Source organism: Lathyrus oleraceus, chromosome 4 (assembly GCF_024323335.1).
Source record: "Lathyrus oleraceus cultivar Zhongwan6 chromosome 4, CAAS_Psat_ZW6_1.0, whole genome shotgun sequence".
Classification (NCBI taxonomy): Eukaryota; Viridiplantae; Streptophyta; class Magnoliopsida; order Fabales; family Fabaceae; genus Lathyrus; species Lathyrus oleraceus.
The window spans coordinates 257,176,934-257,249,022 of record NC_066582.1 but is presented as its reverse complement, the minus strand read 5'-3'; the positions used below and the strand labels follow the sequence as shown (position 1 = coordinate 257,249,022).

General features: G+C 35.2%; 1 protein-coding gene and 1 pseudogene across 1 annotated transcript; both read right to left on the bottom strand.

The window, feature by feature from the left end:
• Positions 1-29,811: 29,811 nt before the first annotated feature.
• On the bottom strand, positions 29,812-39,890 carry LOC127074952 (GLABRA2 expression modulator). The gene is made up of 4 exons (XM_051016375.1): positions 39,418-39,890; positions 39,175-39,276; positions 38,155-38,426; positions 29,812-30,260 (listed from the first exon to the last, which is right to left on the bottom strand). Exons 1-4 carry the CDS (start codon positions 39,671-39,673, stop codon positions 30,066-30,068), a joined length of 825 nt encoding a protein of 274 aa, XP_050872332.1. The 5' UTR covers positions 39,674-39,890; the 3' UTR covers positions 29,812-30,065.
• An 18,046-nt stretch (positions 39,891-57,936) lies between these two features.
• Positions 57,937-60,385, bottom strand: LOC127136953 (uncharacterized; annotated as a pseudogene).
• Between the last annotated feature and the right edge of the window lie 11,704 nt (positions 60,386-72,089).

The following is a 72,089-nucleotide window of genomic DNA, read 5'->3' as shown; positions in this document are numbered from 1 at the left end:
AGTATACAAGTCTCAAGGGTCTCAGGGGGGGCTCCAGGTATCCTATTATGGTCCTCAGTTCATCAGTGAAGGATTCAGAGCTATCAAAGTGGGCATCTGGATTTAATCAGAAATTAGGGTTTCGTGGCTACCTGCAACAGGAAATGTTTGGTTGGAAGTAGAGGAGCTCATCCATGTCATTATTAGAGAGGCATCTTGGCCTAGGAAGACTCACAATCATCTCAGAAAGATCCATTGGCAAGCAGTGCAATCAGTTCTCGATCAATTTTGCCCTAAAATTAGGGTTTGGTATAAAATCAGTTTATTTCTGATTCTTTGGGTGAAACACTTTTCCATGGCCCTCCATATGTCCACAAGGGTCTACATACAAAAAATCAGCTTTTTATTTGAGCCAGAGGTGCTTCAATTGATCACTGAAATCGGGAATCAGACAGTTTGGGAAAAGTCAACTGTGGGGCCAAAAAAGTCAACTCCTGACTTTTTGAGAGTGGAATCTCAAAATTCATTGCTAGGGGAGCTTACATGTGAAATTTGACCAAGGTTGGATCATGGATTCATCATTTAATCAGGAATTGGAAAAGTTACTTAATTTGGAAATGTTTGACTTTCCATTTAGGGCAAGTTTTCATGATTGTTGCACTCACTTTAAGCCCATTTTCCATCAAGATAAAAGCTCCATTTGAAAATTTCTCCAACATGAAAGTTGTTCCTATTGTTCCAAGCTTTCTAGAGATATAAAGTCTGCTCCATTTGGATTAAAATTGAGAAAGTTATGCTTAGTCAAAGTGAGACATTTTTTTAGGACACTTAGAAACATTTCTAAGTCCAAAAATCTTCAAAGTTTGTTAAGACTTCTTGGCCAATTTTCTTGCATTTCAAGGCATCATTTGAAAATACTTTCTTCACAACAATTGTACCTTTCCAGGTCCTCTTTCACATCCTTTTGGAATCATCTCATATGGATCCATGGTTTGAGAGATACATTCACCTAAAGTGGGCACCATGACTTGATTTTCTAGGCAGATTTTGGGCCTAGCTGGCCCAACCAGTTTTGCAATGTTGTGACATGACTTTAGGGCCATTTTTCACCTTCTTCCATTCATCATTTCAACTTTTGCTCAACATGAAAGATGTTATGCTCCATGAGATCTTTCTACTGTTTGCATTATTTCATCATTTGGAGACTTGATCATCAAGTTACATGGCCATAAAGTCACCACCTTGGAATGTTTTCTTGCTTGCCAAACCAACCATGTTGCATGCTGCACGAACCAAGTCATGTTTTCTACCTCTTTTGGCCATGCTATGGATATCCATTCACTTAAGTTTGGCCCAAAATAACAACATTTCACATGCCACTCCTAATACACCTCACTTGGCATTATTTTTGATTATGGACATCATGGATTTCAAAGCCCATTTAAACATTTGACCTACATATTTAAAAGATGCAAACCCTAAACCTAAGAGAGCATTGGAATTTCGTGGCAAGCAAGGCAAGTTCAGATCCCATTCTTCTCATCAAGCTCTTGAGTTAGGGTTCTTGAAACACAAAGGAGGCATTGTTGGAATAGGGTTAGTATGTCGGGTTTTTGTTATCGTCTCCACAGGGATTGTGAGATATCGCCGCCGTTCGACAGTTGTTAAATTCTTAACTTAAAGTAACAAGGGGGCTTTGGTTTTTAGTCACGGTATCTTGCATAAAAGAGTAAGAAATTGCGGTAAAAGTTTTGGTTTTTCTATTTGAGAAAGATTGTCAAAGTTAGGGTTCGACGATCACTTTGCATGCATATGTTCGATCAACAAAACTCATTAACTCCTTTAGATGATAAACTATTTCACAAAGTCCTCCCAATGTGTTTATCTCTAACACACATTGTGAGTTTTCCCATTTTGATCCATTGTTGATCTCTCACACAATCTATCAAAATGACAACTTTTTGGTTCAACTTTATGGTGAACAAAATCATTCATTATTATCTCTAGCTAACAAACAAGATTGGATGAAAACCTAGGTAAAGAGTTGGAAAACATCTCTCGATCATAAACCAACACAAAGAGTTATCAATAAAACAAAGTTTTCACCATATATTCATCATTAAAGAGTTTACAAATGAATATCATCCTATATACATACAAAGCTTATGATCATCTACATCTAACCTTGACAAAATGAAGGACTTAGCTACTCATTTTCATGGTAGCTTGTACAACAAGTTTCGGTTGAAGGTTGATCAACATCCGAGTCGAAGAATCGAGATTGGATGGGAATCCACCTTCTTTTTGTAGAATATTGTTAAGAGATGAAGAAAATATGAAAAATGGGTTTCTAGGTTACAAAGTGATCCCAAGAAAATGCAGAAAAATATGTAAGTCTAGAAGTTGTGTCCTTTCCAAAAAGTAGCTCCTGCTACTTATAGTACTGGTTCCTGAGTTGTCATGCTCGCTAGGCGAGCAGAATGGTTCGCCTAGCGAGCCCCAAAATAGGCCACCTGAGGCACCTGAGGCACCTGCGCCCAGAGAAATATCTAAGTCCAGATTGCATGTTCGCTAGGCGAAGAAACCTTCGCTAGGCGAAGCCCACGCTTCCTCCTTAGCTCCAGCGAGTTTGGATGGTTTTGCTACTGGAATTGCTCGCTGGGAGCTCGCTAGTGGCTCGCCTAGCGAGCAAGTGCTAGCTGTGAGATTGTCCAAGTCTGGGAGTGTTCGCTACTTCCTTCGCCACAGCGAGTTTGCTGACTTTGCTACTGTAAAATTCTGGGGATGTTCGCTGGAAGCTCGCTGGGTGCTCGCCTAACGAGCACTTCGCTACAACACTCGCCTAGCGAGCATGCTGATGAATGCTTCCTTTCTTGGTTCCTTTGCCAACTTTCTTGTGTCTTTGTTTTCTATTCTTTCATGCCTAATTTCTGCATAATAACACACAAATTAAAGGTACCAAGATCATTTAACATTGTATTGCAAATCATCAAAAGCGAGGGCGGTTTCGAACACTTTCTCGACAAAAAGGAGTGAAAGATGCCCACATTTGATAGCTCAAATAAGCACTTTTGGGCATCTAACAACTCTCCCCAACTAGATTCTGGCTTGTCCTCAAGCAAAGTATGCCTCTTGAAGGACAAGAGGATTTGCTTTAAGAAAAAGGTTTCTCCGAAATCGGATAAAATGGCTCAAACACAAGAGAATCAACTAGACACAAGTTCCCAATGGTTAGAATAACATAATACACAAGAACTAAAACTTTATAGCAATGCAAAATATGTATCAATCCACAACAATGTTATCTTGAATGAATCACCCTATCTCTCCTCTTCGAATAAGGATTGAAGAAATTACGCGTTTGCAACCGCGGGGACAATTTCACTCTCCAACAAACAATGAAGAAATCAATTCAATTCATACAATGTCTAACAATTATAAATGGAAATGCGGAAGCACGAAGATCACTAAGGACTTTTCCGGTTGTAGCTTGGTTAGGTTTACAAACAAGGGTCATATCTAAGGCCATTGATAACGAAATTGCCGATGCAAAAGAGACATTCACTGTACAAGCTATTCACACATCTCAACTTAGTTCCATTTGTTTCTCATTTGAAACCTTCACAACTCTTATTTCACAACTCAATTTTTGTTTTTCACTATTTTTCTTCCAAGCAAGCATTCATTTTCATTTTCTCTATTTTTTTCTTTTCTTTTCACATTGTATTCACACAACAGATGTTTCTCTTTTCTAATTTTTTTCAATGCTTGCTCGGTTTTTCACGAGTTGTGGCACTTACCGATTCTCATTTTCGTTCTCCCCAACTTATCTTTTACTCACCCTAAGTGAATGCTTTTGACTTTTTACGGCAAAAGAACAATTATAAAAAAAAACGGGTTTCAAGAAAAAAGATTTTTGACATCTCGCCTTATTTCAAGCTGAGATTCAACTATTTAAGCTCAAAGGGGTTAACGAATACTCTCTCTGCTCATGGGTAAGTTGTATTTGGAACTGGTTGTGCTCATAAGAAAACAAGTGCCTTGATCATTTCTAATTACTTCCACAAATTCACAATAATAAAAGACCAAGCATGAATCAAATGAATCAACAAAGTTTATTAGAATCCAGCATTTAAGTGTACAATGGAGGTTTCCTCATAATTTGTGGTTTTAAGTCCTAGATGAATCATTCATTCAATTATGTTGCAAAAAGAACAATGTTCAATTACAAAAAGAGTAAAATTCTTAATGCATTCTAAAATTCTAACCGGAGGTAACCATGTACCTTAGCATTATTCGCTTGTTTATTTTTATCATTGCCATCCAAGCTCGGATGCACATTCATTGGATACTTCTTTGAGGAGCAACCAATCTAGAAGGTTTGACACTCAATCAACCAAAAATTTATTAAAACAAAAGAAATTTAAACCAAACACAATAATTTAAAACATAAATAATAACCATTACTTCAAAATTGTGCGTGGGGGACAAAACACCCCAAAAGTACATAATCAAAACCAAAATACTACAAATCTGAAAATACAATAAAATAAAACAAACTTAGCCCTCATAGGACTCAGAATTCTCATCACTACCGGCCTCAGAACCGGTACCATCATCACTATCATCATCATCGTCATCACAATCCTTAGCACCACCAGAAGTATTAGCACCAGAAGCACCGGCACCCGCCCCCTCTCCGAAAATAGGCCTGTCCACAGGCCAGCTAGCGTGCTGCAGGAACTGCTCACACGTTATCATCAGATGCTCTCCGGTAGGGTCACGCACCTGCAACTGTAACAACTGCATAGAATCGTGAATATCAAGCATGGCACGCTGAGTTGCCTCCATCCAATCCCAATTATAGTTGCAGACAACCTGCTGGAAAGGATCGAAACCATGAGCGAAAACACCAGGACCATCAGTAGTCCCGGTATTACCAGCAGCTGCACTACTCCTGAAGTTCTTTGGCTTGCAATACTTAGCCACATATCTGTCGTCGATGGCTGGCGGAATCCTCACTTGACTCCGGGAGGGTAGCTTCACCCTCGAATGTTGGCACAAAGCCATGATGAGACACGGAAAAGCAAGGGGGCAGTTAACTCGTGCCCCCGACTTTAGCCCACTCTCGACCACGGACTTCATTTCTAAAGCAATTATTCTCGCCACATCGATCTGAATATTAGTGAGAATGTAGTGAACCAGGTGTGCCACTGGGATCGGCACGGTTGAGGTGTGAGACTTAGGTTTTATATTGGTCAGAACCAGCATTAGGATCAGCTGAGCCATGGGAATCATGTCCTCCCTATGGTATCTCATCGGAACCCCAGATGGGTTCAACTCAAGTGATTTCCCCTCAAATAATAGGGCTGCAGAAATAGAATCGGTATCCCGGTGAAGCCTCAAATCCCTATGGTATGTGTCCCTCTCATTTGCTCCCAGATGGAGCGGTTCACCCAGCACACGGTTGATAGCATCTCTATCGAAAGCAACCGGATGACCAGACACTCTTGTCGTCCATGTGAACAGCTCGTCATCATTAGGTAGTGCGTTCGCATAGAACTCACGCATTGTATCAATGTCATAGTTCTCAAGTGGAGATATCAATCGGTCCCATTTCTTGCTATGAATCAACCCAGCAAATGTACGGTAGTCGCCTTCGGGGTTGATTATAAACCTCTTTTTTGGCAAAAATTTTCTTTTTTCCAATGCCACATAGCGAGCGGCTTGCTTTGCTCCGACGAATTTGTCGGTGTCGAACTGAATGGGCACAGTACGGGAAGTGCTCTCGACCTTTCTCTTTTTCGAAGCGCTCGACCTGGATGCCATCTGCAAAGACATAGAAAATAAACAGCACAACCACAAAATAGATTAGAGAGCAAAACAGTAAAACCAACTACTGTCATGGTCGTTACTGCTTCGCCTAGCGAGGACCTAGCGAAGCTTCGCTACACGTTCGCCTAGCGAAGTGGCAGCGAATGCTCGCCACAGATTCGCCTAGCAAGGTGCTAGCGAAAGTTACGGGTTCTGGGTTCTCCATTTGATAACCATCCAAATTCAGGAAACCCTAAGTCTAATGGTACCTATTTCAGAAACTAAGTGATTTATCATGCAAGGCATTGTTCTAAGATACATGCAAATCTAAACCCACATGCAAAACCTAATGATACCCACTCTCCCAAATTCACCCTAAATGTCACATACTTCAGAATTTTTACAAATTGGAAACATAAAGTAATGAAGAAAGGGCAAATCTGATTTGAGAGATCGATTGAGTTTGAAATGCACGGTTAGGTTTGCAATGCAATGTTAGGGTTTGTGTGAGATGGAATTGATAGAGGTGATTTTGTGCAAGTGAGAGTAAGTTTGATCTTACATTCAGACTTAAAAACAAAATAATAAGTTTTTGGGCCCAAATGAGTGGCCCTGTGAAACAGAATTAAAGTGTTGTCATGCTACGCTCGCTACTGCCTTCGCCTAGCGAGCAGCTAGCGAGCATGACAGCATTTTGTTTTTTCAAAACAGCATGCAAAGCACATTTCAGCAAGGTTCTTCAACTTGAACACCAATACCACATAACAGAAAGCTGTAAATACTTACAATGTTGGGGTGCCTCCCAACAAGCGCTTGTTTAACGTCGGATAAGCTCGACGGTTCGATGCTCATAGAGGAGCATCCAAGGAAATAGCACAGTTCCCGCGATCCACAAGACCGCCAAGATAAACCTTCAAACGTTGGCCATTAACCGTCCAACTCTCCTTCTTCTCCAAGTCCTCAATGACAATAGCTCCATATTCTTTGACTTGTTTTACACGAAATGGCCCAGACCATTTAGATTTCAATTTTCTGGGGAATAGCTTCAACCTGGAATTGAACAATAGGACCAACTGTCCGGGCACAAATTCCTTCTTTCGAAGCTTTTTGTCATGATACTTTTTTACCTTTTCTTTGTACAACCAACTCGAGTGATATGCGGCATTGCGCATCTCTTCCAACTCAAGCAATTGCACTTTTATATTTTCACCGGCCAAATCCTTATCAAAGTTTAATAATTTCAGAGCCCACAAAGCTTTGTGCTCCAATTCAACCGGCAAATGGAAAGTTTTACCAAACACCAATTGAAAAGGAGTTAGCCCTATTGGAGCTTTAAAAGCGGTACGGTATGCCCATAACGCTTCATCCAATTTTTGTGACCACTCTTTTTTCGAATTTGACACGGTTTTTTCAAGAATTATCTTAATCTCACGATTAGAGACTTCATCTTGACCATTAGCTTGAGGGTGATACGGAGTCGCCACTCTATGTGATACACCGTAATGTTTCAAAATGTTTTCTAGCGGTGCATTACAAAAGTGTGACCCTCCGTCACTAATCAACACTCGGGGGGTTCCGAAACGGGAAAAGATGTTTTTCTTCAAAAAATTTATTACCGTTTTCGCATCCGCCCAAGGTGAGGCAATCGCCTCAACCCACTTAGAAACGTAATCAACCGCCACAAGCATACATTCATTTCCATATGAGGGTGGGAATGGTCCAACAAAGTCGATACCCCAACAATCGAATACTTCAACCTCTTGGATGTTTTGGAGAGGCATCTCGTCTCTCTTACCAATCCCACCACTTCTTTGACAACTATCACAACTTTGCGCATGGGCATGTGCGTCTTTGAAAATAGTAGGCCAATAAAATCCTGACTGAAGGACTTTAGTGGCCGTTCTTACCCCATTATAGTGTCTGTCGTAAGGCGAGTTTTGACAATGCCAGAGAATGCTTTGCGCCTCATCGCCGGTAACACACCTTCTCAAAAGGTTGTCACCACCCAACTTAAACAAGTATGGGTCATCCCATACGTAGTACTTGGCATCTGAGAGAAATTTCCTTTTTTGGTTCGAAGTTAGGTCGGGAGGCACCAAACCACTAGCCTTGTGGTTCGCAAAGTCCGCAAACCACGACCTAACTTGAATTTTGAAAAGTTTTTCATCAGGAAACTCTTCCCTGATTTCCTTCTCTGAAGCGGTAACCTCCACATTAACTAAGCGAGATAAATGATCCGCCACCAAATTTTCTGATCCTTTCTTGTCTTTGATTTCAACATCAAATTCTTGCAACAAGAGGATCCAACGGATGAGCCTTTGCTTCGAGTCCGGTTTGGTGAGCAAATATTTAATCGCCGAGTGGTCGGTATACACTACGACTTTGGACCCTATAAGATAAGACCTAAACTTTTCAAGTGCATACACTATCGCAAGTAATTCTTTTTCAGTTGTGGCATAGTTAACTTGAGCCTCATTAAGAACTTTACTTGCGTAGTGTATCGCATGAAAAATTTTCTCTTTTCTTTGGCCTAATACCGCTCTGATTGCATAGTCGCTTGCATCACACATTAGCTCAAAATTTAAATTCCAATTTGGAGCGACTATAATTGGAGCGGTAATCAATTTTTCCTTTAAAATTTCAAAAGCTTTTAAACACTCATCAGTTAAAAGAAATACCTGATCCTTAGCTAGCAAGTTACTCAAAGGCCTAGCTACCTTTGAGAATTCTTTGATAAAGCGCTGATAAAAACCGGCATGCCCCAAAAAGCTTAGGATTCCCTTCACATTCACCAGAGGAGGTAACTTTTCAATCACTTCAACTTTAACACAATCAACTTAAAGCCCTCTTGAAGAGACTTTATGGCCAAGCATTATCCCCTCGGTCACCATGAAGTGGCACTTCTCCCAATTAAGCACAAGATTGGTCTTCACACATCTTTCAAGAACCGTTTCCAAGTTCGCCAAGCATAGATTAAAGGAACCACCAAATACTGAGAAGTCATCCATAAAGACTTCCATTGTTTTCTCGATAAGGTCGACAAAAATAGCTTGCACACATCTTTGGAAAGTTGTCGGTGCATTGCATAACCCAAAGGGCATTTTACGGTATGCGAAAATTCCAAAAGGACATGTGAAAGCTGTCTTTTCATGATCGGTCGGGTCAACCGCAATTTGGTTATACCCGGAATAGCCATCTAAGAAACAATAGTATTGTTGCCCCGAAAGTCTTTCTAGCATTTGATCCATGAACGGGAGTGGAAAGTGGTCTTTTCGAGTTGCATGCTAACATTAGGTAGATGTTCCCCTCTTTTAGACCTTCCGTGTGCCTCTGATCCTGTGGCATGTCAGTCTGTTCTATTACAAAGAGGTAACTGTAAGAACAAAAATTGTTCTACAACAGATTCCTTGATTTTGATGATAACAAAGGATGAAACCAAAAATGGCACCCTAACGAAAAGTTTCTAAGTGTGCAGGATTCTAAAGAAAGAAGGAAGAAATCTGATGATGTCATCAGATACAGAACCAGATCAGAAGCATATTATCATATGATCAGAAGCATCTGAAGTGGAACACGTTCAGGAAAGTCTAAGCAAAACAGCAAAGTATCAGAAGCATCTGAACAAGAAGTAAGCTCTAGATGTTCTGACTCTGAACAACGCTATCTCTAACTTCCAGAAGTTATCAGCGTTATCTGAAGAAACTATCTGAACTCACAAGAGATTAACATCAGAAGCAAGATTCCAAGATTCTCCAGAAACACAAATACTCTGAGCATGGATTGCTAATCATGAAAGAGTAACGCTAAAGTCAAGTAAAGATTTGCAAATGGTTTTCCTAATTAAGAAAGAGACGTTAATCTCCAATTTCAATAAAGAAGATACTACTTGTGGTAAGTAGTCATTTCAAGGAGAGAAAGTTATCCTGCAGAAGCTATTTAAGTGATGGCGTAAATTCATTTTAATATCCACCAGTTTCAACTACTACTTCAACTGATATATAAAATGGGCTGCAATCAACTTTGAAGTATTAGCAAGCCAACAAGCCAAAATTATACTGAAACATAAAACACTCAAGAAAAACACTCTTGCTCTCTAAATCTTCACGAAGCTGTTGCTTATAACGTGAATCACTTTGTTCTTACTATTGTAATATTTGCTTTCTTAGAAGCACTCTAGATTACATAAATCTTTCATCTATTGTTTGTTGATTTCCTCAAGTGACTCTGTGTAGTCTGTATACTTGAGAGGACTAAGAGATTTTTCTCTTAGACGTTGTTTGTAATCTTTCAAGATTAGTGGATTAAGTCCTTGTTGAAGGCGAAATCACCTCGGTCGGGTGGACTGGAGTAGCTTTGTGTTATAAGCGAACCAGTATAAAATCCTTGTGTGATTTTCATTTTAAAAAGCGCTTATTTTTCCAAACAATTCAAACCCCCCTTTCTTGTTTTTCTCACCTTCAATTGGTATCAGAGCTTAGGCTCTGTTATTGATTTTCTAATCAAACACTTAACAGTGTAGAGAGATCCAGTACGAGAAAAACTATGGCCCACTCAAATGAAAAAGATAGTTACAATGCTAAGCCTCCTGTTTTTGATGGAGAAAAGTTTGACTACTGGAAAGATAGAATTGAAAGTTTCTTTCTGGGTTATGATGCTGAACTCTGGGACATTGTCACGGATGGATACAAACCTCCTGTCACAGAGGATGGAGCTGAAGTTCCCAGAAGTAAGATGTCAGATGATCAGAAACGAGTTTTCAAGAATCATCACAAGGCCAGAACCATACTCCTAAATGCTATATCTTACAACGAGTATGAAAAGATCACCAACAGAGAAACAGCCAAAGACATACTTGACTCTCTGAGGATGACTCATGAAGGAAACTCTCAAGTCAAAGAGACAAAGGCTCTGGCGCTTATCCAGAAATATGAAGCCTTCAAAATGGAGGATGATGAAGCCATAGAGGCAATGTTCTCTAGATTCCAAACTCTGATTGCAGGTCTCAAGGTTCTAGACAAAGGATACACAACTGCAGACCATGTCAAAAAGATAGTCAGAAGTCTGCCAAAGAAATGGAGACCTATGGTTACTGCTCTGAAGCTGTCAAAGGATCTGAACAATATTAGCCTTGAAGAACTTGTCAGTTCTCTCAGAAGCCATGAGATAGAACTAGAGGAAGATGAGCCTCAGAAAAGGAACAAGTCTGTAGCATTAAAGTCCAGACCTGAAAGACGCAAACTTGACAGAACCAAAGCTCTCCAGGCAGAAACTGAAGATGCTGACAACTCTGAACCAGAAGACTCTGATGATGAAGAAGAATTGTCCCTACTAACCAGAAGAGTTAAGCAACTCTGGAAAAAGAGGAACAACAACTTCAGAAGATCAAGACCCAGAGGGGATCGATCAGAATCAACTTCAAAAGGTAAATCTAACAAAGATATTACCTGTTATGAATGTAAAGAAACAGGTCATTACAGGAATGAATGCCCCAAGCTAAAGGAAGACAACCCTAGAAAAGAAAGCTTCAAGAAAAATACCTTCAGGACAAAGAAAGGACTGATGGCTACCTGGGATGATAGTGAATCTGGATCATCAGAATCTGACTCTGATGAACAGGCCAATGTGGCACTTATGGCTACCACATCCAGGAGTAGCTCAGATGAAGAATCTGAAGAGGTATTCTCTGAACTTTCTCAATCTGATTTAGAATCATGCTTGTCAGAAACTCTTAGCTCTTATCAGAAATTAAAACAAAGAATTAAAAACATTAAAGGCTGTCTTAAAGCAAAATTTGAAGAATGTAGTGAACTTGAGATAACAATTCTAGCACGAGAAGATACAATCAGATCTTTAACGTTAGAAAGAGATGGAGCAAAAACAAAAAGCTCAGAATTAGAAGAAGCGTTGTCTCAAGCACCACAAACTTCAAATAAAATAATTTATAAATACGAAGAAGCCTTTCAAGAATTTCTGAAAAATGGGATAGATAGGAGTATTATGGCATCCATGATTTATGGAGTTAGTCAGAACAATAAAAAGGGAATTGGGTATGATCCTAAGGAAGATAAAACTTCTACCAGTAACCAACTTAAGTCTCCCTTTTCATATCATTACACACACACACAAGAACAAAAATTTAAAAATGCTAGAAAACCCAAAGTTATAAGAAACTCTGGGAAAACTAATCTGAAAGGACCCAAGAGATTCTGGGTACCAAAAGATAAGATTGTGTATGTTGCAGATATCCTATGCAGCAAAGTTCAGACACCAGTCATGGTACCTGGACTCTGGATGCTCGCGACACATGACGGGAAGAAAGTCTATGTTCCAAAGTCTGGAACTTAAAGACGCTGGATTTGTAGGCTTCGGAGGAGATCAGAAAGGAAGGATCAGAGGCTCCGGAACTATTGGTAATGGTACTCTTCCCTCTATATCTGATGTTCTTTATGTAGAAGGATTAATGCATAACTTGTTATCCATAAGTCAATTAAGTGATAACGGTTATGATGTAATCTTCAATCAAAAAACATGTAAAGCCATTAATCAGAACGATGGCTCTGTCCTTTTCACAGGCAAGAGGAAAAACAACATTTACAAAATAAATCTTTCTGATTTAAAAGATCAAAATGTTAAATGTCTAATGTCAGTTCACGAAGAGCAATGGGTATGGCATAGACGCTTGGGCCACATTAGCATGAGGAAACTTTCTCAGCTAACTAAACTCGAGTTAGTCAGAGGCCTACCTAAACTGAAATTTTCTTCAGATGCTCTGTGTGAAGCTTGTCAGAAAGGAAAATTTTCAAAAACATCTTTTAAAAAGAAAAATGTTGTTTCTACCTCTAAGCCTCTGGAACTTCTTCACATTGACTTATTTGGTCCTGTGAAAACAGCATCAGTTAATGGAAAGAAGTATGGACTAGTCATTGTTGATGATTACAATCGCTGGACATGGGTAAAATTCCTAAAGCACAAGAGTGAGTCTCACTCTGTATTCACTAGTTTCTGTTCCAAAGTGCAAAAAGAATTTGACTCTAAAATTATTAGAGTCAGAAGTGATCATGGTGGAGAATTTGAAAACAAAGATTTTGAAGAATTATTTGATTCTAATGGAATATCCCATGATTTCTCCTGCCCTAGAACTCCACAACAAAATGGAGTTGTAGAGAGGAAGAATAGGACACTCCAAGAGATGGCCAGAACCATGATCAATGAAACTAATGTAGCAAAGCACTTTTGGGCAGAAGCTGTAAATACAGCGTGTTACATTCAGAATAGAATCTCTATAAGACCTATTCTAGAAAAGACTCCCTATGAACTGTGTAAAGGAAGAAAACCAAACATTTCATATTTTCATCCTTTTGGATGTTCTTGCTTTATATTAAATACTAAAGAACATCTGAACAAGTTTGATTCCAAAGCACAGAAAGGTATTATGTTAGGATACTCAGAACGCTCTAAAGGCAACAGAGTATACAACACAGAAACCAAAATTGTGGAAGAATCAATTCATGTCAGATTTGATGATAAGCTTGACCCTGAAAAGTCAAAGCTAGTTGAAAAGTTGCAGATTTGGAAATCACTCTTGTAGAATCTGATAAAACTCCAGAAGCAACTGTCACTCAGAACTCTGAAGAAATTAAATCTCCAGAAATCCCAAAGAAAGTTAAAAGTCGTATCAATGTATCTGAAGATTTGATTCTGGGAAACAAGGACGAACCTGTCAGAACCAGATCTACCTTCAGGACTTCTGAAGATACTCCTCTGGGACTAGTGTCTCTGATTGAGCCTACGTCTTGTGATGAAGCACTTCAGGATAACGACTGGGTGGCAGCTATGCAAGAAGAATTAGATCAATTCTCAAAGAATGATGTCTGGGATCTCGTTCCTAAACCTAGAGGCACTCACGTCATTGGAACCAGATGGGTATTCAGAAACAAGCTGAATGAGAAAAGAGAAGTCGTCAGAAACAAAGCTCGACTGGTAGCTCAAGGTTATAGTCAACAAGAAGGTATTGATTATAATGAAACCTTTGCTCCAGTCGCGAGGTTAGAATCTATTCGTCTTCTTGTATCTTTTGCTATTAATCACTCTATCAAATTATATCAAATGGATGTCAAGAGTGCATTCCTTAATGGTTATATTTCAGAAGAAGTGTATGTCAATCAACCTCCAGGTTTTGAAAATTCAAACTTTCCAGAACATGTTTTTAAACTTAAAAAATCTTTATATGGACTTAAACAAGCTCCCAGAGCTTGGTATGAACGTTTAAGCAATTTTCTTCTGGAACAAAATTTTATCAGAGGGAAAGTTGATTCTACACTCTTCTGTAAAAACCTTAATAATAATCTCATGATATGCCAGATTTACGTTGATGACATTATTTTTGGTTCTGCTAATGTCTCTGTTTGCCAAGAATTTTCTAAGTTAATGCAGGAAGAATTTGAAATGAGTTTAATGCAAGAACTAAAGTTCTTTCTGGGAATTCAAATTAATCAAACTCCAGAAGTCACGTACGTTCATCAAAGCAAGTACATTAAAGACGTTCTGAAAAAGTTTGACATGACTGAATGCAACTCTGCAAAAACTCCCATGCACCCAACTTGCATTCTTGAAAAGGAAGAGGTAAGCAACAAGGTTTGTCAGAAGCTCTATCGAGGTATGATAGGCTCTCTTCTCTATCTGACTGCTACTCGTCCTGATATTCTCTTTAGTGTCTGTCTTTGTGCCAGATTCCAATCAGATCCTAGAGAATCTCATTTAACAGCAGTTAAGAGAATTCTTAAGTATCTGAAATGAACTCCTAACCTGGGCCTGATGTATGAGAAAACATCAGAGTATAGACTCTCGGGTTACTGTGATGCAGATTATGCAGGAGATAGAATAGAACGAAAAAGCACTTCTGGAAATTGCCAGCTTCTGGGAAACAATCTGATATCCTGGGCTAGCAAAAGACAATCAACAATTGCTCTATCAACTGCAGAAGCAGAATATATCTCAGCATCACTGTGCACAACTCAGATGCTCTGGATGAAGCATCAGTTAGAAGATCTGCAAATCTTTGAGAGTAACATTCCTATCTTTTGTGATAATACTGCTGCTATTTGTTTAAGTAAGAATCTCATTCTACATTCCAGAGCCAAACACATTGAAATAAAACATCATTTTATCAGAGACTATGTTCAGAAAGGGATAGTAACATTGAAGTTCATTGATACAGAACATCAATGGGCAGATATCTTTACTAAGCCTCTAGCTGAAGATAGATTTCTTTTCATCTTAGAAAATCTGAACATTCAAAATTGCCCAGAATGAAGTGTGGCTCTGAAAATGTAAAATGAGACTCTGACATAAAAACAAATGTTCTTCTGCCTCTGACTCTGATACTTCTACAAGTTAAGAAGATATCTGAGTTAGAAATCTCCAGGAATCAATCTTTTGGTATTCCTGAAGATCAGATACATCAACACGTGGAGCACTAAGCGTCTAACCCTAGAACTTCTAGACAGCTGTCAAAAGAAATTCAAAGGACAGACGTTTGAAATCTCCTTGAGCAGTGTGCGTACTGTTGGGATTAGACATTCATTAATTAGCTGTAATCATTTTTCCCCCAAGCGTGCAATCTTGAGCTTTGTACTAACGCAATTTAATGTGTCGTTTTGCATGTGTTTTACTTAGAGTATATAAACACTTTTCTCACATTTCACACACTTATCACTCTCACTCACTCTAAAACCCTAAACCTCTCTGAAGCATTCTCTGCAAACTCTCAATCTTCATCTTCTTCTTCACCATGGACGCTCAACAACAAGAAGTGTTTAACTTTTCTCAACAAATGGAATCAAGCTCAACTGCTCAAACTTCAAGCATTCCAACTCCAACGGTTACAGGCGTCTCTATCACCCCTGTTTACAAGGAACCCCATATTCTTGACCGTGAACCCCATATTAACCTATCAACCCCTTTTGAAGGACTGGAAGTGTTGTGTGAAACGCTAGTAGATTTCGACAACTTGAGGAGAAATGGCGTTGATCTTACTGGAGAACTTCGTCAACAAGGGTGGGAAAACTATTTCCAAAGGCTTTATGGTCCTGTTTACCCACTTCTCATCAAGGAGTTCTGGAGATTTGCAGATGTTGATGACCATTTCATCGTCTCCTTTGTTTTGGGAGTAAAGATAGTAATTACTGAAGAGTCAATTGCTTCTTTACTAAACATGGAGAGAGATGGAGGAAAAAGGATTTACAACATCCCTCCTAGGTCAAAGCGCATTACTGATGTAATCAATCCAACCATCTTCAAACCCAACACTGAAGGAAATCCTTCAAAGAACAAAGAGCTGCATCAGAACCTCAGAGTGTGGCTGAAGATCATTCTGGGAACTATTCACCACCGCCCAGCATCCAACTCCTCTGATTACATCAATGCAGATCAGAAGTGCATTCTGTATTGCATTCAGAAGGGTGTGAAGATCTGCCTTCCTGCACTTCTCTTCAGATATCTCAGAGATTCTGTAAGAGAAACCAGAAACAACATGAAGCCCAGATCCTACATCCCTCTGGGAAGGCTCATATCTGATGTCTTCATTGAGAATGGACTGGTAGATCATCTGGAAAAGACCAAGCTGATGGATGATCTGGCAATAGATACTGGGAAGCCTCTGAACGCCAGAAATCTCAAGAGTATGGGAATAATAAAGAAGATTCAAGTCAGACCCACTATGGATACCTCCTGGGATGCCTTGAAAGATCAGAGGAAGCTGCCTCATGGTCTTGCAAGGTTCTTCAAGGATGAACTCAGAGATGCGGTTGTTATCTATCTTCAGCGTCTGCTGGATGAAGGTGTTGACATATCTGACTTCAGCCTCGACGATTTTCTGGATTCAGAAGAAGACTTCGTCAGATACAAGAGAGGTCTCTCTGAGAAGAAGATTGCATCACAGGCAAAGAAGGCCAGAATTGGAGAATCTTCTGGAAGAAAATCTCCAGCTCCTCTGAAAATCTCTACTGGTATGTCTGTCCCTCCTCTTTCCTCTGTGCCTCTGATGGTTTCCTCTACCCCTTCCTCTAATCCTCTCCCAACACCACCAATTTATACAACCTCTGAAATCCCACCTTCAACCATCAGAACCTCTCAGCCTTCACCAGTTTTAAATATCGCTCGTACATTCATACCTCCTTCTGAACCTGAACAAATAAACCAAATCACTTCCTCTTCTTCATCTTCCATAGCCCCAGAATCACCACCATACCTCAACATTTCTTCTGACCCAGAACTCTCAGACCCTAACTCTCCACCCCTAGCCCAAATTTATGCTCTAAACCTCGCTTCACAACAACCAACAGAACCTGAAATAACTTCACCACCACAACAAACAACCACCATCCCTTCTGAAAACCAACCTTCTGAAGACCAACCCTCTGACCTTCCCACCTCTGATATCAACCCACCAAACACCTCTGCTGCACCTGAATCAGAAACTGAAACTGAACCTTTAGACTTAAACCCTCTTTACGCTTCACCCCAAAGATCTGAACCTGAAGCAGAATCTGAACCTCTCACACTAAATCTCAGCCCTCCAACATCTTCACCTCAAACCTCTGAACCAAACCTTTCTGTACCTACCCTTGAGGAAGCCATCATGCTGGTAGCAGGGGCTTCAGTACAAAAGGTCAAGTCTCTGACCACTAACTCTGAAGTCAGTGATGATCCTGAATCTGTAAGGACACACTGGAACAGAGTCATTGGCTGGATGACCTCTGAGGCTTTTAGACTGAAGAACATCTCTGAACAAGTCAGAAATGGCTACATCAGAGATGCTGAGGCAAGACTCCAGGAAAGACTTGCCAGAGAAGCTGCTGAAGAAGCCAGAAGGCTAGAGGAAGAGAGACTTGTGCGAGAAGCTGAAGAAGCAAGAAGACTTGAAGAAGAAAAAGCAAGGGAAGCTGAAATCCTAAGGATTAAGGAAGCTGAAGCTAAGGCTCTGGCGGATGCAGAAGCACAAGCTGCTGCTGAAGCTGAAGCACAGCAGGCTCTGACTCTGGGAGAGTCCTCTTCTGTTATCCCTATGGTTCTTCAGACTCTGAAAGAACTTAAGCAAGATCAGAATGAACTCCGGGTCAGAATGGACAAGCAAGATACTGTCAACGACAACATCCAGAACATGCTTGCTATGTTGCTTCAGAGAATGCCTCCACCTCCGAACCCTTAGGCACTTAGGATTTATTTTGCTTGCCTGTTGTTTTATTTTCTCTGAATCTGATGTTTTCTAGTTCTTGTTGCCTTTGTGCTTTTATCTGAATACAAGTTTTTCTCTTAATTTATTTATTTTTTGCTATGTCTTTTTGATTCTGACAAAAAGGGGGAGAAGTTATTAATAGCTTTGATGAAAATATTGTCTAATACCTTAAGCATTCTGCAACATATTTTTCTTAAAAATAATTTTATCTAACCTGGACTTAAGAAATTGCAGAAGGTATCAAGAAACCTCTTTACTTAGAAGCTCTGGTAAGAACTTCTGAACTCCCTAGCACTATCTCAGGGGGAGCTTCTGTCTATCTGATCTGATATTATTCATGTTTCATCTGCTAATTAAGTTTGTTTTGTCATCATCAAAAAGGGGGAGATTGTAAGAACAAAAATTGTTCTACAACAGATTCCTTGATTTTGATGATAACAAAGGATGAAACCAAAAATGGCACCCTAACGAAAAGTTTCTAAGTGTGCAGGATTCTAAAGAAAGAAGGAAGAAATCTGATGATGTCATCAGATACAGAACCAGATCAGAAGCATATTATCATATGATCAGAAGCATCTGAAGTGGAACACGTTCAGGAAAGTCTAAGCAAAACAGCAAAGTATCAGAAGCATCTGAACAAGAAGTAAGCTCTAGATGTTCTGACTCTGAACAACGCTATCTCTAACTTCCAGAAGTTATCAGCGCTATCTGAAGAAACTATCTGAACTCACAAGAGATTAACATCAGAAGCAAGATTCCAAGATTCTCCAGAAACACAAATACTCTGAGCATGGATTGCTAATCATGAAAGAGTAACGTTAAAGTCAAGTAAAGATTTGCAAATGGTTTTCCTAATTAAGAAAGAGACGTTAATCTCCAATTTCAATAAAGAAGATACTACTTGTGGTAAGTAGTCATTTCAAGGAGAGAAAGTTATCCTGCAGAAGCTATTTAAGTGATGGCGTAAATTCATTTTAATATCCACCAGTTTCAACTACTACTTCAACTGATATATAAAATGGGCTGCAATCAACTTTGAAGTATTAGCAAGCCAACAAGCCAAAATTATACTGAAACATAAAACACTCAAGAAAAACACTCTTGCTCTCTAAATCTTCACGAAGTTGTTGCTTATAACGTGAATCACTTTGTTCTTACTATTGTAATATTTGCTTTCTTAGAAGCACTCTAGATTACATAAATCTTTCATCTATTGTTTGTTGATTTCCTCAAGTGACTCTGTGTAGTCTGTATACTTGAGAGGACTAAGAGATTTTTCTCTTAGACGTTGTTTGTAATCTTTCAAGATTAGTGGATTAAGTCCTTGTTGAAGGCGAAATCACCTCGGCCGGGTGGACTGGAGTAGCTTTGTGTTATAAGCGAACCAGTATAAAATCCTTGTGTGATTTTCATTTTAAAAAGCGCTTATTTTTCCAAACAATTCAAACCCCCCCTTTCTTGTTTTTCTCACCTTCAATAACTGCCTAAGACTCGATTCAGCGAGCTACGACACCTACTGCTAGGACGTTGAACACATTGCCCACTTTCCTTTGACACAGTTGGTGTCCTCTTTTGTAAGTCCATGTTCAGATGGCAATCCTTAACCCCTAGTTAGTCGAACTACGGCAACTCTGATTCTCATGTTCAGATGAGATACGTAGGCACGAGACGCAATGTCTTGCCGAGTTTGACTGACAACTAACAACTAATCCTTGTTTGCTTTCGCCCTTGCTGCGATTCTTTTCTCTCGCCCTCGTTGCGATCGAGACCTTCCCTTTCTCTTGCCCTAGTTGCAATCGAGACCTTTGTTCCCATAGTTAGCTGAACTACGTTTTGCTCTAATTCTTATTCTAAATGAGATACGTAGGCATAAGACACGATGTCTTAGCAAGCACACTTCTCTTTAACCCATAGGTAGCCGAGCTACGAAGACTCTGATTCTCATGTTCAGATGAGATACGTAGGCAGTGGATGCGACATCCTTGCGAGTCATTTCCTTTTGACCCTCTTTTAGTAAATAGTACATTAGATAAACCCACACCCTTTAGACTAGAAACAATAAGAGTGGATCCCGTAGAGTACTACGGATGCGTAGGGGTGCTAATACCTTCCCTTCGCATAATCGACTCCCGAACCCAAGATTTGGTTGCGAGACCTTGTCTTTTCCTTTTCCTTCAGGTTTTCTTCTATCGTTTCCTTTCCCTCCTTTGGGATAAATAACGAACGGTGGCGACTCTTCTGTTTCTTTTTCCTTCGCCGGTTGTTTTTCGCGCATATGTAGTTGTGACACTATGTTGATGATATGATTTCAAAGTCACAGACTGAATATGATCATATAGTCAATTTGTAAAAGTTGTTTGATCATCTAAGGAAGTTCAAGTTATATCTGAATCCTGCCAAGTGCACTTTTGGAGTCAGATCGGGGAAATTATTGGGGTTCATAGTCAGCTAGAGAGGAATCAAAGTTGATCCTGACAAAGTCAAGGCCCTCCAAGATATTCCAGCTCCAAGGATAGAAAAAGAGGTTTGAGGGTTCTTGGGAAGATTAAACTACATTGTTAGGTTTATTTCACATCTCACAGCCACCTGTGAACCAATCTTCAAATTGCTCAGGAAAGATCAAGCCATCGAGTGGAGTGAAAGTTGTCAGAAGGCTTTCAAAAAAATTAAGGAATATTTACAAGAACCACCTATCTTGATACCACAAGTTCCAAGAAGACCATTTATAATGTACCTAACAGTACTTAACGGTTCTATGGGGTGTGTGTTGGGGCAACAAGATGAGACCGTAAGAAAAGAGCATGCAATTTACTACTTAAGTAAGAAATTTACATGTTAGACGATAGGCCGATCTAGAGGGGGGATGGGGGTGAATAGATCCCAAGTTAAAAATTTATTAGAAAATTTGACTTAAAAAATTTATGATGTGAAAGCAAGTTTCAAATATATTTTGAATCAAAAAATGTCTAACCAAACCTACTATTGAATACCTCGGATATGCGTAAAGGTGTCAATGGTATGATAATAATCCAAAAGTTGATTAATAACACTTTAAATAATAAATTGAATACTCTACTATAGTAAAGGTTTATCTCCAATGATAATAACACACAAAAAGATAGTTGAAACAATTTGTCAAACACTTTGTATGCAATCAACAAAGTTTAGATATTAGTGTAGTGTCTGTAGTTCTTAGCAATCCAACCACTACTAAATGGTATGTGATTACTACAACAACACAAATTACCAAAGAATTCAAAAGCTATTATCCAAAAAATGTTGATCAAGAGATCAAAGAAATCAACAATTTATGAACAAAAAAGTAAAAGAGAGAGAGATAGAGATATAGAGAGTACACAAGGATTTGTTTAGGCAGTTCTTCAATCGACCTCTCTATGGATATATCTACCCTCAATTAGAATTTGAATTGAGATATTAATAGAATAAAACTTACTTTGAAAATGTATGTATACAAGATATGAGAAATCAAATCCCATAAACCTTAAGTTTGTTCTTGACTCTAGCACCTCCAAAAACCTTGATCGAAGCTTGATCAAGTCACCAACAATTCCGCTTCAATTCACTTGTTGTTGCTACTTCCTTGCATGACCTCTTTGTCTCAAGGCTTTCACCCGACTGAATTGATCCCAAGCGCACATGTTTTGAACCCAAGATTTGTCAACACGATCCATCGTTTCACACTAATCCCTTGTCGACACACCTAGTCTCAAGGCTTTCACTCGATCGGATCCGAATTGCACAATCTTGTCAAAAACCTTCAAACCCTAAATATCTTGAAGGAAAACCCCAACTCAGTTTTCGTATTTGAATCCCTCAAAGATCTCAACCCAATATTCTCGGTACAACAAACTTAATTGGATGTTATCAATCCTAATCTAGATAGCACACAATCAAAAAATGATTATGTGTAGTTTTATTGTGTGTATGCATAAATTATGTTACTAATAAAATCTACTGCAATAGGTTAGATATTTTCCATTCCAATCTTTTCATTGACTCTTCGTGATTTTGTTTCAAAAAGTCCTGCACCTTTTTTGTATCCACGAGTTTGTTTTGTGTTGTCAACATAAATTGAGTCAAGGTCTCTTCCAACGACGAGATCTTGAACCCTGTCTCTTTTTGTGTTGCTCTTAGATTGGAACTCTTAGTTACATCCTGTACTTCTTCCTTGAGTAGTTTTTTGGTACAATCACCTGCAAAATGTTCTTGCCCGGAGTCAATACATAATAAAAATACTACCTCGCTTGTAGATTCATGTGTGGCGCCTGCTGTGTCCAACTTTTGATTTAATACTTCCATCTTGGTGAGGAGTTACTTGTATCCTCCTAAATTAAATTCACCATGATAATTATTCTTGGTTTCTAGCATGTTCAACCCTCTGGTATTTGCAAAGTTGTACTCATTTAAACTTATCTTCTCTATCAGATCTCTTACTTGCGGTTCAGTTAGTGTCCTTATTGTACCGCTCGTGGATGTATCTAAAAGAATTCTAACTTTGCTCCATATTACTCATATTGTGATTAGGGGATTTGCGCATTAATAATTTAAACCTCTCCCAAGCATCGTAAAGAGATTCGTTCTCTTGTTGCTCGAAATGCGTGATTTTAGCTTTTCTTTCCGTGAACTGTGTTGTTGTGAAGAATCTTTCTAAAAATTTATGTTCTAATTATTTCCAGGTTTTGATTACCCTAGTTGGCAAACATAATAACCAATTTTTTGCTCTACCAACCAACAAGAAGCTGAACATTTTAAGTTTTACCTGGTCTTCTGTGATACCCTCTAGTTGGCACATTGATGATGTCTCATGAAATCTAGCCAGATGTTCCCATGGGTCACTAGTTGCATTTTCGTAAAAAGGTTTATCCCTTAAGTCTGAAAGCACATCATATTTGATATTGAAATTTGCAGGATCAATTGGAAGAAATCCCCTAGAAACCTGTGATGCATCAGTAGGCCTGCAGTAGTTCCCCATAGTTTGGGCTCTTGGCTCTGCCATAGTAACTTATCACATCTATTACTTTCACTTTACCAACACCCAAAAATATCACATAAGAATTATTATAAACAAAGAAAATAAAATGAAACTTAAAAATACTAAAAATTTATTTAAAAAAACAATTACGCAAATGTCGTCTTGTTGAAAAATCAATAGTCCCCAGCAACGACGTAAAAAACTTGATAACTTCTCGGAAAATTACCAATATTGTCTAAGTAATAAAAAGATCGCATCCACAGGGACTGCCTCCAAGCAATACAAAATGTATGCAATTTGGAAAAACTAGTAAAAATGGGGGATTTTCAAGTTTCAGTGTGAAAAGTAAATAAATGTGTAAACAATGTCACGAAAGCGGTCAGGTTGTGTTGTAGAAACACTTATTTCTATCTTGTTGATGTTTGATGCCCTATATGAACTATCTAATCACTATAACCTCGCGGCGAATTAAAAGTTCGTTATAGTCAACCCCTCACGAAATAACTCACTAACCACTACCAGGAGCTTTCTATTCCTAGTCCTTCAACGTAAGCAGGCTTAGGCGATGTATAAAACGTTAATTATCTATGTCACTACTCGGTGTCTCCTATCCCTATTCAACCAACGTAAGTACAATAATTTCCCTAGGTTCAACACATAGACTAATGGTCAGTGTTCCTTATGTGCCTAAAATCAGATTAAAAGAGTATCTCACATAAAAAGCATTACAAACAAGAAGCAATTGAATAAAATTATAGATTAATAGATTTATAAAGTGGTCAAATCAATATAGAATCCAACAATTGAGAAACAGGTTCATCATAACACAACCTAACCTAGAAGAATTTAGCTAATCATAGTGTAATTAAAAATACCATAATTGATAAATAATGATAACATAAGAAGTCCCTTGAAGAGATGGCCTTCAATGGCTTCAAATGCTCTAAAAATCACCACCTGTGCTCTCTAATTCGTGCTTCAATCTCCCAAAATCGTAACCCTTGTGAAAGTGCTGAAAAACCTCTTCTAAAGGCATTAGAATGGACCAGAACGCGTCAAAAAAAGACCCAGAAATGTGACTATCACGCACGCGATGTAGCTTTTAATGTGTTCTATCGCGTGCACGATGTTGCGCGATGGAGGGTGCGATTATTTCCGAAGCTTCACTCTTTTTTACTCTTTTTTCACTCAAATTTTCACTAAGTCCACAATTTGCATACTTAGCTATTTTTCCCTCATTCTTTGGTCATTCTTCCTCAAACTTGCTCGACTTTCACTTGTTTTTCTCCGATTCTTCAACTAAATATATGCAACGACAACATGTCATCACTCATATACCATCGCAGAGCTTCCTCTTTAAAGGTATCGACCATGAGTTTACATTTAAGGGAGACGTAAGCTCCTACTATTTCCATCTGATTATTGAGCATAATAATATGCTCATGTGGATCAGTTTTACCATTAAAAGACACTAGCGATGGTGGTTTGAAGTTCTCTAGGATCTTATAATCCCAGATAGCCTCGGGCAAAGGTTGCGAATCTAGAGGCTCTTCCTCTACGCCATCATCCTGTTGACATTATTGTTTGCAAAACATGAACATTATCTTGCATGGTTTCATTTTGTTGATGGAGAGCCTCCACAACTGTGAGCAATTGAGTTATATCTGATGGCGGAGGTGGAACACTTCGATTGAGAGATGATCCGGACATCTGACAGCTTGTCTATTAACAATTTTGATGATGGTTTTTGTGTGGCATAGGCAAGTTTTACTGAGGTCTCACGGTGGGCGTCAAATATTCTTTCTAAAAACACTAAAAGGTTGACTTCTCTGTTATCTGTCAGGGAAAGCCTAAAATGATTGGTTTGAGTGTTTGTTTATATCTTTTTTGAGGTCTCATTTTCCTCATTTCTTCATGTCCTTTTGTAGGCCCATTACCTGCCTCCATCAATTATGAAGAGTCCTTTCCTCTTCCTTTCGACATTCAAAGGCTAGAAAATGTCGTCGCTTTACCTATTCAATTTCTCCTCTTAATGACCGATAACGTCCTTCTCATTATGGAGCCGTTATGACCTTTCACCTTTCGAAACTGCTTCTAAATGGTGGCCATCCGATCACTATCATGGCTTATCTGGGCTCAATACCCCATGGTGCAAAACTCACCACTTCGGCCCTTCAGGACCCTCAACCCGACACGTTGATGCCTCTTAGGCTGAGTTATATCTCGGATCCCCTAAATAAGTCAGTGTTCTAGCTTTGACTAATACTCGACTTTCATCTGAATCAATCCTACTTTATCACTGACTTCTTTCGATCTTACATATGGACCGATCAATATAAATTTCTGGAATATATATATATATATATATATATATATATATATATATATATTATATATATATATATTATATTATATATATATATTATATATATATATATATATATATATATATAGGTCCTCAAAGATGTGTAGCTTAAGTAAAAGTGAGAAAGGTCAACAAAGGAGCGAGGCGCCCGGCGAAGCCATTGGCCGCTTGAAATGGGTCATGAAACCTCTTCATTCTTAATAATCGCACATAATCTTTCTCACTTGTCTATAAGATATGGAGGATGATATGTTCCATTATAACAGACTAAAAATATGGATCAAAAGATTAATAACTTCTTCCTCCCCATGATTTATTAGTGAAGGGAAAATAACTTCCCTCACCCCAAGTCTATAGGCCTCTCTAAATACCCAAATTTATGGTTAAAGAGAGAGTTTATGATTGACCCAACATAACGCATAAACACAGTCTATCACCTCATGTGAACTATCTCTTACTATCATAAACGTCATCAAAAAGAATTTCTCACTACCATGAGTATGCCTAACCACCCTTAATGCTATCCTCTATTTTCATAAAGATACCATGCATACATGTATTTTTTAACAAGTATAATGGCATCCACCTTAGGTCGCAGTCCACCATAGGTCCAGGTCCCAACAAAATTAATTTGAAATTCAAATTTGATCCCATCGTAGTACTCACAGGTAGCATTGCTGATTATCCACGTCGCCTGATTATACTAGCCTTCAGATAAGTTTGTCTAAATTAGAATCTTTCTCATTCTTGTTAAAAACTCTCTCTGTTCCTTTTTAAGTGTCATTTTTTGATTACATATACCAAGAAAACTAATCATTATTGTTACTTTTTAAATAATAATTCTCCTTTTACCTATAATACCCTTAATTATATACTACACTCATTTTATTTTTTTCTCTCTCCCTAATAATTATATAGGGATAGTTTTGATCAAAATTCATTTAATACTACTTGAACTTTACAAATGACAATTAAAAAGAAACAAAAATTTATCAAAAAAGTGACACATAAAAAAAACGGAGGGAGTAGTTCCTATGTCACGCTATTAATAACAATTTAAAACTACTGTAGTAGAGAACATCAATCTATGTTTGAGATATATTTAATTAGGTTAAATGGTGGATGATGCTATCACATATTATTAGTAAAATTATGGAATAGTACTCTTATGTCATCATTTAAAAACTTAAGTTATTGCTTTCACTCCTATTCTTTGTACAACAGTGTGTAATCGCATGACTGTGTCGCGTATCTCCCCCGAAAACAACCTTCCATTATATTCCACAATGGCGACGATGGTGAGGCGGAGGAAAATTCCGGCACACACATCGGTCGCACTTTATTATTTTTTGCCTAGTGACAAATCTGTCTGTGCGCGGCGGCGCTGATTCTGGCTTTCGTCATGGCGGTTCTCGTGGAGTGGCACTCTCTTACTAAAATTTCTAAACTCAAGCTCGACGCATAAAGTGGAAGCATTGGACCATTTCTTAAGACGGGGTTTCTATTCTATATAATGCAAAATGAAGACTTTTTACCCTGCTGCAACCAACTTGTATCGTAGAGGCTGACGAATGTAAAATTTGCTGAATTATCAATTGACTAATTGATCTACACTTGTTTTAAAGGAAATTACTCTCAAATTAATTGATTGGAATTAAAATAAATTACAATTAATTAATCAAGGTAAGTCCTGCAAATATTTGCAAGACTTAATTAAATTTTAGTCCATTAAAAATTATGGTATAAAAATGTATTAGAGAGTGTCTTGATATTTAATAGTATAATTCTCTAAAATATAGTCATTTATCAATATGTGTTGGTTTTTCATCTATTTTCATATATCGAATAGACATGTAAACTGATCAGAAAAACCGATTAAATTAATAATTCAAACCAATTTAAATTTTGAAAATTGGTGTTTTTGGTTTGATTAAAAAACTTAACCGAACCATTAAAAACTAGTTTGATTTTCGGTTTTATAATTAAGATTCACTAAACTAATGAATCAAATCTAAAGCTATAATTATTCACTTAAATTTATCAACTCTTATTAAGCTCAAACTTCTGATTATAAAAAGTTGATTTACAGAAAAATTATTAAACTTGTCATTGTAGTTGTTGTTGCTATCAAAAGAAAAATATAAAGCTTCATTTATGCTTACTCCTTCCTCCCCACACCACTCGTTGCATGATATAGATGGATTCTCTTAGTAATTGATTATGGAAGATTTGTTTTTTTTTAATGAAAATTTGTTATTTATTTATGTTGTTTTACTTGGTTAGTTGTATGGTGTCTTGTGTTTTAATTTCTTAGTGGTTAACTAATCTAGGTCTTCTTAGTTTATACTTTTCAACGGATTCTTTTAATCTTGTATCTATATTGATAAAGTTTCATTTATTTGCTCTTGTTAAAATTTCATTTTATGCTTTGAAATTACTTGTTTTAGTGTTGCGTTTAAAATGTTCTTACCAAGCTGTTAAATTTATTTGTTTCTAATTTTCTTACCAAGATAGCTGAAAATTGAGGCAAATGACAAGTCAAGGTGTCACGGGAGCAGTACACAAGTTGATCCTTTTGCAACATGTGGAAGAATCCCTCCTACTTTAAATGCCATCATTCTAACAAAAAGAGAACAACAAACACCTCCAACTCAAACACTAACACCGCTGGAACAATTGAATTGAATGTACCATTTTATAAAATACACAGGTACATAAACCCTATTCTAATGTTCTGTTGTACTATACAAAGGACAATCATAAGGATACATGAATCGTTTATACGAAGTTTATGCATGCAATAATGTTAAAAATGAAACCGCCGACATAAACAAACATCTTTTTAAGTTTTCTAAACTCCAAAATAGGAAATCTGTTGAGAGAAAAAAAACAATTAAAAATAAAAGATTTAGGTATTTTGTTAACGTGGCATGTCCTATATTTAAAGTTCCTAGTGTCATTGTTTTGTTTTTAAAGATGGCATGATTTTGCATAATGGGAAGAAACAAATCATATAAAATATACTATTTAAAAAATAATAATAATATAAAATACATTGAAAATATGATAGCAAAAGTACACATGTATACTATTTGAAAAATAATATTCAAAATTAATTAACTTATTAGAATTAACAGATTATTATGTACAACATTTCCACGTTAACTTACAATACTCCTTCTTCTTGTATATATAAACAACATTATAACTCATTATTATTCATTCAATGGAACAGTAATTTTTCCTTCTTTCTTCTTGAATGTAACCACTTTCTTCTTCTCCTCATACTGCATAACTAACTTCTTGGTGCATAACCAATTAATTCTTTCTTTCATATATGATGAGCTCATGTTCTAATGATAACTAGTTCCATTTTTAAAAAATAATAAAAACTGAGATATTATCGTTCCGTATATGTTTTGACCAAAACTCGATTTAAATCAAACCAATTACACAGTAATTGAATGCATTGTTAGTTTGAAATAGTCCGTACATATTAAATTATAAGAAATTATAAGGAAGATTAACTAGTTATAAGTAGATTAAATAAATAGGTTGTTTTAGATAATCTGAAAATTTATTGAAAATGAAAAAGCAGAAGTCCGATGAAAAAAGTAAAAAAAAAAGTAAAAAAATTAAAAATTAAAAATAAATTATAGACTAAAACAAACAAAAATTGAAGTCTAGAGATATAACCAAAATCTTAAAACAAGCACCGCTATCAAGAATCTTAAACTTGGATTATTATTATTACCACCGGCGTCTAGACACGTGTCTAAAGTGTCCGTCTATCCGTTTTTTTAATAAATACGCGTGAAAATATATATAATATTATTTTATTTAATATTAATTTTAATTAAAAATTATATAAAAAATTAATAATAAAAAATTATGTGAAAGATGATAATAGTAATTTCAACCGAAATTATTATATAAATTACCTAAGGGTAAAATTAATAGAAAAATAGACTACCTCTGATTCGCATAAAATATAAATCATATTATATTTTTATTTTTAATTTTAATTATTTATAAAATACTTAAAGATAAAGATAATAATGTGAAAAATAATAAACCGTTGTATAACCGACATTTGTGAGAAAAAGAAGTTAACATTTAAAATAAAATTGAAAAAGATATTTTTTTTTTAAAAAAACTACACCAAAATCATACTTTTCCTTTATATATTATTATTATTTTTTATTTGTTCTTACCGCAGACTTTGATTATTACTACTTTTTATTTGTTCTTTTTTGAACTCGGAGACAATAGCAGTAGAACTGTAATTATCAGGATTGCTCTAAAATCTTTTTAAAATGCATATATAATGAGCAAAGTCCGAGTTTAAGATCTTTCATCTTTGGAATAGAGAAAAAGTTTCCCATAATATGAAACCAATCCATAATATGAACCGATCAACAGAGAAAAACAAAAATAGTTCACCTTCTATAATTGCTGACTAGTTCTGTAACAAATCAGCTGCAAGAATACTAGAAAAAGTCAATACAATTTTCTAACTACTCCAATGGATCCCCACAAATGGTCCAAGGTATGATGCCTATAGTAAATTCATATCAACAAAATTGCCAGAATAAGCTGGTTTATCAAAAGTTCCAAGCCTACACAATAAAATGGCATGACATATCTTTGCTGTTTTGAAACTAGAATGTATAAACAGACTATGCTTCTGATTGTATTACTTTGCCTGTTTGAAGTGCATCTTGCAGGAAGCCCACGGCGTTTTCATAGTTAAGGAAGCCCATAAACCAAAATTCATGATTCTCAACAGAGATCACTTGGATGTACTTTTCAGCAGGGTTGGCTGTATTAGATGAAGGAATCACTGCTTTTAGCTCATGTAGTGGAATGACTACCTACATTCATCACATAATACGTCATATCAACCCGAATATATCACTTGATGTAATAGTATTCTAAATCTCACAAAAGCAAGAAAAAAAGAGAAATATGCTTGATGTTATTATGCAATATTGTTATAGAAACAATATGCACGAAATGATTTATTATAGTAGAACTAGATAAAATGAATGGTGTTAATTAACTATTTTGCATATAAGAAATTGCGTAAATAGAAGATCTTTAGCAAATTGGAATCCTGAGTCATGAAATGCAGAAGCCGAGCTGCCATTGCAAATCCAAAGCCCAAAGAATTATATAAAAAAGGAGGTACCCCTCATGTCATCTACGTATGCCTTATACACCTCCCTAGGAAAATCCTCTTAAAGACGTACTACATACGACTATATTAACTAACAGATAAAACTGTAGCACTTTTTTCCATTTTATGGAAATTGCAAATAAATTTAGATATGTGTGTAAGAATTAAGCACAAAAGAAAAATTTTGAACTTTGCATCATGGGGGAAATAACCAAAAGAATCCAACATGGGGGAAATAACCAAAAGAAACCAACCAAGACCGTGAAACTAAAACTGTGAGAAAGTAAAATTAAAAACCAGAGTGATATCTCGGAAACACTATTTATGTTCCACTAAATCCAGTGATGAGTCTTTACATTAATAGTCTACATTACAGTTCAAAACAGCTAACTCACTTCAATGGATGATGTTACAATTGTAATAGAGGCATAACAACTAATAGATTACAGTTACAAAAGCAACCAGTTGTAACTGAAATCGATGGGGGACAGAGATAGGGATAGAGGAGAGAGAAGGACTGGTTGAGGTGTGAATCTAACCTATGAAGAAAAGGGAAATCGAAACACATTAAACAGGACATCCTTTGAAATGTACACTGCCTTCAGGGGATAAGCATTTTAACCTTATGTGATAAAGGGTATCCAAGAAAAGTACAGTCAATGGAATGAAGTTATAACTCGTGATGATTATTACAACACAGTAAAGGCTAGTATGCACAACAACCACCTTTAGAAAGGTAGTCAGGGGTCTCATGAAATAAATGAACAGCGGCAACATTGATGTTTACAGATGTTATAAGGATCAAGGTTTACAGGTGTAGTAATGAATCAATGAGAAGTTAAACTGTTGTAAGGAATTCCGGATGCATAAGGGAATGACTTTGGATCCTCTCATGTTTTAATCCAACAACCTATGTTGGTGATCTCACCACTAAAACTCATTGGCTCAGACTTATATATTTGATTAGTAGAACTCATTGATCTTGAATGGTGAGATTGCCAAAAATCCAAAATAACTACCTCATGTTGGATTCCAACATGAGAGGATCCAAATCCCTAGGGAAATGATTGATAATGTAAACAATAGACAGGAATGCATGGTCCAAAAATTTGAAGATTAAGGAAGCTTGGCTCAAGAAAGTTAAGCCAGCTTAAACTGTGGGTCAGTGTTTGCATTCTATGATACCATTTAGGTGGTGCTGGGTGTAGGAAAATATTATTAGATAAATGATACTCAGCTAGAAATGTGACAAAGGGTCTGATATAGTACCATAAGAGTGAGAAAGAAGAAGAAAGATGTAATTCTCATGTATTGATTATTAATAGAAAGGGTACAGAGGCACTTATATATAGAAACCTCAAGACTAACAAACTGTACAGCTGGCATACAGCTGTAACAGCACTACACAATAACAAACTAATAGTAAACTAATCTACTCTCTATTAGTCCCCCTTAGAAACTGAGGGTGTGTCAACTAAACTAAGTTTATTGAACACTTTCAGTTTGTCACGCAGTGGTAGGAACTTAATGGCTGAGAGAGGTTTGGTCAACAAGTCTGCCCACTGATCTTGAGCAGGAACATGCTCCACAATTAGGTTCTTAGAGATCACTTTCTCCCTTACAAAAAATATGTCCAATTCCATATGTTTTGTCCTATTGTGCAAAACAGGGTTATGTGCAAGAGTTACAGTGCTTAGGTTATCACAAAGCAGTTTAGGAGTGTGAAATCTGCAGTGAAGTTCCTGCAGTAGAGACTGCACCCAGATGATTTCAGATGCTAGCTGAGCCATGCTCCTGTACTCAGCTTCAGCACTTGACCTTGCCACCAACTGTTGTTTCTTGGACCACCAAGAAATAAGATTAGGACCTAGAAATAAGCAAGCTCCTGAGGTTAACCTCCTGTCATCAGGATCTGATGCCCAGTCAGCATCACAGAAACCAAGTAAAAACAGAGGTTGATGAGGCACAGCAGGCTGAATCAATAAACCATAGTGCAGAGTACCACTGAGATATCTCAGTATCCTTTTAACTGCTTTCCAATGCTCCTCCAAAGGGTTTGACAGAAATTGACACACTTTATTAACAGAGAACGAGATCTCAGGCCTGGTGAGTGTAGCATACTGAAGAGCACCCACCACAGACCTGAACTGTGTGGGATCAGAGACTGGTTCAGACCCAAACCTAGAAAGTTTACTAGTAGACACCATGGGAGTGGGCATGCCATTGGCATTGAGCATGTTTACTTTAGCTAGCAGATCAGTCAAGTATTTGGCTTGGGAAAGAAGCAAGGAACCATTGGGCAGATGAGTCACTTCTATGCCAAGGAAATAGTCCAAATTCCCAAGCTTTTTGAGGGAAAAATCAGAATTTAACTTAGTAATTAAGCCACTGATAAAAGCAGAAGAATTGCCAGTGATGATTATATCATCAACATACACCAAAACCATAATGCTTAGGCTGCCAGTATGAAGGAGAAAGAGGCTAGGATCACACTTGCTAGCATGAAACCCATGACTTAGGAGAGAACCCTTGAGTTTATCAAACCAGGCTCTTGGAGCCTGCTTGAGGCCATAAATGGCTTTGTTTAATTTGCAAACCAGAGTCTTGTCTGCAGCTTCAAAACCAGGAGGCTGCTGCATGTAAACTTCCTCTTCAAGTGTGCCATTTAAGAAGGCATTATTCACATCAATTTGCTGTATAGACCACCTGTGAGTCACAGCAAGAGTGAGAACAGTTCTGACAGTTACAGGCTTGACCACAGGAGAGAAAGTTTCTGTAAAATCACTGTCAGCCTGTTGATGGAAACCTTTGGCCACTAATCTAGCCTTGTATTTGTGGATGGTTCCATCAGGGTTCTCCTTGACCCTAAAAACCCACTTGCAGCCAATTGGCTTCCTAGAACCAGTTGGAGACACCAAGGTCCAGGTCTGATTCTTCAACAGTGCATTATACTCATCTTTCATGGCCTGAAGCCAATGAGGAGAAGACAAGGCTTGTCCAACAGAGCTAGGTTCCATGTGAGTAAGTAAGAGAGTAGGATGAAGTTTAGGCTTAGTGATGCCACTCTTAGCTCTTGTTTGCATGGGGTGAACATTGTTAGGATGAATAGAAGGGTTAGGAAGTGTGGGAACAGAATTGTTGGATGACTCAGAGAGAGGGGTAGAAGAAGAGGAAACAGTGGCAGCCTCAGCAATGTCAGAATGCAGAGGAGTAACAGACAGAGAATTGGCTGGTGTAGCAGATATAGAAGAATTAACAGAGTCTGCAGGCATAGAAGGTAGGGCAGAAACAGGGGAAGCAGCAGAATTAGCATGAGTAGGACTGAAACTGCTAAGAGCTGCAGAGTGAGCATGAGAAGGAGTGGTGGGAACAGAGGGAATCTGAGTAATAGGCACAACAGAAACGGCCCTAGTAGCAGAAGCAGGGATGGTAGAAGCAAGAGGAAAAGACCAGTCAGAAGAGGTAGAAGAGGATGATGAGGGTTGCATAGTGACAGAAGATGGGAAAATAGTAGAGTAAGGAAACTTAGACTCATTGAAAATAACATCCCTAGAGACATAAATTTTTCCAGAAGCAGATAGACAATTGTAGCCCTTATGAATGGTGGAGTAACCAAGGAAAACACACTCTTGAGATCTAAAATCCAATTTGTGAGCGTTATAAGGGCGTAGGAAAGGAAAACAAGCACAGCCAAAAACTCTTAAGTGAGCATAATCAGGAAACTTGTGAAATAGCTTGAAATATGGAGTTTTATTCTCAAGAGACACACTAGGAAGTCTGTTAATGAGATAAGTGGCTGTAATAAAGGCATGATCCCACATTTGAAAAGGTAAGTGAGAGTGAGCTAACAGGGCCAAGCCTGTTTCAACAATGTGTCTGTGCTTGCGCTCAACAATACCATTCTGATGGTGGGTATGGGGACAGGTAAATCTATGAACAATTCCAAGATCATTGAGGTATTCGGTGAGAGGCCTAAACTCACCACCTCCATCAGTTTGAACTACTTTGATCTTATGGTTAAATTGAAGTTCTACCATAGTTTTGAATTGAACAAATTGGGAAAAGGTTTCAGACTTTAGCCTAAGAGGGAAGATCCAGGTAAACCTAGAGAAAGCATCTACACAAGTCAGAAAATAGGTGTAATCACCTGAAGATTTGATAGGTGCAGGGCCCCATAAATCACAGACCACTAATTCCAAGGGATGAGTGTAGACTGTGGTAGAGAGGGAAGTAGGAAGTCTGTGAGATTTGCCTAAGCAACAAGCAGAACAAAACTCTGCTGCAGACTTAGAAGGAAGAGAAATGCAGCAGGTTTTGAGCACTTCAGCAAGGACTTGATGATGGGGATGACCCAACCTGGTATGCCACAGAGCATACTTGCTGAGAGGGTGAACAGAATTGGCAGTAGAATAAACCATAGGCAAATTAACAGCAAAAACATCACTTTTATTCACAGAAAATGAAGTATTACAATCAGTAACAACATGACTATTGTCATTAGAGTGAGAAACAGTGTTACATGAAACCCTATGATTACAATTATTCAAGTCTAAAGTTGTGCTAGAGTTGAGACTAGACAAAGACTTGGACACTTGAGAAGAGGGAAGCTGAAACTTGTAAAGACCATCATCTCCAACAATACCATGAAGAAGCACCTCAGAAGAACCCTGAGATTTGACAAGACAAAAATAGGGGTGAAATTCAAAGAAAACCTGGTTATCTTGTGCAAATTTACTCACACTAATGAGGTTTTTGGTGATGTGAGGAACAAGAAGTAAGTTGTGAAGTGTGAGTGGTTTGTGAGACAGATGAGAAGAGGGAAATTTCATGGAACCTATGGAGTTGATGGACAAACCTTGGCCATTTCCCATGAAGACTTGTTCATAACCAGTCACAGATTGAGCATCAGGCACGTTAGAAGAATCAGGTGTAACATGATGTGACGCACCTGAGTCTGGATACCACCATTGGTTGCTGAAGTTGGAATCAGAACTAGCCACAAAGGCTTGAGGTAGAGAAGGTCGTGGTGCAGCTGATCTAGGCGAAGGATAACCAAACGCAGGAGCATAAACAGGACGAGCATTCGCCAGAAATGGATTGAAGGGAGCACGTTGCGGTGGAAACGGCATTGAAGAAGACTGGGAGTACCTGTAGTAACAGACAGATGCATCGTGTCCACCTTTGTGACAGATTTGACACTGAGTCTTGCCAAAACGACCACCGTTACGACCAAAACGACCGCCACCACGCCCTGAACGGCCTCCTCTTGAGTTGTAACCATTGTTTTCAGCGTGAGCAGTGACGTGACTAGTACCAGTGGGAAACGAGTCAGAAGTCTGAGAAACAGAATCAGCCGGAGAAGATGATTCAGACGACGGAACCTGCGTTAAATTAACAGATGCAGGTTCAGTAAGAATCGCTTTCCTGTGTTTCTCCAATCGCGACTCATGAGCAAGAAGACTTGACTCAAGATCCTCTAACGTACTGAGATCTTCCTTGCTATTGACAGCAGCAACAATAGAATCATACTCCTCAGGAAGCGCATCCAGCACAATCTCAATTAGGTTACGAAGCGGAACAGGATCGCCAACTGAAATCAACGATTCATTGATTTCGCGAACACACGCCATGAACGCATCAATCGTGAGATTGCCTTTGGACAGACGACGTAGTTCGGAGCGTAATTGACGAGCCTTCGTCGTGAGTTGCGCGGCGAAGTAACGGTGAACTTCCGTCCAGACTTGCCACGCGTGAGTACAGTCAACGAGTTTGGGAAGAAGTGAGTCAGAAATCGTGGAGAGAAGCCACGTGCAGACGAGAGCATCCTGCTGCTCCCAATCGAGATACGCATCCATGACTTCACCGAGATTCGGATCAGAAGTCACCGGAGATCGCCGCGGAATCATCGGAACAGTGACAAAGCGTTGAAGCTTATGGCCACGCACAACTCCATCGATTTGCTGCTTCCATTGCTTGAAATTTTTATCATCAAGCTTAATGGAGAGCTTGACGTGAGCGGAAGGAAAAGCGCCGTCGCTGCGAAACGGTGACGCCATGGACGAAGATCACTGGATCGGGAAACTAGAAGCTCTAGATACCATGATATAGTACCATAAGAGTGAGAAAGAAGAAGAAAGATGTAATTCTCATGTATTGATTATTAATAGAAAGGGTACAGAGGCACTTATATATAGAAACCTCAAGACTAACAAACTGTACAGCTGGCATACAGCTGTAACAGCACTACACAATAACAAACTAATAGTAAACTAATCTACTCTCTATTAGGGTCAAGATGTTGTGCAGTACTAAGTAGCTTGAACAATGAAGTAGACAAGGTGCTTTGTCCATGCAATACAAAAATTGGAAGCACCTTGATTAGTAGAAAGGGCATATCTTGAAGCTTGAAAACAAATTAAACTACCCTAGAATGCAAATGTAGCCTACAACGCTGCAGAATGTATGAAGTGGTGGGTATTGTACTTGAAAAACCAGTTGTAATAACATGAACAGTTAGAGTAGGAAACTCAGAAGCCGAAACACCATAGTAGCTGTCACTAGGGGTGTGTTTGTGAGTTGTATTTTGGATGGAATTTGGAGGGCTAGGTCTATATTTTAATATATATTCAATATTTTAAAAGATTTTAAAGAACATGTTACATGAGAATATAAGATTCTGCGAGTTGCATACACGGAGTGCCTTGAGGAGACCAGACTGGGAAAGCTTTTTCTGAGATAAGTTGACGTGGGATATGTGGATGAGTGGGGGAAACGTAAAGGAACAGGTTAAAAGAATTAAGAACCTTGATTTACTGAGGAAGTCCATAACAGGACGAGTGCTCAAGAGTCTTGATACATTAGAGAATTTGATAATGACTCATAAAATAGGGAAAGATTGAAAATTGTGAAAAAGAAAAGGATAGTGAAATGCAGGAGAGAAATCCCCGTATAACCGTGTCTTTTATATTGTATTTGAGGAGTCAGCAGTACAGTTGAAGAAGACTTAAAACAGCCAACTAAATCTTAAGAAGCTGAACTGAATTTTTTTAGCAATCAATTTTAATGAAGAAAAGGCATGCAGGTGTGAAAAATAAGTTGTTGCAAGTTTTGGACAATAGCAAAATTAAGGTAACTATTTTATGGAGAAGGATAAAATATATATTCTCAGTTTTCTGAATATTATTCAAGAGTAATGCATAAATCAAATGAATTAAAAATCACACTGATTCTACCCAAAAACAATAAACCCCGGAGTGATTATGAATACAAGTGGACAATGATAAAGATACATGACAAGAATACAAATTATCATGTATCATGCACTTAACACACACAGTTTCAATATATGTCTATCTTGTTTTCTTTCTTTCAACACATACCAATATGAGCTAAGATGATTAAACTTAATTACATTTGTCATTATTAATAGTTTCATGAACTGCTGCCTTACTAAATTTAACATAAAACAGATCGATTACATATTCAGAAGCCACTCAGATAGAGATTACACAAAAATTATTGTGGAAAATAGCACTTCATGATGCAATGCAAATCTTTCTCTTTTCTATGATAGTTTACTGAATGTGTACCTTATAATAACTCCATTCTGTTTTGTCCTCAGATTTGTAGGAAATAGGACTGTCACTAGAATAAGCAATCTTTGCTGTGGATATATACAACACTCCCATTACAGGACCAGCTGACGTGGATAGATAACATGCAAACGAATTCTGAAGCCGTTCTTCTGGAACAGTGTCAAATGTACTCAGAAATATCTTCTCGTATCCACCTTCTGCCAGGACCTTTGTTCCCTGTGCAATTCTTCCCATAGCAGCTTCGGTCATGCTAGGGCTTGTTTTCACTTAAATACAGCGTATCATAACAAGCACATTTCAGTTGTTTAATATAAAGCTTCATGTGGATAATGAGAGTGTGACAACAAAAGAGTATAAGACACAAAAGATCCCTCAATAACATGATTGGTACAACAGAATGAGCAAAAAAATAGGCTCAATACAAGCATCAGTTCTTATGATGATATTAACACAAAGAAAAACTTCAAATAAATTATACATCATCAAAGGTCAATGTACAACATAGAATAGTTTGGTACCCTTAAAAATGGCAATGAAGATTTAAGGGATGAGTATTCAGTATAATATAATTTTACATATACATCCATGGAAGAATTCTCACTAGGGACTTGTACGGATATACCAAACCAAACCAAGAAATAAAAATAGAAAATCACTAAAAGATCATTAACATTTGAACACATATCAAATAACTCAATAAATCACAGACCCACATACAATCAAATCAATAAAGAGTGGACCACATTATTACTGACAAGCATTTCATTACAAATTTGTGATTATTCTTCTATAACAGGCGGGACCAACGGTAGTTTAGTCTAGTAGTCGCACAACATGACAAACACACAACACACCATATGGAAATTTTTGACAAATACTTAAAACGCATTGGTTACAACTCTAATTGATTGGTTAATCAAAAGCCAACACCAGCATCATTCAATTTGCATCTACTTGAAAACTACGGAACAAATAAAGAATAAACGAAGGACAAAAGAAGCACAGAAAACATACAATGCTGCCAAGTGTTTCCAGCAAGAGTCTCGGCCTTCCGAGTTGCCTCTCCCACCTTCTTACTCCATCTTCCAAGCACATTACGAACAGTCACCACCGTCTCTGATCACAACAAACAATACAATCACACACAAATATACATGCATTCCAATTCCACACGCATGCAAACAAAATCGATAAGCACAAAAACTGTAAGAAAATTGTGAAAAATGATGACAGAGACAAAATCAACGGAATCCTTACCCATAACGTTGAATGAAGGAGGAGGTTGAGAGAAAGAAGGAGAAGCAGAATTGAATGATGAATTGGAATGCGCTCCTTGAGGGGAAGATGTGAACGTGGATTCCGTAACCAATTCAGGACTCCAATGCACCGATTTCTTCATGCTACCGTGCGATTCGGATCCCGATCCCGATCCCGATCCGGATCCCTTCGCTTCGGCGGAGTCTCCGTTGAGGACATGAGATTCAATGTCTGAATTCGGCTTCGGTTGTTCCATGGTGTTTAGTTGGAGGACGGTGGTGGCGCGTGAAAGCGCGTATCAGTGTGAAGTTTTGAAGGATTTGGTTTTTTATTTTTTGAAGAGTTGGAATTTGGAAATGGAATTTTTTTTTTGGTTGGGAAGAAGAAGAAGAAAGGAAAGAGAGGATTGGTTGAATGAGTTGGCTTTTTTTAGCGCGAATACCATTTCGGGTGCTTTTAGTCCATGAACTTTCAAGGGTAGGGGAGGAAATTTTTATGAAATTTATTAATCTTCCACAATATTAACAATTCATGAATATTTTAAAAAAACAAATAAAAAACGATCATTTTATTTGTTTATTTGAATTAATATTTTTATTAATCCCTTTTATTAATACTTAGTGCTTTATAAAATCAATAATTCATTTATATTAATACATTTAAATAAGAGATTAATTAAAATATGAGGTTGGTGTATTTTACACAGTTATTTAATTAAAATTAATTATTTTGACACATAAATATTAGAATTAAAGATAAAATAATATATTACAATTAAATTATTTTAATAATTGTTTCTTCTATATTTTCCTCTTTATCTTTCTTATTTATTTATCAAAATAATTAATTTTAATTAAATAACAAAGTAAAACTGTTTTAATTAATCTCATTAAAATACTATAATTGACCAATATAAAATTATAGAATATCATACTACATTCATATACAAGTTGAATTTCTTCCATCACTCTATTTTTAAATAGTATTTAAAAATATTATTTAATTCTAGATTAAACTAGAATTTTAATGTTTACGAAATAAATCTTTATATTTTGTGTTTAAACAATTTTATTTTATTTTACTTTTTAAAAAAAATCAATAAGATATTCATTTTTAATTTTTAATTTTATTTATTAAATTTATATATAATAATTTGGCATATTTTATAAAAAAATATTTAAATAATAAAAGTATTATAGCATATCAAAAAAAATAATTAAAAATAAATAGATCAATTTTATAAATAAAATAAAAATAAAAAAGCCAAAAATATCATAAGGTATTAATTTTCATAATGATTTAAATAATAATAAAGTTTAAATGAAGTTTTAATTTTCATATTATTAAAAAAAACTAAAAAAATAAAAATAGAAAAATAAAAAATATATGTTAATTTAATATTAAATAAAAATATAATAAAAAATTATATATTAAAAATTGTAACAAAAAATCAATTTTTTAAAAATATTTTATTTAATATACTATCTAATTTCTATATAAAAAACTCGGTAAATCACAATTATAATAAGTGATATTTAATATATAATTAAAATAAAATAATACTTACAAAAAAAAAAGTATTATTATTTAAAGGTTATAAAAATAACATTAAGTATTATGTGCATATAAATTAAATATATTTTTTTGATTTTTTATAAATATGACAAATACTAATTATTTTATATAATTTCACTTTTTTATTAAATATTCTTTATTTTATTTTTTTGGACTATGGTTCTTCTTTTCCTAGTTTCACACCTTTACTTTTTTTAATAGTTTAACAACTCATCTCCTCTTTAATTAATCGATCGTGAAATCGAATATTAAAATAAATTAATTAATTAATTAACAGCTCATCCCTTGAGTAAAAACAAAAAAGAGCTCATCTCTTCCATATGTAAAATAAATAGGTCATCTCTTGCCCGAGAATGTTGCATGTCTATAGTTTTATAAAATTAGTATTTTTGTTGATTCTTTGAAAGTTAGTCAATGAATGAATAAGTGTAGTAATTTTATAATAGTATTTCTTGTTAATTATTTGAAAGTTAGTCAATTATTTGCTAACAAATTTAAACTTTGCTTTTCTGCTGGCTTTTAAATTTTTTTAAACACTCAAAATTTCAATAAGTCTCAAATTTAAATTGTTTTTGAATTGTTTATAATTTTTCAATTGTTTTTAATCTTCCAATACTTGTGGATTAAACAATTCAAGGAACATAAAACCACATTATTTTTCATCAATTAGAATCATCATTTGATTTATGAACTGGTCCTTAATATTACATTATATTTGCAATGTTTGCATTTTAACAATTTCGATAAAAATAACATGTGTAATATTTTAATATTGGATATAACTCCTAATTCTTCTTCTTTTAAATTTAAATGATTAAATTCAAAAATTTAGAACTAAAATAAGGGTTTGTTTAATGTTTGATTTGATTTTATAAAACTGTTTTTTTATTTTTAAAATTTAAAAATAATAAAATTTATTTGATAGTCTATTTTTATTAGACAATTACTTTTAAAACTATCTTTTATTTAAGAGTTTTAAAAATGTTAAAAATCTAAAATAGATTTTAGAGATTTTGTGAAGAATAACTAACTAACATAACAATCTGTATAAACAAGTAAATATTTTAAAACTTTAAAATTCGAAAGTGGCGAATCATCCATGAAATGTATGATTGCAAGAATGAGTGATTAAGTCTCACATTGCTTATGAATGATTAGAAAGTTTGATGTATAACAGAGGTGACTCATATATCTAACGCCTTAAGGTTTTGGGTGAGTGGGGTGACTTGTGTAGTCCACCAAGGTCAAAAAATGCTTGAATATAGAAATTGGGGCTTAGGGTAGATTGGGCACACCCCAACATGATCAAGAGATCATGATGGTTCTCAGATATGAAAATCATGCCTTGAGCTTATGCTTTATTGTTATGGGTGTAAATGCAAATGAGATGATGAATGTATGCTTATGCATTAGGATTGTGAAAATTGATATGAAGGTAGGGTAATTTTTGGGGTGTGACAGACGTAAGTCACCCGTTCTTTCTTAATTTTGTTCACTCTGGCTTTCTCAACCTTCAACCGTTCGACTTATCAAACTTTATCCGTCAACTGGGTCATATCCCTTAGATATTATGTATCCATCTTCTTTCTAATCAAATAATATAAGCTCCCAACGACCATTTCAACTAATTCGTGCTTAGGTACTTAGTTAAAAGACCTTGTTTTCAACAGTCAGAACTTATTAAGGTAGTCATCAATTGATTCAATGAATTTTTGCTTCACACTTGACAACTCTTTCTGACTGATCTTAGATTGCCGCATATAGAATTATTCATAGAACAACCTTTCTAGACGAGTCTAATCATTAATGGAAGGCGTAGGGAAGGTTGTAAACCATGTAAACGCATTTTTTGTAAGAGAACTAGGGAAGTATCTCATCCTTAAGTTCTCATTATTTTCTATGTCCCCTGCTTCAGTCAAATATCGAGCGATATGTTTGACTGTGGACTCATTGGTATCACCGGCGAATTTAGTGAACTTAGGGACTTTCCATCCCCTAGGGAGTTCAATTTGTAATACATACTCTGACAAAGGAGATGCATAATTTGGCCTCTGCAGACCCATGTTCATACCATTCTACACCATTATTCTTTCGACCATGACTGCAAGGTTATTTTTGTTGGTGTAAGCCCTAGAGGCCAATACTGTTGGTACTTGTATCGAATTATTTATTAATAATAAAAGGCATTTTCTTTATTATGGTTGATTAATAAAGTCCCTAGAATAGATAGTCCATTTAATGTATTAAGTGTGACTTAATCATGAGAACACATTAAACATAAGGGCACTATTCTTAAAGTATCCGTAGTCGAGCTTTAGTGTGAAGTGGGATAACATTAAAGCATTAAGACTATTATGTTTGTAGACTGATGATCACATCTCATGGATCAAGTATAAAGAGTTATCAAGTCTTAAACATAGGTATGAATATTATGAGTAATATTTATACCGGATTGACCCGCTATGAGAATACTATATAGAAAGTTATGCAAAGTGTCATAAGTTATTCTCATGGTGATAATAGTGTATACCACTCTTCGACCTGAAACCACTATGGATCCTAGATGTAGAGTCGAGTGCTTTATTGCTGATCCAACGTTGTCCGTAACTGGATAACCATAAAGACAGTTGATGGGTACTCCACAAAGCATGCCGAGGGACATGAGTGTCCTAGATGGAATTTGTCAATCCTGCGTAACAGGATAAATGTCTATGGGCCCAATATTGAACTGGACAAGGGTGACACGGTCTATACCTTGTGTTCAATATAGACATAAGGGCAAAGGGGTAATTATACACATAATTATTATCACAGGAGGTTTTGTCAGATCACATGACATTTTCGTGACTTGGGTAGCAGTGATGTGTTGCTAGATACCGCTCACTGTTTATTATGTTAAATGCGTGATTTAATATAATTGCCAACGTCGCGAAAACCTATAGGGTCACACACAAAGGACGGATTGATGAGAGATAGAATAATTAAGGAACATCGTAAGGTACGGTGTACTTAAGCAGAATACGAAATATGGTAAGGTACCAAATACTTAAGTGATTTTGGCATATTATGAGATATAGGCCAAAATGCACTTAAGTGGGCTTTTTGGATTGAAGCCCACACAAGTGGTTCTATAAATAGAGCTCTTGTGCAGAAGCTTTGTATGGGAATACAACACAACTGAAGAGTTGGAATTTCGTATCTCTCTTTCTCTCACTCAAAGCCTTCATTCACAAACAGCTAGCACTGCGATTGAAGGAATTCGTTCGTGTGGACTGAGTAGAGACGTTGTCATCGTTCAACGTTCGTGATCGCCCCGTGGATCTGTATCAAAGGTTTTGATCATTATCAGAGATCTGCACCAAAGGTTTGAATTGCCACAAGAGGTAACGATTCTATCACTGATCATGCCCATTCGTAAGGATCACTAAATGGAGAAATTTTTAAATTCCGCTGCGCCTTGGATGGCTATTCTCCAACAGTGGTATCAGAGCCACTTACGAAACCATGAATCTGATATCTGTTTTTGTTATGTAATAATATGATTAAAACAGAATGAATCAAAGGTTAAATTGAGATCGATCAAGTTACATATATGTGATATATGTGATCCTGATGCAAAATACATTATATATGATATAATGTTCTTGTTTCGTTCATTCAAAACCTCGATGATTGTTTTCCTTTGAGCGATCAATGGTCGTTTGCTTCTTGATCCGACATTAGTATGGTGAAGCAATGACGTGTTGATCAATCATACTGAATTAACAATCGAGACGTGTTTGACGGTCTGAAATTGGTGCACTAGGGTTAGTGACGACACAAGGGTTGTGTTGTCAGAGAGTTATGCGATTGGGGTATGACTGCACAAGAGTTGTGCGTTCTAAACACTTTTCCGAACAGTGTTAACCAGTTAACGCGTATGGTTAACCGGTTAACACAGTGCGAAATAAAATTTTTTGAGTTTTCAAACAGTGTTAACCGGTTAACGCTTTTGGTTAACCGGTTAATGCAAGGCGGAAAACAGTTTTCCAAGACATTTTCAAACAGTGTTAACTGGTTAACACATTTGGTTAACCGGTTAACGCAAGGCAGAAAATAATTTTTTCCAGATTTCAAAACAGTGTTAACCGGTTAACGCATATGGTTAACCGGTTAACGCAAGGAAATTTTCACCCATTCGGCTAACTCAGTGCTTTAAAAGTGTCAAGTGTTGATACGAAAAGCGACATCGATTTTAAATGAATTGTTCATTAAAATGTGATGATCGGTCGTCGAAATTTAATTTGATTTTAATTAATTAAAGGAATTAATAATAATAATAAAATGTTTATTATTGTCTTGTGGTGATCGGTTATGGCCTTAGTTTTCCTTTGTTTTGTTTTGGGTTTTTAAAATACGACCTGCGTGTCGTGCCTCTCTCTTAATCTCCCAAATGTAACTTCTTTTCTCATCTCACTCCCTCATATGTAAAACGAGTTTCTTTTATGTAATGTAATGATATGAAGAAAGCAAAGAAGTCAGTGCCAAAGGAGGACAACCTTGAAGATCTTGCTTGGAGAAGCTTAGATCGTTGTAGGTTAGCTTAGGTTCTCTCATTGGCTTGGGAGAACAATTGCGCTAGGGGCCATAACTGTTTCATTTTTGTTTGTATGTATGTTGATGCATGTGAATGTATGTTGATGCATGTGAGAGACGATTTATATGATAAACAAGCCGGTGAGATCAGAAAAATTGCAATTCCCTCAAAACTAAATATTAAGTTTTAAGCTTTCCAAGTTTTAACACTCATCAAGACTAGTATCGAATAATGTAGGTTTCGCCTACACGAGGTGCATGTTCTATATTAGTAAGGTGCGATGGGATAATTGTAATATCCAACTGTTAAAACAATGGGTCAAACTTAACTAAACAAATTATAATAAGATTATATATATGTTTAGAAGCAAGAGTTGGGAATGATCCATATGATGGATTGGAATAAGGAGTTATTCACCCAACTGAAATTTTCGAGAGTTGTATGAGATACAATTGGAAGGAGTTCCTACCTAAATAGCCTAGTTTTGTGTAATCCGCCTACGCGGACTTAGAACGAAGTGAAATATGGATCTCGACCCACTAGAAAATCTTCCAACGGGATTTTCCGAATCAGATGATGAGGGTCATTTGTTTTGAGTAAAATAGTGGGAGCATATTTAATTAAAGGCCTAATTAAATATGTCAATGCTACTTATATTTTCATTAATCCTTATGTAGATTACCATGACAGCAAACACCTCTAACAACATCCTGCGATCAATCCTTGATAAGGAAAAATTGTCTGGGACAAATTTTCTGGATTGGCACCGAAACCTGAGGATTGTCCTCAAACATGATAAAAAGCTGTATGTCTTGGAGACACCTGTTCCTGAAGAGGAACCTCCTAGTTCTGCACCTAAGGCAGAAAGAGATGCTTATAAGAAGCATGTCGATGATGCCAATGAAACTGCTTGTCTCATGCTAGCTACCATGAGCTCAGAATTGCAAAAGCAACATGAGAACATGTCAGCATTCGATATGATCGAACACCTGAAGTTTCTCTATCAAGAGCAAGCAAGGCATGAGAGGTTTGAAGTTTCAAAAGCCCTTTTTCAAAGAAAGTTAGCTGAGGGAGCCCCTGTAGGTCCCCATGTACTCAAGATGATTGGGTATGTGGAAAACCTTGAGAGATTGGGTTTTCCCCTCGAAAAGGAACTTGCAACTGATTTGATCTTGCAATCGTTGCCAGATAATTTAAGTCAATTTGTCCTAAATTTCAATATGATTGATATGGACAAATCTCTTTCTGAACTGCTCGCCATGTTAAGAACTGCCGAGCAGAATCTGAAGTCAAAAGGGAAGTCCATTCTGATGATCGGAAATGGAAAGAAACAGAACAAAAGGCCCACTAAGCAGAGTGATAAGGGGAAGGGCAAGGAAGTTGCCAATCCCAGACCCACTGCTGCTTTGAAGCCTAGTGGAGGCATAGCAAAAGAAGGCACCTGCTTCCATTGTGGTAAGACCGGACACTGGAAGAGGAACTGCCCAAAGTACCTGGAAGATAAGAAGAATGGAGTAGAGACTTCAACTTCAGGTATTTTTGTTATTAATTTATCTACTTCTGCATCATGGGTATTAGATACTGGATGCGGTTCTCACATTTGTACAAATGTGCAGGAACTAAAAGGGAGTAGAGATTTGGCAAAAGGTGAAGTCGACCTACGAGTTGGCTATGGAGCAAAGGTTGCTGCTTTAGCCATAGGAACTTTTGTATTGACTTTACCTAGTGGTTTAATAATTCAGTTAGAGAACTGTTATTATGTACCTGCAATTAGCAGGAATATTATTTCCATTGCTTGTTTGGACAAGTTTGGTTTTTCATTTATAATAAAGAACAATTGTTGCTCAATTTATTTGAATGATATATTCTATGCTACTGCACAAATGAACAATGGACTGTATATCCTTGATCTTGAAATGCCTATTAATAACATTAATACAAAAGGGTGAAACCTAACGAGTTAAAAACCAACTAGGTAATAATATTAAAACTCTTCGATCAGATCGAAGTGGTGAGTATTTAATCCTAGAGTTTGATGACCATCTGAAAGAGTGTGGGATCCTATCCCAACTTACTCCTCCTGGAACATCCCAATGGAAGGGTGTATCTGAGAGAAGAAATCGAACCCTGTTGGACATGGTCCGATCCATGATGAGTCACACCAATCTTCCAAACTCCTTTTAAGGACATACACCATTGACATCAGCTTACACACTTAACCGTGTTCCATCCAAAAGGTTGAAAAGACACCATATGAGATATGGAGTGGTAAGAGACCACATATGTCTTACATGAAGATTTGGGGTTGCGAAGTTTATGTGAAACGACAAATTTCAACTAAGCTTGAGCCCAAATCTAACAAATGCTTATTTGTGGGGGTATCCTAAAGAAACAAGAGGATATTATTTCTACAATCCTTCTGAGGGCAAAGTGTTTGTCGCTCGAACTTGAGTTTTCCTAGAAAGGGATTTTATTTCCAAAGGAATCAGTGGGAGGAAAGTAGAACTTGAAGAAATTCAAGAATCACAAAGCATCGATACACCTATGGAGGAATTAGAGCAGGAAGCTGTTTGGATCAATAAACTTGGCATAGTCCATAGCATTGTGGATCCCATTGGTCTCTATTATGATAACAATGGTGTTATCGCACAAGCTAAGGAGCCTAGATCTCACCAACGATCCAAACACATGCTTTGGCGTTGTGTGAAAATATGTAAAGTACCTACACTTGACAATATAGCTGACCCATTGACAAAGCCTCTTGCGCAGCAGAAGCATGATGGCCATACTAGATCAATGGGCATATGGGGTATGCCTGATTGGCTCTAGTGCTAGTGGGAGATTTTTGGTGTAAGCCCTAGAGGCCAATACTTTTGGTACTTGTATCGAATTATTTATTAATAATAAAAGGAATTTTCTTTATTATGGTTGATTAATAAAGTCCCTAGAATAGATAGTCCGTTTAATGTATTAAGTGTGACTTAATCATGAGAACACATTAAACATAAGGGCACTATTCTTAAAGTATCCGTAGTCGAGCTTTAGTGTGAAGTGGGATAACATTAAAGCATTAAGACTATTATGTTTGTAGACTGATGATCACATCTCATGGATCATGGATAAAGAGTTATGAAGTCTTAAACATATGTATGAATATTAGGAGTAATATTTATACCGGATTGACCCGCTATGAGAATACTATATAGAAAGTTATGCAAAGTGTCATAAGTTATTCTCATGGTGATAATAGTGTATACCACTCTTCGACCTGAAACCACTATGGATCCTAGATGTAGAGTCGAGTGCTTTATTGCTGATCCAACGTTGTCCGTAACTGGATAACCATAAAGACAGTTGATGGGTACTCCACAAAGCATGCTGAGGGACATGAGTGTCCTAGATGGAATTTGTCAATCCTGCGTAACAGGATAAATGTCTATGGGCCCAATATTGAACTGGACAAGGGTGACACGGTCTATACCTTGTGTTCAATATAGACATAAGGGCAAAGGGTAATTATACACATAATTATTATCACAGGAGGTTTTGTCAGATCACATGACATTTTCGTGACTTGGGTAGCAGTGATGTGTTGCTAGATACCGCTCACTGTTTATTATGTTAAATGTGTGATTTAATATAATTGCCAACGTCGCGAAAACCTATAGGGTCACACACAAAGGACGGATTGATGAGAGATAGAATAATTAAGGAACATCGTAAGGTACGGTGTACTTAAGCAGAATACGAAATATGGTAAGGTACCAAATACTTAAGTGATTTTGGCATATTATGAGATATAGGCCAAAATGCACTTAAGTGGGCTTTTTGGATTGAAGCCCACACAAGTGGTTCTATAAATAGAGCTCTTGTGCAGAAGCTTTGTATGGGAATACAACACAACTGAAGAGTTGGAATTTCGTATCTCTCTTTCTCTCACTCAAAGCCTTCATTCACAAACAGCTAGCACTGCGATTGAAGGAATCCGTTCGTGTGGACTGAGTAGAGACGTTGTCATCGTTCAACGTTCGTGATCGCCCCGTGGATCTGTATCAAAGGTTTTGATCATTATCAGAGATCTGCACCAAAGGTTTGAATCGCCACAAGAGGTAACGATTCTATCACTGATCATGCCCATTCGTAAGGATCACTAAATGGAGAAATTTTTTAAATTCCGCTGCGCCTTGGATGGCTATTCTCCAACAATTTTCTCCTACCATATTTTCCTGTCGAACTTGGTGGACCATTTAGTCAGTGTCCTGATCTCGATTAACCATTAAAAGTGGTGGACAAATGGCTTCTATAGGCCTTTCTTGTTCGACTACGTGGGGCATAAAGTGTTGTCCCTGGTTTACTGTATTTTCTTCAAGAAATATTCCCTCATTTCGAATCGGTCTAGTCATTTGAGGTTGTATAATAGGCCGAACTTGGGTCTGAAGGGCGCCAAAAAAATTATCGATCTTATTCATTTGAGTTACCAATTCTTGGTAACTCTGATTCGTATTTTGAATTAAAGGGTTAAATATAGTACCCATTTGTTGGGTAAGCGTGTTCATCATATCATGGATAGGAACCAAATCCCATCCCCAATTGGGATACATGGTCTGACCAGGGTTACTTATGGCTGATCCCAATGCCAATAATGATGAATATGCATTCACAATATTGTCAGTAAATATCGAAGGGTTAATATGTAAGTTAGCCATCATTAGTGTTGGCATACCATAAGGTTGTTCATGCCCAAGCATAAGCATTGTGAAACTTGTGGCAAAAGGCCTAAAGTCAGTTGACATAGTTGGTATGAGAGTCACTGGGTGACTCTGCGTTACCGAGGGGGGAAATACTTCCCCTTCTTGATCCATTGAAGGTACAATTATGGTTGATGGCATGATCATGGTTAATGGTATGGCCGTCATGCTAGCAATAAAGGAGATTGGTTCAGTCGAACTTGCAGTGACTGTACCTGCCCTTGTGCTATTGGATGGTTATTCTCCATTGTTTTTTCCGGGAGTAACCATTTTCCTAACGCATTTCCTTGTTAGGTTTCTAATTTCTTTTTTGATTATCTTACCACTTCTCAATCTCATGCACACTCACACTATGAGAAGTTTCTTAAATGAAGAACTTTGCAAATAATTTCTCAAAACGAAAAGTATACATTTTTCACACAACTGTCCCTCTGGAGTTGCCAATTTGTTTACTGTGACATTTGGTAAACAAAACAAGTTTGATTTCATTCATGGGATTAAACCCGAAAAGATCCCATGACATATTGTGTGAAAATCAATGGTTTGAAACATTTTTTTTACGTTGAAGTCAAAATATAAAAGAAAGTAAAAGATAATTGCAATGATTGAAAATAACATAAAGGAAACAAAAGGTAATTGAAATAAAGTTCAATCCAGTAAATAACTGAAGATAAAAACTTTGATTTGTAAAAAATGAAACACACATACATACATTCTTGACTCTTTTCTCACAAACACATGGATACTTTAAGTTTTACATAGTTTTTGTACAATTGTGGACCCTTAAAACATAAGTGTACGCTTACTTATATACTAGTCCTAAGTTAACCGTCTCTAAAGGTCTACTAAGCAAAACATGCCATGTCTTTGTCTCCATGCATCCTTCGTATTCGACAAACTACCATATATCCTCAAGTAACTGTATGATCTTATCCACTTACACCTCATTCGACTGCTTGGAAAATGTTTTAGAAACTCTGAGTTTCACTAAGTTCCAAAACCAATAAACTCTCTGGTCTTTGACTAATTACTATTCGACTAAAGATAATACTACTTTCTCGACATACCAAATTCGTCGAGACCTCTATGGTTGTAAATGACCACTTCGATTTTTACATATAAACCCATTTACACATGAAACTTATCACATTTTATAATTAATACATGTGTCTAAAACATGAGGTAACAACAACATCAAAGCAAAGGGGGTGATAATACATTCAAATACGAAATGGTGCATAAACAATCAGAGTAGATTTCAATACATCAGAAATCATGCACATCTAAAAAATAAATCACCAAACGCGTATTCAAAATTCACCCACATCACAATCTTATGCATATATTTATGCAATGCAATTCGCAACAACATCATCGACTCATAAGCATGTGGTATCGATCTCAACAATGGTTCTTATTATAACCGAATTTCACTAGGCAAACCCGAAGCCCCAACATCGAGCTTCAAACCTCAACATCAAGCTTGGGAAAATTACCGATCCCAACATCTGAACCTGCAATCGCCTCTTTCACGACAATAACAACATATGATGCATGTAAGAAAATATGCATCACCATCACAACAACTTAACCAACAATCAACGACATTACATCAACCGTATAATTCCTGACCAATACTAACAGGATAGTCTCCACACCAAAACTATGAGTATCTAAGCAAATATTTCATCAACATATGACAATCACACATCCTGCAATCATTTTAGTACATTTAACAATCATCTCATCATTGCGAAAACTCAATGGTTCGTTACATAACTCATACACATCATCACATAATTCATAATAATAGACATATTATAACAAATTAATTATTCCACTACTCACCACCATAGTATAGTTCAACGTTTTGGCTTTCTAATGCTTCAAACAACACGTCTTTTAGATATACGAAACGAAAGTTACGGCCAAAATCATCAGGGGATACCACTTAGGTTAAAACAACATTTTTTCAAATTCTGGCCAACATGCGTCGACCTCGAGGGAGTGTGCGTAGACCTACAGGACTTATGCGTCGACCTATGGGATGTATGTGTCGATGCCAAATGGATAAAAAAAATCTGATTTTTGCAAACAACTCAATATGTGTCGACGCCAAAGGACTGAAAGTGTGATTTTTTGCAATTTGTCAAACCAGTTCCAATTATCACACTCTAAATCACCCTAATTCACATTTTAACAACACCATTACATTAATCATCTTATAATTAAAATGAATCTACCAAAATTTTCACAAATTAATCATATAATTTCAGACCCTAAAACACCCAATTCTTCATCAAAACACCAAGCACACAACATCAACAACAACAATTCACAATCACTCATGGTGAACATAATTAAATTAATATACAACAAACGATTTATCATTATACTCGCTAATGATCATTATAGATTCATAGATTCAATAAGCCATATTGGAGGTTAAGGATAACCTATATACCCTTTCAAAATTTAAGCACCCTTTTGAGAATAATCCTCCCTTACTTAGGTTTCAGAAGAAAATAAATCAGCAAAAGCAATGTTTATTTGGTTTCTTCTCTGAAGCCCTAACACTTTTCTTCAAGCTCTTCTCTCCAATTCTCTAACTTTTCAGGTTTTTATAGAATGAACTTTATTCTCCTATTTTTATGAATTTATTATTTCTAAATATTTTCTCATAATCACATTTTTGGCCAAACTAACTAAATATTTATTATTACTAACCTCACACTTCCATTATTCTCATTCTGCACCTCATTCTCACTATTTCTATAATTCTAATTAATTAATTAATTAATTTCACTCAATTAACTAATTAACTCTATTACTCATAAAAATATATTTAATTAAATAATTTCATACCCAATTAAATGAAATAAATAAATAAATAATTAAAATAGACAATTAAATAAGTTGGAGTGTTAAAACTAACACAAGGAACAAGAGCATTGAGAATTACATAGTAATTTGCTTTGTTCCCATATAACTTTGTGTATGATTTCATATGCGTCGTTATATCTAGTATAAGATGACGAAGGACAAATTTCTATTCATTCTCTACTTTATCGAGCAAACCCGAAACAACTTGAAAACCACAATTGTTGTCAGTTTTAATATTTACAATCTGCTTAATGTATTTGTGTATAAAAAGGGATACCTCACTGAGATATGATTCTTTCGGGGATGCTTGAAGGCAAGCACAAAGACATACATCAAACATAATATCACGATGATATGCACTGAGATAGTGAAGAGAGTCTATCATACCTCATCATTACAGACACTCTAACCAATCGTTTAAGGCTATCCCTGACTAATACCAGGGAAGTCAACCTTTTAATATCTTTAGTAAGAACAGTTGGGTTGACAAATATTGTTTCCTAGGGATCCTAGTCTTCTCTTTAACAGTTTCTTTCTTTATGTAGTGGAAAAATTTAGGTGTTTTTTCTATGATTTGACATGTTATGTTATAGATCATTTGGAGGGTCCAAATCGTGTTTTCTACGTCTTCAACAAACGTTAAATAAATGAAGGAGAAAATATTTTTTTGACTTAGAAATGATTTTTGGATAGATTGTGGAAAACTATTGCACCTTCACATATTGACTTTAGAACCTTATCATTTAAATTAACCAATAGCATATCAAGATTTTGGCCAAATTTAGAGTGTTTGTGGTTCTTCACTCTTCCTTTGGTGGTCTATGAACCAATATTGATTGTTCAATTGACTTGAGATCTAGGGCCCGTTTGTTTTGACTTTTTTTAAAAATGATTTTTATAGTGTTATATATTTTAGTGTAAAAAAATTTTACAAAGAAACTTTTCATAAAAGGTTCAAATGAAAATTTGGTTTGAATAGTTATTCTTAAAATGTTATTTTAGGTATTTCATCATTTTATGGAAAAAAAATTTGGATATCAAATTTTCAAAAAATCACTTAATTTTGAAGCTATTTAAAATAGCTTTTCATAAAAATCATTTTTAAGATACAACTTTTTGAAAAAATTGTGATTTTGACTATATTTTGATCTTCAATAATGTATATTTATATTATAGAATGAACAATTCAATCTTTTAATTTATAAAAGACAAATTTAAAAAAAATTATAATATTTTGAAAAACATTTTTGTAGAATCCATTTTCAAAAATACAAAGAAAAAATCAATTTTTTTAAAGTTAAAACAAACTGGTCCCTAATTCTTCTTTAGGGTGTAGTTCTTAAAGAATAGATTTTTTTTATAGTTGATCTTGTTCTGACTTGTTTTTTTTTCTCTAATTTTTTCTTTATTTATTTGTATTTTTTTATATTTTTCTGTTGTAATTTTTAGTACATCTTGTATCAATATTTTTCTCATTTGTATATAGTTTGTTCTTTTTATCTTATATATTTAATTTAATATTATTTTGTCTATAAAATATGAAGAAAGAAAAAAAAAGAATGAGAGAATTTATACCTCTGTCACTAAAGATTATAAAGATTAGTAAAAAAACACAATGAACTCTAATATCTATCAATAGTTTTATCTCTGACCCCCTATTAAAACCAAGTGATCACTTGGATGAGCTAAATGGACAAACATGCCATAATGATTAGAGACATTGAATAATTATTATAATATTAGGAAGGATTTGTAGCAACTTTTTGAGTGCCAAAATATAATTAGTTGAAGCAAAACAAGTCCTTGGAATTCTGTATATGACAAATAATCGATTTTTTATTTATTTGTGTCGTGCTAGTTAGATAGAAAAATTTAATGATAAAATTCTCAACAAATATATTTATACATTAACTTCTTTTCTTTTTCCATAAACACATTAACTTCTTTTTAGATATATTTATACATAAACTTTGATCATATGATACTTTGAATGTACATAAAAGACATTTAATAACTATTCTACTTTTGAAACGTTTTTATTTTTATTTTTTATGTTTACTAAAATCCATTTAATAGAAGTTGTAACCATAGCACAAGGTTTTTTATATTATAAACTGATCAAATAGTTTTTCTATCTTATACACGCAAATGAAGAAAAACATTACTAAAATAATCAAGTTTGCATGTATTATTATGATCCTATTTCTTTCCCCAATTCTTGTTGTAGCTGAATTAGCTCGTAATTCTTTTGTCATCCTTTTCAAAAATAAGAATTACCTTATGTTATACATACACAATCTTTCATTATTTAACATATTTTTTTTTCTTCTTATTTTATATTATAGCATTTCACCTGTGCAAAGGTGACATGGATTGTCCATGGCAAAACTGTTCTCCGGGTAAAGTTGCAGTGTGCATTTACAGATTGTGTTACTGCAATAACAGTTAAGTCGAAAAATAATTATTATGTTTTATATTTTTCCATTAAAATGTTATTGCTTTTCTATAATGATTTCTATTACACTTATATATATACCTTTCAAATAATTTTATTGATTTACAAGTGTGTTGATTATATATAATTTTATTGATGTACACTTCATATGCATAATTGTATATATACTCTAAAAGTGTAGAAACTATACTGAAGAAGAATAAGTAATAGTGACAGAGGATTACATAAGATGAGAAGTTAGTTACATCATACTATTATAGCCGCTATTGAAACTTCTAACTAACTTGTAACAATTTGTTATCAACCAATTATTGTAAGTTAACAACAACACTAACTATTCATGGTGATTTGGATCAATGATTTGCTACTCAAGTAATCGGTTGTAGGTAGTTATAATACAGTTGCTTGATGGATAAGGTATGAGTTCAATATGAATTCAACATCCCCCTCAATTTATAATATGTTGAGCTTGAAAATAAAGATGTGTTAGAAGTTATTGGGTGTGTTATAAGATCGGAAAATGTTTAATTAGTCTAGTTCAACATTTATGTTAAATATAGTAAGAGAACGTCACTGACATATTTAAAAATATTTTTAGATACCGCATAAGAGTGACACATATCCACCATCTCAGTTATTTATCTACATCCAACGACTTTTAGGATTCTACACGCGACCTTTAGTCATGCCTAAACTTTTTTATTTTTATTTTTTATTTCACACCCTTCAAAAGTTTCCTTCATTCAAACATTGACTTTAGCGTTGAAGTGCAAACATTGCAGATACCCCTCTTATCACCGAAAAACCATAATCGTCGTACCAAAGAGCCTCAACGTATTGATCTTTTTCATCCTTTCATCTATTTAAGTTCCAATAAAAGTATTGGTGCCATATGTGAAAATCGTACTTTGATTCTCGCAAATTCTCCATCAAAATTTTCAAGTTTACGTTGTTGCGCCACTACAAATGTTTCCAATTACAGACTTAACAACCTTAATCGTTCCAAAAAAAATTCTTCATGTTATCTACTCGTAATGCAACCGATGATCTTTGATCTATAATTCACATTATTCAAGACAATATTTTGCTAGTTCTTACTATAGTAAACAAGAACCTCTACAACACCAAGATCTCTATTAAGCTTTAGTAGTGATTCCTCAACTGATCTTGATTCCAAAGTCCCATTCCTTCCCCACTTCCCTGATCATTGGATACATCGCCTTCACATGACATTCAATAGCTCCAAGCTTTGTTAGGATTACCAAATGCAAACGAACTAAGGTTGAACATTTTTAATTTTTTACAACAACAAAACATGAGACTTCTTTGTGTCAAATAAAATCAACAAAAGATTTCAACTTAGATAGCAACACGGCTAGAGGTGTTGTGACACAACCACTCCATAGCCTTCCTAAGGAATGCTCTCGTCGACGCACAATCATAACCATCAATATCTTAAGAGTTTCCAAAGAGGCGTCACTCTAATCACCATGGTAACAACTTTCCTCCCCGTGACTCTGGGACAAGAGACAATATCCATACACAAGTATAAGATTATTGTCCAAGTAGACCTTGCTTTCACCATTCTTGAAAGGGACACTAATATTATTCCTCTAAACATGCCTCTAATCACCGTTGACGGAATCTGTTCACCAAATATATCATTGACTACTGCTTCCCTAAGTCTTTGGAGAAGCCCCTAAAGATGGAGGCCTAAGAGGCCTAAGATGGAATTGTAGAACCCGATGAATACGTGGAACACACGAATACTATAGACTACCACCGGGCTAGAAGTGCAGTGAAGTGCAAACCTTTTGTTTTAACTCTCAAGGGAGTCTCCATGAAAGGATCTAGAAGGCAACTTTGTCAGCTCTTGAAGAAAATTATGTAAAACATTTACTTCCCACTTTAAAACATGTAGACATTACTCCAAGATAATGGTTCCAATGTTGTCATGATCGAGATCTTACATAAGATCGGGAGGAGACATTAAAATCGTAAAATATAAAATCATAATTAAAATCGAAAGGTCTTACTCAATTAATTTTATAAGATCGAGAAGGAATAACAAAATCGTAAAACATAAGATCGTAACCAAAATAGTAAGATTTTACTAAAAAAATACTTAAAATATTTTATATTATTTATATTAAATAGTATATAAGTTTGCATATTAAATAACAAACCATCAAATTGAAAAATCTTAACCATAAAATTAAAAATCTCAAATCTTAACTTAAAATAACAAACTCCATAAAATAAAATACTCAGAATCATAGAGGTTAGTACAAATCACAAAGCCGCCGATAGTTTGGATTTTTCCCTATAATGTCAACTCCTTCATCTTCATTAATCTCATAATCTCCTCCACCATAATCATCACCCTCATCATCTCCTTCATCACCTTCATCTGCATTTCCTTCTTCATTGTCACTTTCTATAGTTTCAAGAACATCAAATTCATCTATATGTCCAGTTGATTTAGCACTAGTACTTTGCATCAAATCTTCATCTAAATCAGTCACATTTACATGATTACCACCTGCATTTTCTTCCTCGGTAACATACCACCAATCGTCATCATCTTGGAAATCGTCAATTGTTAGATCTCGCTTTTTCCTTTCAGCCTTATTCTTGATCAATCTTGTATTTACCATCACATACACAAGATCATTCATAGTCTTTTATTTCAACCAATTTCTTTTCTTTGTATGAACCTAAAAAGGGGAAATATCAAATTAAAATGCATAACATATAGTAGCTATGAAAAATATATATGATAAATTTAAAAAATATACCATTTCAAAATCACTCCAATTTCTCTCACAGCCAGAAGAACTGCATGTCAAACTCAAAACACGAATAGCAAAATTTTGCAACTCTGGGTGTGCATCACCGTAAGATTCCCACCATTGAGTTGGTGTCTTGTTTTTTAGTCCACGTTGAGCTATTTCACTCCCAAAGAATCCTTTTTTACTCTTAAAATCCTCAAGTTGACCATCAATTTTATTTACCATATCCATGTCTCCTCCCATCATTCTTTCTAAACATGCATACATTCCTTGTTTCACTTCATTATCTACTTTAAAATTAGGTTTTTAATGCAAAATTGGATTAAGATAATAGCCTGCAGCATGCAAAGGCCTATGCAATTGTTTGTCCCATCTGTTATCTATAATTTTCCATAATGGTTGGTAGCTTAAGAAAGAAAAGATTAAGTTAGTTCATAAATAAATACTAATATACTTTTTATATCAAATAAATTAATCTATGATATTTTATAAAATTATACCTTTTTCTATTATTATTGTAGCTAGTTTGTATTTCCTCTTTTGCTTGATCCATTGCTTCATAGATATAGCCCATGGCTACCTTCTCATCAGAATCCACCATACGCAAGACTTTAAGTAATGGAAAAGCACCTTTAAGGCAAATAATCAAATTCTTCCAAAAGTCCTTGTTTGTGACTATATTTTCAACAAATTTTCCATCTTTTGTCTTGGAAAATTGACTATCCTTCCATTGCTTGGAAGTGAACATCCTATACAATCCTCCCCTCTTATCATTCAAGCAACCCAAACACAAATATGATGTTGCAAAGCGAGTGATGCCAGGTCTTATCAACTCACCTCCTTCAGTGTAATGATGCAACAAAGTTATAAGACCAGTCATAGCATAAATGTAAGTTGTGATCTTTTTACTTGAAGCAATAATCTCCTTATGCATAGGTATCTTGCTCTCAAAATCCTCTAATATTAGATCAATGCAATGAGTTGCACAAGGTGTCCAATAAAGCTTATTCCTTTTATCCATCAACATTTGTCCAGCCAACTTGTAGTTTGCAGCATTGTCTGTTACAATTTGGACAACATTTTCTTCCCCCACTTCCTCAACAATATCATCCATCATTTTGAAAACTTTATCAGCTGTCTTTGAAATGCTAGATGCATCAATTGATTTTAAAAAGAAAGTACCCATAGGACTATTGACTAAAAAGTTTATGATAGTCCTCCTCTTTTGGTCAGTCCATCCATCCGTCATTATTGTACATCCAAACTTTTTCCACGCAGTTTATGCTCCACCAATATGCTATTTATAGACTTAACTTTTTTCTTTAAATATTTACCTCGAATATCATGGTAAGATGATGGTTTATATCCTTTACCATATTGGGCAATCATTTCACACATCTTTATAAATTCTTCATCTTTTACAACGTTAAAAGAGATAGCATTGTTGTAAAAATAAGTTGCAACTTGTAAGTTAGTGTCCTCCTCTTTTTTTAAAAGCATCATTGATAGTTGATTGAGAAGTTATCCCCCTCTTGAAAATATTTGCAAGACCAGGAGATTCAACTTTTTTTCTTTTACAATCTTCCACATCAACCTCTACTACATCTTCACTTAGAGTTCTCTTTTTGATGAGTTTGCTTTGCAATCTATGAACAATGATCCATATTTGTTTGCAAACTTCATCTGGAACAGGCACACAAGGTTCAACATTACTATTTGTCCCTGTTAAATGATGCTTAAATCGAAAAGCACCGCCTCTATACTCATTATGACAATATTTGCACTTGATCTTTCTTGATCCATCATTTACGGGAGTGCCATGTTCCCATGCCACATCTTGCCTTTGACCAGGAGCATTTTTGGCAACTTTCTTATTTCTCACATTTCTAACACTTGGGTTTGTTGAAGGAGGAAGCGACGTACTACTACCACCAACCATTTGTCCTATTAAAAAACTAAGACAAATAACTTTTATATAAAAAATTTAAAAATACAAATATTTTTGAAAATTAAAACACATAGTAATATAAAACAAACATAAAAGAGTGTAAAAAAATATCTTACAAATATATATAAATAAATTAAAAAAGACAAACAATTTTTATAAAAAGAGTAAATAAATAAACAAATTTAAAAAGATAAATAACTTTTTTCTAACCTATATTTATGTGCTTGTAATATAATTTAACAAATAAAATGTTGCAATATAATGTCACTAACTACTACTTGTAACATAAAAAAAAATATTTTTATATTATATTATATGTATGAATAAAAGTTGTAATATAATTTAACAAATAAAATGTTGCAATATAATGTCACTAACTACTACTTGTAACATAAAAAAAAATATTTTTATATTATATTATATGTATGAATAAAAGTTGTAATAAAATCAATTTAAAAAATAACACGTGACCTAAAGAAATAAAATTGCAGTGAATAGTGATGGCTATATACTGTAATAATTATGATAGTGCAACATCTCTAAGAATATTAGATGGGAATTGAGGCGTGAAACTATTATATTTTATTAATATACATTGTATTATATATGTTTCATGGTTTAAGAATTCATCGACTATTATATTATATTATATTGGAGTATATTATATTATATATATTATATTAAAGTAAATCATGACTCATAACCAATTTTTATCTACCTTGTCCTATCAAGTCTTCCCCTCTTAGTCACGTGACTAAGTTATCATAACCAATTTCTATTGAGAGCTAATAAGAAAATCATGACTCATGAGAGCTAATAAGAAAATCTTATCCTATCTTAGTCACGTCCTATCAATCCTTACACATTGCCAAGCCAAACAATAAACAATATTAAAATCATATCAATCCTTACTCAAGTGGAAGATGAAATGCAGAAAAATAAGAGATAAACAAGAAAACAAAAACACAGAGCAGCTCACATCTTCTTCTCCGACAACAAAATTTGAGAAATATGAAGTCTGTGTCGTCGCCGATTTTACATAAGACTAACCATTAGGATTCAAAGCTATTGAAAAAAAAAACAGGTATTTACGTATTTATAACACACGGATCATAAATCGGGTCGCACTTGACCCGGATAACTAAGCCCAAATTTACGGGATTCTACCTTCAAATTTCGAAACCAATTAATTTCGCCGTGATTTCTACACAAAACGATCTTGCTTGCGATCCAGATCGGTGGAGATGATTGAAATCGCAAAATCGTGCGATTCCACGATCTGGATCGTGATCTTGACAACATTGAATGGTTCTACTCAATGCAATTCACCATATAGAAAGAAAGAGACGCTCTACGAGTACATTGACTTATTAACAAAAGAAGAACTAAAGGTGATAAGGGCTAATGAGAAACTAAAATGTTGGATCTTTGAGAAGGGAGATAAACTTGTAATGCATGTTTAGAGAGAAGAAATGGTTTAAGGAGCCAAAGAGTGTGAGTGGCATTCTCACTCGAGACCAACCCAATTTCAATTATGAAGAGAAGCTACTAGTCGAAGACATTAGTAGGAATAAGACATATAGAATTGGAAAACAAGGAGACAACAAGCCATGTGAAAATGAAGATAAGTAAATTAAAAGGGACCTTAGTCCCGGTTCTTAGAGTACACTAAGTTGAACATGTCCCGGGATACTTTCTAGGAATGTGTCAACAACGAATTCAAAGAAACCAATGTGAAATAACCAAATAACGTAAAGGAGTCAACATGGACTGAAAAACAAATTAATGTAGTTAAAGAAGTCCCCCTATTGGGGTTGTACACTGTCCAAGAAGATAGTTGAAGAAGTCTAAGGCATTAGTAAAGGGAGAAATAACAATGAAAACGAAAAAAACATGAAAGGGAGTCTACCCTTCATAGCCACCATCTTAGGTATATATCATTCCATTTCATCTATCACATAAGTGTTCTCACCACCAAATGTGACATATAAGGGAAGTGTCCATAGGAAAATAGTAGAATTTTCTATGTTTATTGGAATTGGGAACCGTCTTCAAGAAAGAGCCCTGAATGACCCATTCTAGACTTTAGTGACAATGAGAAGATAGTTCATTGATGAAGATAGTTCATGTAATATTATGTATGCCAAACTTTTCACCAAGTTAGGATTAAGGAGATAAGTATTGTCACCTTACATGGGAACTGACTTTAAAGGCTTCAACATAGTGCTAACTTGCTCTTGGGTATTTATTGAGATTTTGACCACCTTTGGTGAAGGGAGCGATGCTAGAACGACAAATATTCAATTCCTTATGATTCAATGCAAAATAATCTACAACTACATGTTAGAAACCCCCATAAAAACATTGGATGCAACACCGTCCATCCTCAATTTAAGGGTAAAGTACTTCAATGTCAACGACTAATCAGTGACCATATATGCATACTTAGCAAGAGCCCGAAGTTACCATAAGGCTTTATAGAGGAACTAGAATATGGTTGTTATTATGGAAATGGAGAGTGTGAAGGTTTCAAGTTCTTTTCAACAACACCCTCTATGTGTTAACATTGCAAACTTTAACACACATGTAGAAGAATTCACATATGAGCACAAACACAACCCAGACATACCTCTCCACGCCCAGGTTGTGGATCTATATGCTTGTAGGTATAATGACTGCAACAACCTATTTGGTTTTGATGATGACAATACTCTAAAAGTGAAGTCTTTATCAAAAGTGTTGATGAAGTCAATCTGGTTTTAATAATGACAACATTGTTAGGTGAAGTCTTCATCTGGTGTGGTGATTAAGTTATGGTGCTTGAAGATCAAGATATCAAAACCTGTATATAGAGGACAACACTTAATTTCAAGAAACATTTGATGGAGTTAATGAATATATCTAATTAAGAAGTGTGTCTGATGATGATGTATATCATGAAGAGTTATCTCAAGTCTCATAAAGGAGAAGATTCAAGGTTCTAGTAAAATGCTCAAGTCAAAGATAATGTAGCAAAAAAACTGAAGCTTTAGAGTTGTGAAAGAAAGGAAGTGTGAAATCTCGTCTTGTCCATGTCGAGTGATATGTGTTTGTAGCTCTTTAATTTACTAAGGAAAATCACCCACACAATTTTGAATGATCGTAAACTCTTATTTTTATTAAAATAATTGGAAAATGTTTTTGTGTCTAAATAATGAATTAAAGACTCATTCTAAGAAATTAGAAGGGATTTCTACACGGAATAGTTAATTATCCCATTATGGTTAATCAATTATTGACTTTGTAGCCCTAATAATCGATTATCATGTCTCTTAATCGATTAGTGGTAGTGCCTTTTGAAAACCTTCCTTTTTGTGTCACGTAAGCAATTATGTGATATGCATAATGGATTATTGACATTAAACGCCCATGGATGCTTTCCATATTTGAGCCATACTTTGTCTTGTAAATAGAGAGTTCATTTATCGTTTCATTCACACAGAAAAAGTATTGCAAATACAATTTCTCACTCTCGTCCCCCCCTCTCTCTCTCTCTCTTCATTTTTTCCTAAGTGCTTTTGAGACTGAATCTTTTATTTGTGAGGTGTTTGGTTATGGTGTAGAGGCATTGCTATAACATCTCTCACTGTCAAAAGTTTTTTCTAGTTGCAAGGTTAACCAATTGAAAAGCTTTTATTTGGTTGTTGAAGCGAACTTAGTAAAAACTCTATCAGATAGGAAAGTCTTTGTAATTAAAACTCCTATTTTTTTGTGAGCTTATCTTGGTGTTAAAAGTTCTCATTTGGTTCTACATTTTCTTGGTGGTAAAATATCTTAGTTGAAAGGTCTCTATAGTTAAAATTCTCATGATGGGTTGGGAGGAAAGCCATTGTAAAACTTCATTCCATTTCTAAGGAGGTTCATGGGAAAATTAGGTCAAAAGCTCACATCTTAGTGGAAACTCTCAAAAAGAAAGGGAGACGAGTGGGACAAATCATTAGGACAAGCCTCTATAAGTTTATGGTGCATATTTCTCTCCCCTTATCTCTTTACATTTAAATTATTTACTTTCAGTGTATTTCCTTCTATCTGACTTTCTTTATTAAGCTTCTTATCTGATGTTTGTTTTATTAATTAATTTGAAACTTTTATTTTTTCATAAAGTTTTATTGGAACATTGTTTTTCAAACCTATACAATTCACCCTCCTCTTGTGTTTGAAGTCACTTGTCCGACAGATGCTGGAATGATGATTGCAAGGTTAGTCTCATCACATACAGTAAGGTTGGGGAAAATCTCCCAAGTTCTATGAAAGACATACTCATAAGATGCCTCAAATCTAACATATACTTATTTTCAATCTCCCCATGGAGATCACATTCATTGATCCCATTGTAGTGTGTCATGAGTTGAACATTGACCCCACTACCAAACATGTCGCCTAGAGAAGACGACGCCAGTCACTAGAGAAATTTGAAGCTTCTAAGAGCACAATGGACAGACTCCTAAAAGCCAACATCATCTAAGAGCTAAAATACAAATAATTTCTATCAAAAATGGTGTTAGTCAAGAAGGCTAGTGGCAAGTGGCGCATGTGCGTTGACTACACTGATATCAATCATGACTACCTTGAAAACTCTTATCATCTTCCTAACATTGACAAATTGGTGGAATAAACTGCATGATATAAATATTGATTTCATGGATACATATTTCGGGTACAATTATATTTGGATGAACAAGAAGGACTGAGACAAAACAACATTCATGATGGGATATACTAGTTACATATATAACATAATTCCTTTAGTTTGAAAATTGGAACTGCAACATACTAGAGGACGACGAAAAATTATTTGAGCGAGAGATAGGTGGTGTGCTTGAAGTATACAAGGATGACATGATATTCAAATATGAAGAGGAGTATCTACAGAAAGGCCATCTCAGTGTCGTGTTCAATAGAGTATGTTGATACAATATGAGGGTGAACTTGGAGAAATGCATATTTTGGGTCAAAGATAGTAAGTTTCAAGGATTATGCCTTACATAAAAGGGATTGAAGCAAATCCAAAAAATGTGACACCATCAACAAAACAAAAAATAATGAAGTTGAACAGGAGGCTCACTTCCCTCAATAGGTTCATTTCTAGATTTGATCATAGAACCCTTATATTCTAAATACTCTTGATAAAGGTAGTGTATTTTGAGTGGACTCTGGAGTCTGAACCAACCTTTACTTGGTTCAAGCACTCATTTTCCAAACCCTCAGACCTATCAAGGCAAATAAATGGGGATACTTTTTCATTTACTTGGAAGTATTAGTAGAATTAATGATTATCTTCTTCGTGAGAGAGGTAGGCACCAACTAGAACAAACTCTATTTTATCTATAAGGAATTAGCAGCTTCTGAAACCCACAACTAAAATATTGAGAAAACTGCATTTGCTTTGGTAATAGCTTCGTTAAAACAATGGCACTACTTCTCGACGCATTCAATGGTGGTCCTTACTGATGAGCCCTTGAAGCAAGTTCTTTTTAGGTCAAACATGGAAGACGGATGACAAAGTGACTCAAACATGAAATTACTATTTACTAGCATTGACCTATTTCTTGAAAAAGTGTAGCTTGTCATCCAAGAAATCCACTTTCCTTAAGAATCTCACCTCATATAAACCTGAAATAAACACAATTACACTAATCATAAGATTTTTCAATGTTTGGCCTTAACATCCTCCACCACCTTCTTTTTTTAATCAAATATAAAGCTCTCTTATTCTCTCTCATTCTTATCTAATTCATTAAGCTATTATGTTTTCTTCTCAATATTTAGATCAATCCGAATAAAAACCTCATATTTTAAATCTCTTTAGTTTTTTTCAAGATATTTTACTTTTATTTTAATACATAAGGAATTTTTCCTTTCCTTTGAAAATATTCCAATGTTGTTCTCCAATTGGAAAAAATATATAAAATCCCTTCAACAGTTATAGAAACAAAACAATTTAGGGTCAAAATTGTCAATAAGACATTCAACCAGATTGAACAATGCCTAGCCATTTTCACTCCTTTTTTTTTTTAAAACCACAAAGTCTTCCAATAAATTTATATTTCCAGCTATGAAACATGAAGAATAAATATTAAAGATAGAGAAAGGATTCCCTACCTTTACTATTCTATATCTTTGGAACCTTTAGTGCATTTTAAAAATAAATTAGATGAGAAAGAAACATGGCAAAGAGAGAGAGAGAGAGAGAAATGTATCAAATATAAACTTTAGTATATCCCATATCATGATCATACTCCTAGAAAATAGTTTCTATCAATATAATATTCAACAGTGAATAATTTATATCGTCCGATAAACCTTGTGAAGGTTTGCTAATACGATAAAGTTTTTTTTTTGTTAGACCACAAATTCAAGATTTCAAAATCCTATATATTTGTTTTCTTCTCTATATGAAATAAACATGATTTAAAACAATTTGTCAATATGAATTTTAAGAGCTTCTTTCATTCACTTAGAAAATCCACGAGAGGAAGATAAAAGATGAGTAATCAAAAAATTTCTTTATCTAATTCTATCTAATGAGTTATACGAAAATTGTCTCCAAGTCCTTAAGAACAAATTCAATTTTCTGTCAAAGTGTTTCTCAAATTCTTAAATTTTAAATATATGAATTATACAAATACAAAATATTTATAAGTGGTCCTCTACCCTTTTAAATACCTCTAAAGATCTTTCAAAATCTTAGAATAATAAATCCTAAAAATTTCTACCGTTGCCTTTCTAATTTTTTGTCACTAAGCTTACAACATCTTCTCTCTTTCTTTAATTACTCTCTTAACAAAAATTACACATAACCATATTTACAATGTTCTGAAATCCTATTGGATCAAAATTTTGAACCTGATCCGCAAGCCTATCCTAGCCTCCCCTGAGCTAACCAAGTCGTTCAACCTGTTGACCTAGTGGATCAAACTATTGACCAAGATGGTTAAACCCTTGATCAAGACATTAACCAAAATGGTAAAGCCTTTGACTAAGATGTTGACCGTGCCAAAATGTTCTCCCCTTGATCACCTTAGATTTTAAAGGAATACTTACGCAAATCTCCACCTTAAATAAATTGATAATGATGCTTATTTAATCATCAACCACCTTTATGCTCTCTCGACGCTTAAATCACTATTCAAAGAATTTGATCAAGTTCTAGAAATTCTTAAACCTTGATTTAGGAACTTACATCCGCTTCCACCCAATCATCCTTTTATGCTTAAGTAGTTTAGCAAGAACACGTGTATGGTTCTTCAACAATTAACGTCTTTCACCATTTATTGCCTTGAACTATTTTATACTCTTTTTTCTTGAATTCGTATCTGAAAGTATTTGGTTCTAAATCTTGAAACCCTTCAGTCACATTCAAAACATAATGAATAAGGTCAGCATAATTGTATCCTCAAAAATATTCAATTTCCCTTCTTATCATATCATGAGTCAAACTATTATCAGGAGCCACTATAAATTTCCCTTCACTAAAACTAGAAACATAAGTCTAACTTCCTTCCTATCTCTAGTATCTATAGTAGAAACTCCATTTTAAATTGAGTCTTCTCCACCATAGCTTATGATTCTTTCATTTTTAGGTCTTTACTTTTCCTTCCCATACGGGTCTCATCGAAAGTAACATATTTTTATGTGTTGAGTTTTGATCCTCTAGATTTTACCTTCCACAACTTGTAATCATTCCCACATTCGAAGATGTACTTCATAACTTTGCCATAAATTTTTTCTTTCTTAATTTGTGTAAATGATAACACTATGAAAACCTTTAAATAAGACTAGTCTATTGTTATCTTTCTCCAAACCTTCATAGGTGTAATGAAGTTTATTTTTGTGAATGAACATTTGTTGATCAGTTAAGCTACTTTATCTCTAGTCTGACCCATACACTCTTTGGTCGCTCATCTTGTAGCAATGTGCCAACAATGGTTCTATGTCTCTTTATACTCTATTTCATGCAAAAATTTATTAAAGTTCTCTAAAACAACCTCCATGCATTTGTCCATTCTTCTTTCACAAAAAGTCCATGATTTCAAATCCAATAAGTTATTCTTGTCATGAAAGTCTTTACCAGTTAAAGGTGCATATCAAAAATATATAACACATGTTTTAGATCATTTAGCCATTATTAATCTACTATGCAAAAATTTCAACACTATTTGTTCAATTCTAGTGCAATAGCCTAGACCATTAAACATGCTTATGGATAATAAATTTCACCTGATCTTACAAACATACATCACATTACATAGAAGGAAGTCACTATCATCGAACATTTTAAATTTGGTTGTACCAATATCATGAACCTTGCAAGGCTTATTGTCGCTGAGTTGAATAACTATGCCTTCTTCCAACTTCAAAGTATCAAAATATTCTTTTCTTGAACACATGTTAAAAGGGCATCTGAATCCATGACACAACTCTTTTCAGCCTCCAAACTCGACACCACTAGTTCACTAGCACTCTCATAACTATTATCATCAGAGACGTCAACAATGCTACCTAAAGAGACTGATTTTATGACAAATAAAATATTGTAACTCCGACCTATCAAAATCTCTTGATGCAGATTTTTCTCTACCCAGCCTGTCTTCTTTACACACATTAAACCTTCACCATTATCTTTTACCTTTATATCTTCTGTCATTGAAAATTCTTTGGATTTTAGAGACGATATACTTCATTTAAGCTGATAATGTCTTCCATACGATAGAGAATAACATCTATAAAGTTTTTAAAAAATTTAGGCAAAAAGTTTAACCATCTATCCATTTATGCCACTACTATTAAAATAAATTATTTATTACTATTTTGCACCCAGTATGCACCCGTGGAGTTAGATTAATTAACACCGACATGTATGTGAAATAGTGCATGTTGAGCATTTTAATGCCATACATTATATTTTGTGATATTATATTTCATAACTTTTTTAGTTCTTTATACGTTAATTTTTTGCATGGTTATGCTCATCTACTTTTTCCTTATATCTTTAACATCATATAAGATGTCTCACCTCTTATTTGTGTGTCATTTGCAGGTTATTTTCCCGACGATCGTTAAAGTAACTTGATTGAGCTTCGCATGTGAGAACCGAGTATTGGCTTGTGCATAGCTATATATTTTAAGTTTATTAGTATCTTTAGCTTTTTAGATCTTTGATTATTATTTTTTATATTCTTAAGGTCGAAAACATAGCGGCTATAAAATAAAAAGTGACAAGTCAACATGTATTGAAGTTGTAATTTCAATGAGAATTTCTAAGATATATGCTTACACAAAGTTGTTTCCTTGATCATCAACCTTTCTTAAAACCCTTGTTATTATTTAATCAAAATGCATTTAACATATTTGTCATGTACCAAGCTTAAAGTCATTAGTTTTATCATCCAATCAACTCCAAACTTAAAGTCATCAGTTTAATTCTTCAATAGAACATCATGTTATTATCATATATGAGTTTGTTCCTCTAAGTATCCATCAGAGAAAGAGTTTATTATTTACAAAAAAAAATAAATTGTTTTTCCTCTCAACATTCAAATTCGAGAGAGTTAAGTAATAATACATAAAGTACAATGGTATACTTTTTATGTGACAAAAGACACAATGACTTGTGTGACAAGACCTATATATATAAGTTGTGTGAAATATCATGCTACGGAGATCACAATGGCTTATTTTTTAAAAGATCAAGGTCATCCAACAGTCACAAAAAAGGATATTGCATAAAGACTCAATTTCTTATGGTTTTATTTATCATAAAGAATCATGTTTAACAACATCAAAACAACTTTATGAATAAACCTTCCAGAAACAACTTGATAAAATAAAAGAGATTTCAAAGAGCATCTAAAGAAGAATCTTTAGGGAAAGAAAGAAGCAAATGATTTTTTTTATATATGTATACTTTTTGTTGAAAAGATTATAACACTTGTATTTATGATTGGATTGAATTGCTCACATCCTTTATTGAGTGATATTTATAAACGTCATATCAATTATTTGTTTATTCAAATGTATTTTTTAAAGGGCTAAATGCTAGTTAAATTATTTGAGTTTGAAATCTAAGATACATATAAGTTGGATCTGAAAATATATTAATGTTATTGTAATATGTTTGATTATAATTAAAATCTCTGTTTGAGGTGAACGTACATAGCTCATATTTAAAGGGGTGAGTCAAAATAAATTTTAAGGGTGTAATATATGTTTCTTTATGTCCATATCATTTATCACTTGATTGACTTGAGCTTCATTTGTAATGAATCAAAAAAGTTTTAAGCAGTCAATACAGATCAACCTCCCCCCTCTTCTTGTATTTTTCTCACTTTCAATTGACCTTAGAGTTTTGATATCTTATTTAAACACTTATCATGGAAGAGTAAAATATCTTTGAGGATATTACGGTTAAACCCGTAATGGCTATACAATTGTAATGGCCACATAGCATACTAGAATTGTGAAATTATGATATTTTCTTTTCCAACTCCTGCACTTCTCAGTTGTTTTTCTTCATGTTTAAGGCCTCTTTATTATTATTCTATTGTGAAAAATAATTTTTGCATAAAGAAATAGAAAAATGATCATACCTCCATTCGACAACATATGATCAGTGTCTAATACTTTAATCCAGGTTAGAGTCTTGTTTTACAACCTAACTCTTACAATCGATGGACTGAAAGTTGAAGGTTGAAATCCGAACATAAAAAACCAAAGAAATAGGACGAAACATGAAAATAGTTTAGGCATATTCAAGAAAGTACATGCAAATGCAAATAGAAATTTTTAACGAGTCTTGTCACTGAACCAAACCATAAAAACAAGGGGGTTTAGTGACTTAAGATACGGCTGTAATTTTTAAAAGATATAGTCTATATTTTTCTATTATTTTTTTAAAATAAAATTTTCCAAAACAGAGTTTAGAGTACTAATTTACTTGGTTTGTAAGGTAGATATAAATCATGATCCTAGGTTTATCTTTTTATTATATTTTAGTAAATCCAAAATAATCCCAAACCAAAATAAATCATAGTTTTAGCTAACAAAATAAGTAAGTAAATTGGTAATCAAAACAGTCCTCAGCGGAACGGTAACTTTTTATTATTCCGATAGAACCATGCGCTTGCGGCCTATCATAGACCAACTATAATAGATATTTAGGAAGAAAATGATTTGAATGCCTTGTCTCTTGTATATCTCATTAGCTCCCTTCAGATTTACGAGATAAATTTTGATGTAGATGAACCTCATGGAAAGTTAAAGTCCATTTCTCTAATAACCTGAACTTCCTCTAACATGTAACTTAACAACAAATAGTGAAAAAGAAATCACAAGCAAATGATCTTAACATCTTAACAATGGTAACAAATTCTTTTCCTCTTACTTATAATTAAGCTTCAGTAAAATAACATGAATATTTATGAAATGTATTTAAAATTAAATTAATATCTAAGTAATTGTGTGTCTTGGTTAATAGCAAATATATATATATATATATATATATATATATATATATATATATATATATATTAATGTGTGTAATTTTGTTTCTGAGAGAATCGATTTTGGACACAATATTGGGATAAATGGTTCAACTTGTTAAACCAATATGACATTAATCTAACATCAACAAAAATACTATGCAGAAAGCAATAAA

Excerpts from the sequence above, each read along its gene's own strand:
- LOC127074952 (XM_051016375.1), bottom strand. The coding sequence starts at position 39,673 with ATGGAACAACCGAAGCCGAATTCAGACATTGAATCTCATGTCCTCAAC. Across the intron at positions 39,277-39,417 it reads TCCTTCATTCAACGTTATGG|AGACGGTGGTGACTGTTCGT; the intron begins GTAAGGATTCCG and ends TGTTGTGATCAG. Across the intron at positions 30,261-38,154 it reads CAGAATGGAGTTATTATAAG|GTAGTCATTCCACTACATGA; the intron begins GTACACATTCAG and ends TGATGAATGTAG.